Source organism: Vigna umbellata, chromosome 8 (genome assembly GCF_029865625.1).
Source record: "Vigna umbellata cultivar VRB3 chromosome 8, Vumbellata_1.0, whole genome shotgun sequence".
Classification (NCBI taxonomy): Eukaryota; Viridiplantae; Streptophyta; class Magnoliopsida; order Fabales; family Fabaceae; genus Vigna; species Vigna umbellata.
This window is the reverse complement of record NC_142172.1, coordinates 35,894,901-35,963,206: the sequence shown is the minus strand read 5'-3', so window position 1 is coordinate 35,963,206 and position 68,306 is coordinate 35,894,901. Positions and strand designations below refer to the sequence as shown.

The following is a 68,306-nucleotide window of genomic DNA, read 5'->3' as shown; positions in this document are numbered from 1 at the left end:
ATTAACAAAGTGAATGCTAACAAATATCAATGTTTCTGGTATGTGAGTTTGTATAAATATCTTTTTTATAGTCACTTATATTTTCTTTATTTATTTATTATTTCAAATAAATAATAACTAGGACGGTGAATTTTGTGAGATGGATCTACTTTGAAATAAGACAGTGAATTGTCTTCATAAGAATTAAGTAATTACGTCGTGAACAGAAAAAATTATATTAGGAGACATTTGTTGATAAAATTTGTGAGGAATATTAAATAAATATTTTTAATAAGCATTCGAAAATAATGAATATAAATATTTAATTATTCATTTACTTATGAAACAAGTCTGAATGTTATTGTATCAAACATGTGGATACCACTTTATACTTATCAGTAATTTTTTGGTTTAAACTCTCATTTGATCTTCAGATTTGTTCATCAATTTCAAGTGGATCATCGTTTTTTTTTTCGGTCTCAATTAAATCCATAAACTTGTAAAATTGAGCCAACTAAGTCCTCTCCGTTAAGTTTTCACAAACGGCGTTAAAATTGACGTGCACACTTAATCTGTTGATGTATATGTCTTATATTACATGAAATTTGTTATTTAATTTGTTATTAAGTATTGTCTAAGTGTTATATGACGTTTTATGTTATATTATTTAATTGTCCAGATTAAGAATTTCTTCGGATTAGGAGATTTTTAATGAAATAGGGTTAGAGGCGCATCGTGACGGGAAAGAGCCCTCCGCCAACAGCGAGAATGATGATTGTTGACAATGGTGAGCGATGACGATCACAATGTATTATGCTTCCATCAGTGGCTCTCTTCCAATCCACAATTCACACACTAACCACACACCATCGATGATGTCAGACTCACTATCCTGCAGAATATAAACCAGGGACAATTGAAACCTACTGAAACAGAAACAACAAAAAGGGTAGGAAAAAAAATTAAAATTTTGGGAGAAGGCGTAGCTCTCGGTAGAGAAGCCACGGATCTGGCCGCCGAAGCGGGTGGGAAACTTGGACGCGTCGAAGCGATCGAGGGCAATGATGACACTCTTTCCGGCAAGGACGATAATCATAGCGCCTATGAAATAATATGAAAAATGGCCCTTGTATTAAAACTAAAATGAAAATCAAACAGTACAATATAACAAAGCTATTTTTCTTTCTCTTCTCAACTTGCAGATTACTAAGGTTAAAATCGAACAAATCGAACCACCACAACAAGTAGATTTCACTCACTTCAAGAATTCTTCACTACCAATCGAATGGAAAATCTTCACACAAAAATCGACCACACTCGGAATCCAGAGAATCAAAATTTCGTCCAAAGGTTTGGAACCAGAGCAACAAGATCGTTATCAAACGATCGAGACTGCGAATCAAACGAATCCGAATTCGGTGAACCAAACCCCTCCAAAAGCAGAAATCCGAAGAAGCCGCGACAACAATAAAGGCATAAAGCTTCTTGTAATAACCCTCGACGTCGTTGCCGAACACAGATGCGAAGCGGAGATGAAGAAGACGCGATTGGAGTCCTTCTGGCGTTGTAGGGCAGAGACCTTGGGCACCGCCGTGGTGAAGACGAAGAAGACGCGTTTGGCGGCGGCGGCCCTTCTGTTGGCGGCATTGTTGGGAGTGCGAAGCGGGTCCAAGGGAGAAAAGCAGAGGGTGAGCACGTTTAGGGCTTGCATGATGGCGAAGAACGATGACTGGGTGAGGTTACTGATTTGTCTTCTCTCATGTGTTCTTCTACTGAATTTACAGATGAAATCCCTAATTCCCTTTCTCTAACCCTATTTTATTAAAAAATTTCTAATCCTAAAATATTCTTAACATTTCTATGCAGAAAAAGAATTTCTTCATCTCTTTTGTGAATGCAAGATGTAAAAAATGGCACGTGTGAGCTTGTGTTCTTCGGGTTAGAATGAATCCAATGGTTTGAGTCATTGTTTTGAATTTTCGTGGTATGAAAACTGAGAGGTTGTTTGCAGGAGTTTAAATTTACAATCGATGATATACAACTTTGAATGAATGTTACGTTAAACAATAACAATTAGAATTTAAACACATTCTAAAATATTTTAGTAAACTATAAATAAAAAATATTACATATCAATAAAACAATTATGAAAATAGAAAAAAGATAAACTTTAGTATGGTAACATAAAATGCAAGATTATTTTTTTCTGATAAAAATGTTCTCTATCTGTATATGCTAAAAAATAATTGATGGGGAAGGGCCCCCTGTTCCTGCTGTACGTGTCAATAATTTAAATAATAAGTACGCCATGTTTACTCAATTAATAAATACCATAAATCTTTTAATCAACTTCTCATTTTCTATTTTCATACAGAGTACTTGGTCTTCTAAACTTAAATAATATATATATATATATATATATATAAAAGATAACCAAACCTGTTTTGTTATCTTTTAATAAACAAGAAAGAGGTTAAAATTTAAAAAAATTAATAATTGGAGTGAGTAAAATGGTTTATGAATTTGAAACTAGCAAATATACATTGATATTTATACATTAAAAATAATATTAGTTTATCATTTAAAAAGAAAGTTTTAAGCTCATTTATAAAATTGTTTTATAGAACAAAATCTTACTTTGAAATTCTTAAAATAAACTTTACCAAAAAATGAATGAAATGGATCCGTACAATTAACCATCGCGGACTTGACCGTTCAAAAAAGTTTGACTTTTCCCATTTTTATTTTTTTAATATCACTTAATTCATCAAAATCTAATCTGAATAGAAAAAAAAGTTTCCAGGAAATTTTCTCTGACCATAATGAATTAATCGTGTCAGCCCTTTTTGAATGCGAGTAGTTGTGCTGTTTTTGACAATTATTTGTATTTGAATAATTTTACTGGTTCAATGTTCATGCCTCTATTATCGTTTTTTTCCCTATCTGCTATTTACAAATAATGGTAACACACAATCTTGCAGGTATTTTTCTTTTCTGATTGTTGTTCAACTTTAACGCATCAAACTACCTTAGATTCAGCTGGAGACTCCTTCACAGGAAATTATTACATGATATTGGCCCATCAAGTAATTTACAATGTCTTTCAATACACAGACATTAATTATTTTTTCACCATTAAAATCAGTATTTAAAGTTCATTTAATATATATGTTTCATTTTATAATAAAAAATTACTTTTTCTGAAATTATTATTGATAATATGTATTCAAAATATTATTAGATTCAAATATAAAAGTATTTTAAAATAATAGCATCAATAGAATTTACAAAATTGAAGTTGGTTTGGATTTAAGTTCAAAAATATTAATTTATTTTTATATTTGGTTTAGAAAATAGAGAATAGGTTCCACTAATATGTTTTAGTTTGAATTTGAGTGAAAAAAAATACAAAAACAGAAAAAAAAAAGTTTGACAAATGAAATTATTTCAATTATAAGAGAGTAAAAAGTTTGAATATTTAAAAGTGATTGTGATTGATTTAAAATAAAAAAAAGAAAAAAAGATAGTTGAATCATTTATTCAATTATCACAACATATATTACGTGGCACGACATGAAATTAATAAAACACAACATTACCACATGTTTATAGTAAATGAGATGCAACACGAGAAAAATAATGAATTAAATGATTGATTATTACATCATCATTTACTATGTACACCAGTTGCGTTTGGTTTATGCTTGATCTATTATAATTCAAAATAATTGATTATCCTATACATATGACTAAGTAGTTATTTCTTCTTTACTCACACTAATGATAAACACCATGGAAAAGTTACGATGAGAAGAAACTTGATTATTTAGTAATAGCTATAGTCACAGGTGAATTTAGAAGCTTTTCACAAGCAAATTAGAAATTAGTCAGATCAGATGGATAATTTCTACTCGCTATAAGGTTACAACAAAAAAAAATTTATCCTGCTTTATTATTTATAGGATACCTGTTAAAATAATATTGAAGATATTTTAAAATCTGAAAGTATTTGTAGATATCAAAAAATTATAAATTTTTTAAATGAAATCTAAATAAAATTATAAAATAATATTAAATATAATATAAATTAAAATTTAATTTTTTCATAATGAATAGTTGTGAATATAAATAATATGATATCACATTCCATCTGTTTATAATAATAAGTATTAAAATATCTATTATCTACTAATACCAACTATTTATCATAAATTCTATTCATAAATGAACATAAATATTTTTATCATCTCTAGTATTTAAAGTTGATAGTTACAAAAGAAAAATTATATTTTTACATCTTCACACAACTTAACGTGTGAGATACAATTCTTTAATAATAAAAATGTATGACAATGGATTCTCAGTAAAAGAATATATAAGTCACATGTAAATTAATTCTTCTAAACATTTTAAACATAATACGAAGCCAATTGACTTTCTTCTCAAATCTAAGTTATTGAGACAAAAGAGTTACTGGTTGATGTAACCTGCCTTGTATTTCAGCTTCAATCTTGACGATCGTGAAGTTCATCTCTTCTCATTCTTCTTACATATTACATCACCCAATACAATAAAACTAAAGTATATTTAACTTTTCCAATGTAAAATAAAATTATTAATAATATTAAACTATGCATTATTAAACTTTCATTAGAATTTGCTCTAATGAAAGTTGTTAATGAATTTGATTAAAGTGAAATTAGTTAAATGTTGAAAAGATATGAATTGTTTGATGGATGTTAGAAGTTGGAAGAAGAAGAAGAAGGTTGAGAGATGTAATGAGGAATTAAAAAAAAGAGAGCCACATGGGCATGGGTGGCATGACGAAGTCTGAGATATGGACCCTCCCTTCACATGGGCATGTCTCCTTTGCCTTTCCTTAAAGCCAACGCTCCTCATTTATCTCCCAAACCGCATCTTGACCCTCCCCAAAACTCTCTTCCCTTATGGGACACTCACCCTGTCCCACCCTTGTCCTCCATTTGTGGGGACATCTTGCTTTAAACTTGCTGCTCCTGCTACCGACACCTTACCCTCTCTTTCTCCATAATTTATTTCCTTTTTTATTTTTTTATTTCTCCTCTCACAACTCATTCATATCATTCCCCATACCATACACAACACCACCACCTCTTTATCTTCCCATGTCCCTATAAAACATACCTTCCTACACTTGCATCACATCTCAAGTCTTATCATCATCATCATCATCATCATCATCTCACAAGCTACGTACAGAGAGAAGAACAGACCGACCAACAAATTAACAGGCACTTCCTTGTATTTTGGGTAATAGACTCTGCTAGGAACAGATGGAAAGCACTGTCACGTATGAGACTGATCTCAACCTCAAGGCAACTGAGCTTAGATTGGGGCTCCCAGGAACAGAAGAAACTCAGGAAAAAACACTGCCTCCGTCTGCTAGAACTACCAACAAAAGGCCATTGACTGAAACTTCTGAGGAGACTGTTTCTAATGCTCAAAAAAATGTGGAAGCTGAGGCAGCCCCTCCAGCCAAGTAAGTTTCATTATTATTATCATTACTAATTAAAACTCAAAGGCCTTTTTTGTGTCGATGAGTGACTGATTGAAGGTGTTGACATGTATGACAGGGCAAAGATAGTGGGGTGGCCACCAATCAGATCCTATAGGAAAAACAGCCTTCACGAGAACGAGGGTGCTGGGATTTATGTGAAAGTAAGCATGGATGGAGCTCCTTACCTGAGGAAGATTGACCTGAAGGTGTATGGAGGCTACACACAACTTCTCAAAGCTCTAGAAAACATGTTCAAGTTGACCATAGGTGAGAAGAGTTTTAGTTTTGTCTGTTTTTATTGAGATGAGATGATATTGTGGAAATGACCTGGGTCTTGTTATGGGTTTTCAGGTGAGTACTCTGAAAAAGAAGGTTACAAGGGATCTGACTATGCACCAACTTATGAAGACAAGGACGGTGACTGGATGTTAGTTGGAGATGTTCCATGGGAGTAAGTGTTACATCTCTGATATGCTTTTGTCTGTCTCATCGTTAGGTTTGTACGAGTTGAACTAAATCTGACAGAACCGTACTTTTGTGCAGCATGTTTGTGACTTCTTGCAAAAGGCTGAGGATCATGAAAGGATCAGAGGCTCGGGGTTTGGGTTGTGGTGTATGAGAAAGAAAGGCTCTCAAATTAGCATGAAAAAGTGTTTTGGGGTTTGGGAAACCATGGTTTGAGCTTGGGTTATCGGATCTAAAGGGTTCTGACTTTTGAATCACTCTAGTGTATGCAGTTTGTTGGCTGGCATACCTAATATGGAGTTATAACTCTGAAGGAGGAGATGGAAGATACAGTGAAGTTTCTTCCTCAAGTTTGGCAACTTTTATGGTGGGATATGCTATGCTATTCCGTGTTCTTCTTTCCACTGATCCTTTTTCAAGTTTCAGAATGACAAATCTCATAGAGATTTCAAATGAAACTTTGTGTAGAAGAAAGATAGAAAAGTTTATATGTAATATTAATTGTTTACTCCATGTTTTTTCTCTTTTATCTTGATACAAGAATACAGTGTAATATACAGTTTTCGTATGTGCCTGTGTTATTCATTGGAGCTCTTCATTATTAATATTCCTCTTTCTATCTCCTGTTAAGCTCTCATTTACAGTTGTTTGCTTTAATTTGGAACTCAAAACCCAGATACAATCGTATTACGATTCAATATCAAATGGTTAAGGCCTTAATTTCACCGTTTTATCTAAATTAAATTTCAGAATAAATAAAATAAAACAAGCTAAATTCTTTATACTATATCTTTTTTTATAATCATCTCCTTTCTTATAGCTTATTTCTTTTTCTATGTCCTTCTTACGAAATGTTGCATAAAATTATTGTACACTGTTTATCGTTTTCCAAGGCTATATGCGGATGCTGTATTGTTGAAGGAAAAAAATGTTAGACCTCTCTAAATCTAAATCTTTTTAGACCCTTCCAACACCAATTAAAAAATGATATTTTTCTACTTTTGTCGTTGTTTGAACTTAAATCATTTCATATTTTAACATAAAAGTATTATTGTTGGTGAAAATGGATTGTTTGGGTATCACCACTCCATTGTTGGCCGGAGTAGCTTCCCTCCATCTTTTTCATTTATTAAAAGAAAAATCAACACCAGAATGGTGAGTAAAATGCATTAGAATTAAAAGAGTAATATTATTAAAATATTCATTCCATTATTTAAATAATTTATAATACATAAAAGGATTGTTTCATCCGATGCTCTAGAAATGGAGGAAACAAGAAGGGATATGTAACGAAATAGAATACATTTAATCATACACACACACGTGTATATATATATATATATATATATATATATATATATATATATATATATATATATATATATATATATATATGTGTATATATATATATTCAATTCGACAATTCAAACAATCTAATATTACTTTATTTATTTTCATTTTCTTTTATCATTTTAAACATATCATTTTATTATATCAATTGAAATCAAATAAACATTAATATAGAATTATTTTTATTAAATAAAATACATAAAATAACATTTAAAATATATAATATTGTAGTTTTATGATACTAAAAATAAAATGAAACAAAGTTTTAAACACTTAAAATGCATAATAATAATTTAAATAAATGTTTGTATATCATACTCAATGAATTGAATATTCAATAATATATATATATATATATATATATATATATATATATATATATATATAGTTATTTTTAAATTTTGAGGTGAATATAAAATTTATTTTTGTTTCAAACTTTAAAGTTTCTCAAACTTTAAAATAATTTAATTTTAAATTTAGAAAATAATATTTATTTACTTTTTAAGTTTGGAAATAAAAAACGTATCTAAGTTTATGATAGGAAAAAATTTTAATTATATATATATAAATTTAGTTTCTACAAACATATATAAATATTTATTTTCATATTATTATTTTTATTTTAATCATTGTATACTTCCAATATTAATTATTTGTTATTTTTCACCATAAACTTTAAAATATTCATATTGGTAGATGATAACTTTTTTATATTAAACTTTTCTTTAACTATTATATTAACTTAATGAAAACACCATATCTGCCTAAACCTACGGTATTTTATTTTATTTTAAATCTGACTGAAAAATAGTCTAAATATAACCAAAGATCGTAGAATATATGATATAAAATAAATAATAATTGAAAAAGGTTTGTGGTTAATTATTTTATATAAAAAATTATAAAAGTTTCAGGCCCTCTTGATGTTAGTAGTGGTTTTATTTTGAGAATAACTTTTTTTTTTTTTCTATAATTTAATTCACGTAATTTATTTATTTCCTCAAATATTATTTTGTAAATATGAAGATGTTTATGGACAAACATATTCTACAAATTGCTCCTAACCCATCTTATTTTTAATAGGATAATGATATTTTGACAACATTTTAACATCATCTATGAGTCATTTTATGATTGGTCCAAAATTATTTCAGAATTAATAATAATAATAAAAAATATCAACATGAACCAATTACAGAATAACATGTAAATTATATTAAAATGTTGTTAAAAAAATGTTGTCAAAGTATCATTATTTTTTTTAATAATACTCTGAAAGAGATAAAGTGGTTGGAACTAAAATAGTGAATGATGAAAACTAACACATGGCACATAAAAGGAAGAGGATAAGATCCAACATAAAATACAACTTATCCATCAACACAAAAATGAACGGGAAACAAGGGTATTCAAATACTGACGTTAGTCCACTCAAATATAGGAATTAATATGTAATAAGTTGTTATTTTATTTTTATAAAATTATTATGTAATTTATTAATATCTCTTGCGTATGATGGTCAACCATAATTCGATTTTTTTAGTGAGTCACAAGTGGATTATCAAACTTAAGGGTGCATCATGAATAAGATTAGTTTTCATCTAAATCAATTTAAGAATAAAATATAATTATTCATAATTTGGAAGGTTAATAAAAAACTTACTTGGAAACTTATAAATAGTAGTTTGAAGTAACGAAGTAGGTTATATGTATTTACTGTTGTATTAATTATTAACGGTTAAACATTAAATTGATTTTAATATCACAGTGTCTTCTGTATATATTTTCGGAATGGTTTGGAGAAACAATTTGATCTAACATTTAGACATTTGAGCAACATTTGGATTTCAAACTGACACAATACAACCCAAAGGATTGATCTTGAGCTCATATATGAAACATCTTGTATCTTTGACAATAAATTCTCTCATTTATGCCTTTTTATTTTATTTTCTCACCCCTGTTAAGAGTTTACTAAAAAAACGAATACTTAATTAATTTGATAAAATAAAATAAAAGAAATAGAAAAAATATATCAAAGAAAATGGGATGAAGAGAGTGGTAAATTATTGAGTGGGTATTACATAATAGGAGAGTTTAAAAAGTTGGGTATTTGACCGAATATTGTGATAAACATAATTATGATGAGACTCAAAGATTAAACCTTGACATTGTGGAAGATGTGGTTTTGAATAAAATGGGAAAAGAAGAAACATGATAGAAATGTCCTTCTATTTGATTTGAACTTTGGTACAAATGGGTCCTCTCTTCAATTCCACCCACAGACAATGACTACATTTCCTGGCAATTGAGTTCTCACCCAAACCTGACCCAAAATTGTTCTGTCTAAGGAATCTCAATACCCTACAAATTATAGATATTTAGGTTAGATAAGAAAGGATCCATCTTCATAGAATTAATCTCATCAAGGACAAATTAATAATAATATCACTCTTCAAGTTTATATGTCAAGACCTAATGCAGATATCACAACCTTTAACAAATTCTGTTTCTCCATAATAATGCATCATGCACTGTGCTTTTAGAAAAAAAAAACATGGTCGTTAGTAATATAAGACATTAATTATATTTTTATTTTTTTCCATGCAGGGAATCTTTGTAGTGCTCATCTGAAAGTTCTCTTGGTAAAAAAAAACATAAACAAGCAAGGCGAATATTAATGGCAGTAGACAGGACTTTGCAAATCATATTTATATTGAAATATGGAAAAGGTTTGAGCAACTAAATTATTCATATTCTGTAGTACTCATAAAGTTCGTGGACCAAAAAGCAAAACTGCCAAACTTTGTTGTTGGTTTTAGAAATAAACAAGTAAAATTTGATTGCATATATATAATATGAATGAGTTATAGTTGTTGATTGGAATTTGAAAGCGTGTCTGCTTGTAACGATAACAGAGATGAAACATCAATGCTGGCGGCAATTTTATAATCAAAAACTGTTTCAAGGAAAGTCATTCATAGGTTCATGCATTGCACTGATCTTAATTAAAAAATATCACCATACTCTAAAAAAAAACTATGGAATAAAATGTAAATTTAATTAGTATTTTCTCAGAGCATAAATAACATAAAATAGTACATATTAATTTCAAGATACGTATTCAAATACACCATGATTCATGTGTACACTCAAATTATTAAAATATTTTACTCATCATCTTCTCTCACATCTTTCCTTTTTTTGGCAGAAAGGAGGATTGTAATATATCACCAGAATATGTACATGTCTTCACTTTACCCGTCAAGTATTAACATTCTGACGAAGAATGAACTGTTTTCTAATTAGAAAATCTTTCGATTAATGAGAAAATCTGTTAACTTATAATTAATATTATGTTTTATTGTTCCAATAAGAACCCTAGGCATCACAAAGAAGATGCATCACTTTTAGACTGTATCTTAGTTCGTTTGCTTTTCTAACTTCATAAGATACAAATTAAGTTATGTATATATATATATATTAGTGTCAGGATGTTGCTTCTTTTTAGAAAAGTTTTTGGTAATTGATGTGATTATATATAAGGATGTAAAAGGTTTATTAAATAATATTGAGCAGACATAAGTTTATGTTGTAAGTGTAGGATGGTAAGGAAGGTTTAGCAATATGAAATTATACAATGAATGTGGCTAAGTTATAGATTCCCTCTTCCCGGCAAAGTTTAAGGAAAGGTTGAGTAAAGAAAAATGCATGTACAATATTTTATTGGTAGAGCAGAAAGTGTCTTACTATTGCACTCTGCATAAGGGAACAATGAAATTTTAGGCACAAGTACACAAAAATAATTTGCACACTTTGACAGTGATGTTTAATGGTCTTCACAAATGACCATATACCATAAAACCACAAAATAAATTGCTTCCATGTGCTGCAAAATAACTAGACGACACTGCTCCATGGTAGCCCACACCTGTATATCAGAAAATAGCAAAATGTAAAAATAAAATAAAAAATTAACATTTAATTACTATTTTAATATTTTTAATTTTAAATTTTAAATTTTAAATTTTAAATTACACGTGTGATATGGAGTTAAAGTTCTTTTACCTTTTCATCTTTTCAATCAAAGAACTGATAGTTGGCATTGACGTAAAGACAACATCATGTGCTGACATAGAATATTTTGTGGAATTCTAAGTTACCTCTGCTCTAGATCTATGCTTACCTCAACCACTCTTTTAGTAAATAAAATATTGGTGAATTTTTATATGATAATTGGGAAGTTAAAAAATATTCCCAAAGAAAAAGTTTTTTATTTATTTTGTTTTAAAATTTATTTAAGAATGTGTTGAAATTTCTAAAAAGCACGTTTTCCAACTTGTATCCAAAGATAGCCTCCTCCTTTACTGCAGAAAAAACTCAAACCTAATGTGCTTTGTCCAAAAAAGTATTCAATGGAGGCCCAAATTTATTTATTTATTTATATGACTAAATGTTTAATTCTTCCACTACGGGTTCAAGTTCAAGTTTGATTGAGTTTAAAAAGTTTCAAATTTCGATACGAGTTAAAATCAAACTTGGTCTATTAAAGATCCCACTCACAAACTTGTAATAGAAAAAATACATTGACGCATTTCAGTAATAACCCAATATAATTAAAAAAATAGGGTGAAAAAGTATATACACTTGCTGTGTCTTGTTTCTTTAACTTTCATTCTCCTTCATTTTGAGATGTAATTTACTTAATTATGTTTTTAGCGTAACCTAGGGGATTTACCCTTTCGTTATCTTCTATAAACTAACCAATGAAATCTTAATCCACTTGAAACTAAAATGCAAAACTAGAATTCAGATAAATGTAATAATTAAAATTTAAAGTCGCATTATAAATAAGAATGTTATGGGAAGATACGTACAACTCTTGAAACAAATGAACTATAAACTTAAAGAAGAAAGAAAACATCACAAAATTAACAACTCAATCTTAAAAATATTAAAGTGAAGAGATAATTATCATTTTGTTTATGTGTATTATTCAATCTATATTTTGTAAAGTTAGATACTTTTAACCTCACATTTATACTCTACTTTGAATTATTTGATTTGAATAAAGTGATCTTAGTTTTCAGTATATATTTGACACTACTTTGAGAAAGTGAAAATTTAAATTGTATTCCTGATGCACACTCACAAATATGCACATTTAGAATTATTATTTATAGGTATCATATAGGGTTAAATATATATATTTTTGTCTCCAAACTATTTTCAAAATTTTTAATTCATTCCTAAATTAAACTATGTACCTATTTTTTCCTTTCACTTTATGAAATGTAAAACATTCTCCCCATGTGGCAAACGGAAGTCTATGATGAATTCTAATATGTTAGTTTGTTGGAGAAAATATTTACCTGACTTTCCACAAACGAAATATGTATATATTTAGTTTAGGAACGAAATACAATATTTGAAAATAGCTTGGTTTAAAAAATGCTTTTACATATATATATATATATATATATACACATATATATGTATACACACATATGTATGTATACACATATATACATATATATGTATATACACACAGAGAGATTGAAATTGCAATCTAATTTCAGGGATCCGATCATAACTATCTCATGTACACTGATTAGACCTCTGACAATAAGTTTACATGTACCTCAGGAAAAATTATACAACAAAAATAATTATATTACATTCGTTTACAAGTGCCCAATGATTAAAGGCAAGGTAATTTGCCTCCAATATCACAACAATGGAGAACTAACGGGTCAGTTCATCCATAATTTACCACTTTCAGCTCCATGCTCAATGTAACAACAGCTGCGAAAGTTATCAAATGCATCTCAATTTTCGACATTAACAAAACTCAAATTTAAATTTCAGGTGGGTGAGCCTGCACAAGTTTGAGAAGTAAACCCTGTGAAGTTGAAATTATAATTTCCTTCGTCACCAATCCTCTTGCTTAACTAACTGAGATATTGTAATTCCTATCTTGCTGGGATCAACAACTTAACTTCTAGCAGCAACAGAAGTCCCCCTCAATTTAAGGGGTACCGTCTGATTCATGTGTCTGACTATCATCACTGCCATATTCTGGTACCAAATGGTCAGAACTCTGGCTACGAAGAACCAATACTGAATGGCTTTGCACGGTAGTTGATTCTTTCTGTTGAACTTGGTTGGTTTCATAATCATGACGTTCATCAGTTAAGTGTGCATATAATAAACCAAACTTCTGTCCATGATTTAATCCTGGGCAGAAACCCTGCAGAAATAACAAAAATACTCAACATGAAAGAACTATTCCACATTGAATTGCAAAGCAAAATAAAAAAATTCCCAGAATACAAGTGAACACAGATACATGAGAATCATTTGCTACTTATTATTGACTGTATCCATTATTGCATTATCCACTGGCGTTTACTTGTGGGTTCAAACATGATAGAGAGAAATTATACACGATATGGCTGGCACTGGGGCATTGACAAACAAAGTAATAAAAATGTCAGACCAATACTGAATTTCACATTTCATTCCATTTGGAGTATATGGCATTATGGCGATAGACCAAAATGAATGGGACGGCAATACAGCAACCTAAGAAGTCTGATAAGGTCACCTAAGAAATCTGATAAGGTCATAATGTCATACAAAATAAACTATTTGTTTTATTTGATTCGCTGCTGTGAGAACCTAAATACAATCTGCAAGTTGTAGAACATTCCCAGCCCAATGTAAGCCAGAGTTGTCAAACATAGCACTAGTGGCCATAGTGATGTTTCACAGTTTTAATTTAATTTTGAACGTTGAGGAGAGAATGGATAACAGACTCTGGAACACTACATCTCCTTTTTTCTTCTAAGATGCGGAATAAGAAATAGAAAATATGCAGTGAACCTCGAATCCTAACAAAATAACTTGATTTCTAAACTTTTGTTTTAAATGAAACAAGTATCAAGAAAAATTTCCATTGTAGCCCTATAGCAACATGAATGAGGACAGAAATAGAAGATGTAAGTGTAATATTTGGCACAAGTAATATGCATACCGTAAAAGGAGAGAAAGAAGCCCAAGAGTGATGGAAGTAAAGACTACCAAGTACCTTAATCGAACCTGAAACGGCACTTGGCTCGAAAGTGGTGTAATCTGAAGAATGTGTATCTTTAGTCCAACTATCGTAAAATTTAGTATCATTGGATTCTTTCTTATCTTTCTCAGACTCTGGCACAAAGTAAGTTTGTCTCAAATCACCACTTCTACAATAAGCCCCATAGTATAAACAATGTTCCCTCGCTAGGGAGATTTGAGGAGTAGCAGGCAGTAAATGACCTTCAGTGCTGAATACGTACCTGTCTCAGAAAAAACAAGTACCTTAATTTTATTGTAGAAAAAGTTCAGACACTAAATTGTAAATGCATAAGCTCACACTCACTTGTATGGCCCATTTTCCACAAGGTTGTCAGGACCCACAGCCAAATCAAACAGCAGCCATAGATACTTGACCTAATTGTAGCATAGGTTAGTTAGCGACATCTTTCTTTGAAATAAATAATAGATCGGGGAAGAGGAGGGGGGCTGCAGATAAAATATATTGAAGGCAAGAAGACAAATGTTAATGGTTGTAAGAGGCATAGTTTATAAAAGAAAAGTATAAACTTAACAAAGTAAAATTGATAGAAACATAAACCCATTCCCAGACTTTCACTTGACAACTTAAGCTTCCAAGAAAGTTGGTCCTTGACATTATCAGAGCCTCATCTAAAATTATATACCCCACACAAATGTCGATCTTATTATTTATTTGGAGCCCTAAATAAAAACCAATCTACCTATCTTGGTCAATGATCTTTACCTAGAAAGAAAACTTTTTGTTATTTACAACAGTATGTACAATACAACATATATATATAGAAAAAAAAACAAATGAAGAAAATACAGAACAATAGATTTTGGGCTTCAAACAAATACATAATAAGGGAATTTAAGAAAAAATAATCCTAATAATAAGAAAATATTCTATACATAGTTGCACTAAAACAGACTTCGATAAAATACAACTGAAGAGATTATGTTCTTTTGTTAAGGTTTAGGTGTTCTCAAAATATGTCATGAATTTATTCGTACTGTCTCAGCTAAGAAGAAGCTCTCCATGTGATCTTCTTGTTTGTGATGCTCAACATCTGAAATGTGACAGTATCCACAAGGGCATCGTGTTCCATATTGCAAACTAGCAATCATGTCCCTCCCAGCATCAAGATATCTACAGAGAAACACCAAGAACAGAATCAAGTTCTGTATTAAATTGTGAACGAAGTTGCTAAATAAAACTTATGTCTTCAGAGAAAAGGGGGAAAAAATATTTCAAGTAGGTAACAAAGGAGAGGATTTTTAGAGACAGAAAACAGGGCTATATATAGCTGTATTAAATAATATTAAGAAACCAGACATAAGGAGCCAAATTTTACAATCATTACACAATTTAAAGGAATACATAAGCAAACCTAGGATCCCGGGTAGCTTTGTACAGCCAATAGGTGCTCTCAATTAGCTCTGGCCGCAGTGGGTAACTTTTTTGCCCATGCTGATATAATGGGAGAAAAATACATAACAGTTCATATTAGACATAATCAACCAAATGGTTACCTAAAAAAGAACATAGCAAGTATTCTACATTCCCATGGAACAATTATTTTATGACTCCTGACAATCATAGGGTGTGTGTTATTACAAATAAGTTCTTTATGATTCATTCAAATGCTTTACAAGTTGCAGTATAAATATGAATTTTAGCCTAACTCAATTCCTACTAGCTCAAAGGTGGACAATTGCCAATGTCTTGTAAAAAGTGTCATATGTCTATATTCCTAGCCAGTGTAAGACATCTTAAAGCACACACCTTACACCTAGGACTAGACCAACTAGAGCACGAAGTGTGTAACACAGGACATCTTCAAATGTCCCAACATTAAAACCAGATAGTCAGAAAAATAAGAAATTTTCAGCGTTAACCATCCATATTAGAAATAAAGTGGGTCTAACTCAACTTGAAAAGCTAACACATCAAAATCCGACACGCTCTTATACCTAACCAAAAATCAAGAGGACCCCAAAAGCTAGATGAAGGGAGGAAAGTTATCTAACTCTTATAAGAAGTATTTCAACCATATTCTTAGCCATGTGGGACATCTTAACACCGTCTAAGAATTGGCTTTACACTGGTGGATAGAGTTTATATTTCATTGCTTCTCTTCAGAGCCCTGCTCTTGCTTTTCCAAGAGCATCTTATTTCTTACATAGAATGGACAGCATTGTCGTGTTCTGATTTTTTAAGTTACCCTTCCATCTTTGACATTTCTATTTGAAGGATATCCCCATAGTCTTTTTCCTATTTTCTCTCCAATGAGATTTATTAACACGAACAGAGATTTTGAAATATAAGTTCATTTAAGAGAACAAAATTTGGGTGCAACAAATCATCAATTACTCTACCCTAAACATGCAACTGATAGAAAGAAGGCTGATGCTATAATTAAGCATCATTTTTACAGTTATATGGCCTCCAGGCGTTAGGAATAATTATACCTGAACACTGAGACTTGCAAGATTAAAGCCCTCAGGGGTAAAACCGTATCTTCTCCAGACACTCAAGAAGGCAGCATGGGTGCGAATTGCAGGATTGATATCTCCAGCTAAAACCTTGCAAAAATACACATTTTCAATTAGCACCTCCATGATATTATTATATCCAGAGTAAAAACACTATTATATATAAAAAACAAGCAAAAGGAAACCTGAAGACCAGGCCAAAATGCCTGCAGACTATTAAATAATGGCCAGACAATAGCAGCAGAATCCATATTCACTTCTACGTACCTTGGAGCATAAACAAAAATCTGAGTTTCAAACTTAAAAGAAATACTTTTTAAAATATACATACTGATGCATTTCAAAGAAAAATAGTAGTCAAGTATATTTACAGGGTGGCACACATAGCCAAAAGCTTTTACCAAGGGTCATGGTAAAGATAATGCATAGCAGCAGCATAAGCTTCTTGGAATATATACAAGTACTCTTCGTGTCCAAATAATAAATATGCCTGAAGGTCATTTGCATGGAAAAAGAAATCAGAGAACTTGATTTATATTAACTAACAAAGTAATGCCCCAAAAGGGGAAAGTGAAAAAAAAATAAGAAAAGGAATTCCAAACAAAATTATCCACCTGGTTAATAACATTAAAATATTTGTCGACCAATTGCCGCAAAAAGTCCTATTTGAAAACATTTTAACCAATAATTCATTGTCCAATTTTCCTCAAAAGGGTCTTTAATTAAGCACCTTTATATGTTGTAGAATCAATGAATCAACATACACCATATCAGTAAAAAATAGAGGTGAAAGTGAAAATAAGTTGGCACAAACAAGCGGACTAATTTTAGAAGATGTAAACATTACAGTCCTCAATGCTACCTCTCTCTCCTCTTTAATGTCTTTTTGTTAAAGAAGTCCGTAGTGCATAAAAATAATTCTGGGGAAATCCTTCCAATGAATTCAAACAAGTGGAAGAATAGTAATAGGAAGAATATCATGCTGAGAAATTTTACTTGTTTGTTTATGGTAGACACAGGAATAAATCTATTTTTTAAATAAAAAGACAAACTAATTCATAGGTAAAAAAGTGCAAGTTTTCTCCTAAATCAGATATAATGCAAGGAAGTAAAAGAGAAAACGTTTACAGGTGGGAATAATATGAAATTAGATAGTAAAGCAGAAAGAGAAGAAAAACAGTGTTTTTACACAAAAACATGCAATCTAAGTATCATATGTATAGAAAAAATCATGAAATATTTCTAAGTAGGTTTTTGTTTATCACATTTGTTGAAAAGTTGTCTTAATTGCAGTCACTCCTACCCTGCCTCAGTTGCAGCCTCTTTGAAAGTTTCCTCAATTGCAACTTAAAGGGTGGTAATTTAGTCTCGTATCAACTAGAGAAATGATTGAAATAGAACTCATCACGTTTGGAATGTCACCTAACAACGATTCCTCTAAAGTTGAGCAAAGTCCTAAGCCTTAATTCTATGATGACATCAATGTTTATTCTAAGTTTATTATTGTACCACCTGGATTGGCTACACTTTAGGCAATTGTCATAGATTTGAGGATGAGTGTTGAAAAGTGGCCTTAAGGGTAGTCATCCCAAGGCTTCGTTAGTTGTAGCCTCAAGATTAGTGACTTAGTCTCATTGACTAAAGATACAACTTAAATAAAGCTTATAAAATTTATTGTTTTTATCTCAAACAGGTTTTGTATTATAGAATTAGGTCCTAAGCCCAAATTCTAAGAAAATTAAATCAACTCTTGTTATTTTGCATAATCATACGAACTTAGGAATTAACTTTGCAGTACAAATTGCTCTAGAGGCTCCTTCTTACTAAATTTCTGATACTAACCTTCAACAGATACTCATAAAAAGAGTCAATACTAGTTCCTATCCCAGCATCCTGCAAAAAGAGATAGATAGATGCAGTAGCTGTTGATAGATACACATAAATTGGAAGAAGAATATGCGTCATTATTGAAAAGTTAGGCATATTCAGGCAAAGAAAGGTCAGTGGGACAATGAAACACCAATGCAAAATCTGTAAACTGTAAAAGAACATTAACTTCATATTTTGCATATTTTTAGCTTCTTCACATGACAACCATACAAACTAAAGATAGGAAACAATAAATAATTATTTAACATACACAAATCAAATGCTACAATAAAAGACTAAGGCAATATTTAGTTGAGAGGCATCACAGACCTTGCAAATTAAGTAATTTACTTGCCAAAGAAATGAGTAACAACAATAGCAAGACTTGAGAACCTGAGGAAATGTCAACCATCACCAATAGCAACAAGCTCAACCTGAACCCTACAATCATTATGCACATTTTATAACCTTATTATCTTTTACTGCAATTTCTTCTCCTTTTTTAGAGAAATATGGTCAGCTATTTTTAGCCTATTTATCCCCTTTTGTTGAGATTTGTCATCTTCATTTTATCATCAATCTCCTTTATTAAAGAAGAATTTCAGCCATATCTCTACAATATTTTTTGAGGCAGTTTGCCTCTAACAAATAATAACATTGTCGAGAAGAGAGAAACCGAGAAGTCATAATGAATATCTATAGGATCCTAATATATCTACAAAATTATAAAAGACAAATACTGTTCAGAGCATTTGTCATTCTCCTTTATCATCATTTTCTCACACCAAGGACCCTCTGGTTCCAGATAGCAGGAGAAAGTTCACTCATCAATTGCTCTAAATAATATAATACACAAGCCAAAGCTAAACCATTACTATTCTCAAAGTGCAATGACTCCTATACTAGAAGAAACTAATCATCAAACCATGAAAATAGTTCCCTTGTTATTACATTATATCCTCAACACTCCCCTGATGTTGGAAGCCTACAAAACTACAAAGCCAACCACAACTCTGTAACTATATTACAATGTCCAGTGACAGTATCTGTGAACAATTGAGACATCTAAGTCAGAGCATACCTAACAATATATGTCTAACATACTAGCACCGATGATTCACATTGATTGGTGGCAAGATGATGTTAATCAGAGTGCTAGTATGCTAGACATATATTGTTGAGTATCCTCTCCCTTACATGTCTCAATTATTTCAGTCTCACACCACCAAATCAAGAAAAATTAAACTATCCAGAACGGCAACACTCCTCTAAACAGTGGAAAAAATTTGGAAAGGAAAAATATCAAAATCAATTAAGCCAAGGTTCAGAAACACAAAATCAGCTAAAACCACATGGCAATGCTCGACAAGTCACCTAGCCAAGTTGCACCACACTTCTACATGAGTCAAACCTCAATTCACAATGCAAGGGAAGCTCACGCACAGCCCAGGAAATAATTGATTTAATATATTTTAGTAGAAGGCTGAAGAAATAGGGCTTAATTCAAAGTTGACAATCCATGCCTTGAGAGTTGACACCAGGATGACAAATAGATAGATAGAGAGAGAGAGAGAGAGAGAGAGAGAGAGAGAGAGAAGATTATACAGAATTCACTAACATAGCTTTAGTTTGGACTTAGGGTTTCCTTTATTTATTTAGATCAGAGGAACATAACATGTATAAATGCTTTACAAGGTAGTACACATTTATATAAAACATAAACAAGAGGCACTATAATTGGTACAGAAAGTAGAGCATCCAATTCTGTGTATTTCATGGCTCTATCATTTTTAAAAAAATTGCTCTATGAAAAAGGAAACAATGCCACAAAACAAATAATAAAATGTCATTACACACACAAATATGTGAGTATGTACATCTATATGAATATTTCAACAAATAACATATACTTTGTACCTTTTGTGTCCATTCACCTGTAAAAACATTAATATGAGCACCAACCAGATTAAGCTTTGAACGCCGTGCCCAAAGTCCACGCACTGCATTTTTGGTGACTTGTTCAAAAACTGCATGTCAAAGAAACAAATAGAAAGGATTGATCATGTTGGCAATACACCCTTCCCCAAGAAAGTGAAGACTAGAAAAATTGACTATAGAGTTAAAAATACAAGGCTAAAATTTATAGTAAAACCGTAAATAGAAAATGCAGAAGTAAAATGCAGCAATAGGAAAGAAAATGTCAAGAGATGGATGCCTTCTCTGCCCTTGACAGCAGCCACCCAAAACAACAAAACCGAATGCCGGCCTTCTCCCCTTTCTCTCCCTGGTATCCTAGCCTCTAAATGTTTCCCTTCCCACCCTCTTCATTACAAAAGCAAGGTTTGTCGAATCAAAATCGCTCATCTACCCCGTTAATCATGTTACTATTTCCCACATGATCTAGCATATGAATGACTAACTATACTATCCACTATTCAGCCCCCAAAATAGAAGAAGAGATGAAATACAACTTCTAGACCACAATTGCTTGCTCCATGCATCTACCCCGTTAATCATGTTACTATTTCCCACATGATCTAGCATATGAATGACTAACTATACTATCCACTATTCAGCCCCCAAAATAGAAGAAGAGATGAAATACAACTTCTAGACCACAATTGCTTGCTCCATGGATGAGTTAGAAGGGGATCGAGCAAAATGGCTTGAACATAATTGTCTTGCTATCAAAACAGACAGGAGTAGGAATAACTCTTTTGCGATCAGAAGAGAGAAAGGAGTACAAATAACATTTTGTGCTATCAAAATATAGTTGTTTGTTCCATTATCCCTCACTATTTTCTTTTATAGAAAAAGGAAAATGCAAGTGCAAACATACAACAACTCTGAAGAAACATTCATAAGATTGGAAAATTAAACGAAAGCCATCAATACAATCCTGTCATTTGTTGACCGACTATTTTCATCATATTTTTACTTGTGAATATCTTTGATAACTTCTAGAGTTATTTTTACAGTGGATACCAGATTGCACTTGGTTGGTCCTTCAGTTCTTATTTATTTAGAACTTTAGTTCATATATCTTCTCAGTGACAATAACTCACATTCCTTGGATCATGTATGCTTAGAATAGACCAAAAGGAAAATAGTAAACTTACTAGGGTCATTTGTTAGACGACTTAGAACACCAAATTCAAGAGTCAAGGTCCCACCACCTGCTGTTGAAGTTATCTAAAGCACAAAAGTACTAATTTTAACACAATACAAACTCAAATAGGTTGAAGACATATAGGATAAAGAAAACAAGATGAGAGAATTGATCTCAAGAAATCTTATGTTTTTCAAAAAGAAAATAGTGGAGCAACAACAGTTTCCAAACCACCTCTGCGCTAACTTTTTGCGCATTTTGTTTCACATATATAATTTGAAATTATCAACTACTGTAGTGGATCAGTGACCAGGTTGAAGACCCACATATTCTAAAAATAATATGGGAAGCATAGGAGAAGGTTGTTTTACCTTACTTTCATGTTTATCAACTCCATGTAACAAATTTACAGATCCAAATGGAATTCCTGCACAAAAACATGGCACATGAAAGTCAACATAAGGTGAAATGTTATTAACCTTTGTGCAGATGAGGAACGAAAACAAGGGAGAGGATAAAATTTTGAAATTTGAATGACAGAAAGTAAGGAGAGAAAAAAATTAAATTTATTCCTTAAAGTCTGTTTCTCTCTTTTCTGTCCCTTCAACCAAAGAACACAAGTTTTTAAATTTAAAAAAAAAAAAAAAAAATATATATATATATATATATATATATATATATATATATATTTCCTTCCTGATTCCTTTCCTCTATCCAAACACAAGGGTAGGGATCTAAAACAACATTCTATAACAAACTAAGCTAAAAGGGGGCAATTTTGCAACATGGTCAGTAAATAACTTGGATTGTGATTTAGGCTGCCTCTTCACTGCCCTTCATTTATACTGTAACTGCAGATGGTGAAAATCTTGGTTTCATGTATGGCAAGAAGTTATGAAATCAAAAACATGTCCCTTTTTATTCTAAGTCAAATTCTTTCTAGATAAAGATCTCATCACAGTTACAAGAGTTGATTAAGATAAGCTGAGGGCTCAACCTTCAAAGAAGATAGCAAAGTTTTTCTGAATGTTCAATCTTTTAGTTTTTAAAGCTATATCTGGTCTAAGAATTGAGGGCTTTCAACGGTCTGGTGTGGGTGAACAACATAAAAAAAATATTTTCTAGTTATTTCCTTGTAGGGAGGTTGGTTGCAGTTGTAAGCCATATTAAAAACAGTGAAGAAAAAAATCTTGATATGATATGCAGTTTATGAAATTTGGTACATTTGGTTGGAGCAGAAAGCATGGATATTCAAGGGTGTTTTTTGCAATTAAATTTGCTATTATGGAATAGGATTTGCTTACAGCTTCTATTTGATGTTCTTCCCATGGCTATTTCTTCTTTTTGCAAAGATAAGGAGCCTTGTTGAATTATTAGTTTTCTTCTTTTTTTAAATGTTTTGTAATTTGCAGTATAACTTATACTAACCCTCACTGTACTTGCCTTCTTTTTCCCTGATTAAAATTTTCTCTCTCAAAAAATTTATGCCAAATTTCAATCCTTGCAATTTAAACATCTTATTAACGAAGTATTATTCTCCACAAATCATTCTTCACCTTGCATGTCAATGTCGTTAAATAGCTACTATAGCAAAACCCATAGCATCATTGGATTACAGGATTCCTTGGACTACTGCAAGTTTGCAACTTTTTTGCTACTGCATCTGCTATGGGTGTCATGGTTGCAGCAGTCATCCTCTTGTTATCTCCAGCAAGTCTCCATCCATATAAACTTTTAAGTTAAAATTATGCCAAATTTTATGCATTTTACTTTTATTTGCATACAATATAATTTTTCTTACATATATATAGTTGATATATACCATAAATTTCAACTTCTAACCAACTTCTACTAATTCCCTGCAACACTATTCTCAAAATGGTATGGCAGATTAATGACTTTGTGCCATTTTCCATAATCTACTATTGTTAACACTGGTATGGTGGTATAAAATTCCATCAAAAGTGAGATCTTAAAACATAATATATCTTAAATTCTAAAAACATGCAACACAATACTTTTCTGTATTGAGAAAGATGATTATGAGAGAAAAGTTACTAAAAGACAAGCATAATTATCTATGATTGAGTAATACCTGTAGGAGTATCAAATGCAGGTAACAATCTCCTGGCAAGATCTTCAGCTAAGTTTAGTAACTGATTATCATATGATGGAACTCTCATGCCCTGCAGACAACATATGTGAACATAATAGTTGAAGACTATAGAGTACTACTATGTACAAATATATCATATGAATTAGTAGGAAAAATGAGTCATGACATGAGATGCGAAATCAGAATGCAGGGAATGTATAATATTACAGCACCAACAATCAAGCCTATTCCCATCAAGAGGGGTAAGCTACATAGAAATCTATAAATATATTTTAACCGTACATGTATACCTTCCATCTGATCTACTCTTTTTATTAGAGCGTCTATAGTTCTTCTCCAAACTTATACAGACCACCTATGACTCCAACACTAATCCCAGACACTCTCACTTATCTTTAACACTTCTTTTACCTCAAGCTTCCAAATCCTATGATAAAATCCATGAATATTTAATAGGTGAAAAACTAATTCCTTTCTCATGAAAAAAGCAGAAAGAATCTAATAATCCAGGGTTAAAATTACCAGACCAATCTAATAAAAAATCTTTATCAAAATAAATATCTCCTGAAAGCAGTTGACAAAAACAGAAGAGCAAAGTAAATATTTATGACAGAGTTGATATCCAACTTCAAATCAGAAGTGCGAAAGCAAAGCATAACCTCATCTGATCCTTCTATAGAAGATTCCTATCAACGACATCCAACTGAGAACAACATCAACCTAAGGTCTCCATGCCATTAACTTTTAAAATTTTACAAAATGTAAGATAAGCATGAATTGTAAATGCAGTCATGTGTTTTCTACAAAAACTTATACACTAACCGTAGCATAATCAGAGGCAATAAGATGGGCCGAAAGTAATCCTCCGAGAACCCTGATAGTGGTCTCAAACACAGAAACAGTTTTATTCTGCAGCCCAACCAAAATTAAATCATAAGCAAATAAAAACATTATATGAAAACTTTCTCGTTAAGGGCAATGGCATCTGTTAGCATTTGCCTAATAAAATAAAGTTGGCATTTGATTGGATGGGTTGAATACTCACTATATCAAAGCGAAGATTTTTACCAAGCCATTCAACGGAGGTGGCGAAGCGTTGGCGGTCACCAAGTAATGCCAAAGTGTCTAAGGAATCAATCTGATAGATGAATGCATTAGAATTAGAATCCGAATAATAAGAAGATAAGGAATTTGATTAGCAATTGAATGAGAATACGAACCAATGTTAAGGCGTAGCCACCGAGAGTATCCTCTCCTGCGCATGAAAGGGGTCTCAATTCGTCGAGGGGAAAAGCGTTGTCCATGTAGCCATTAAAAGCGTGATAAAACATTTCACGAGCCTCATCTCGCAGTTGTTTCGCCTCTTCCCGAAAAACGCCATCGGCGGGATAGACATAGCCTGCTAAAGATAATAATACCAATAGCAACACTGAACGGATCTGAGTCCCTCCCATTTCCCCTACCTCCTAAGCTATGTTATGCTAAGATAAGCTAACTGCACTTCATGGATTCAATTCTATCATCAAATACATCTGCCAACTTCATTCCTTCCTTCCTAACTAGTTTAGTACTAACTATTGTTCACCTTCTCTTTCTCCCTTTCCTTTTCTACTCAATTTCATACTCTCTTTTGTTAAATATAAGCCTCCTTCCATAACCAATTACAGATCAATATATACCTCTTTTGTTAATATCAAAATTTGCCACTGAATCAGGTCAAATTCACATCCTTTTAGTGCAGGATATAAATTATAGAATGCACCTTATTTTATTATAAAATTAATTAGAAACTATTATTAAAATTATATAATATATATATATATATGGTATAATTATAAAATTAATTATAATTGAAACATTTGCAAACTTTGTCATAATAAAAAGTAACATGATAGCAAAAGATGTACAAAAACAATTATAAAACATCTAAAAATTAATATAATCCATACTATATTATATAAAGAAAAAATTTCGTACATAATTTTTCTTTTAAAATCTATCCTTTATTAAATAAACTCTTACCAATTTTACATTCATTGTATTTTAAATTCAATCCTTTTTTAAAATTTAATATTTTTAAACTAAAATAAATACTAATGATAAAATACTACATATAAATAAATAAAAATTATCTATAACAAAATTATATTTATATTTATTTTTATTAATTAAATTTTATTATTTTTATTTATCATAGAAAAAATAACACACGTAGCAAACGTTTGCATTAGTTATATAATGAGATTACTTTCAATTTATATAAGTAATTATTTTAGATAATGGAAATTTATTTGTGAAAAAGGTAAAAAAAAATATACTCCTAGAAAAAGTACATAATTAAATTTTTATTATTAATTAATTACCATAAACATGATAAAAAAAACACTTTCAATTTTCACAGTAACTCTTTTAGATAAAAACTAAAAGTTGATTAATAGATATAAAGAAACATTTGATTTATATATATATATATATATATATATATATATATATATATATATATATATATATATATATATATATATTCATTCCCTATTTATTAATTATTATAGATACTAGTAAAATGTTTATTTTTCTTATAATAATCAAATAAAATAAAATTAGCATAGTTGTTATTATTATTATAATTATAAAATTGAATTAAATAACTTTTATAATTTTATTGGAAAACTTATTCAATAAATTATGTTAATGATGGATAACTCATAAATTAATAACATATTGGTCTATAAAAGAGTAAAGGTGATAAAGTGACCTGCACCCGTTAACTCAACTAAACCAAGAAGGTATGGAAATTGGAAATTAGGTATTCATACAAATAGATGGAATATTTGTTCATACAATAAAACATGTTAGGAATTTCTTCCAAAAGAAACTGTGTCAAGAAAATGAAGAGCTTGTCTTCTAAAAGGGACAACATAAATCCATGGTAATAAATTTAAATTTCATGACTGGTAACATAAAATTTCTACTCATTTCCTAATGTTGGACTCGCCCAACCCCGCCAAACCTCGGACAAACCCGTTTTGTCATCTTCAAAATTGAATTTCCATAAAACAATATTACCATAAATCATTATGAAATAAAGGAACCTAAACAAATTTGAAAATAATAACTTTCACAAGAAACATTCATAACCTGAAACCATGACTGTTGGCATACTTATTCGATTATTCCAATAAAAATTTCACTTAATTCATAATACTATATTAAAAAATATAATTTTAAGTCACTGCCATTGGTTTTGTAATAAAAGTTTAAATGCCAATAATAATATGCTCCCTGTCAAAGATATATTTGATTCATTACTTTGCAGATCAGTTGAAATCCGAAACCATAAGGAAAAAATTATATGAATTCAAGTAAAAACAAATTGTATTTTAAGCCTAAACTAAAACATAGTATCATTATCCTCGAATCAATTTTGTTTCGTGCCATCTCTGCCGTATGCCAACTTGACAGTAAGCCGAAAAGGTAAAATATTATCCCACAGATAAATCAGAAGTTCAATATAATTTACAGTAAGCCATTGTTAAATATGAAGAGCCCACAGAAAAAGACAATCTATAGTAACAATTCTTGATCTAACCTAACAAAGTCAATACATATATGATCATCATATTGACCAGTGTGAAACAGGCTCCCACCACCAGATAAGACAACGAATTAATGTGATGACAAATCCAATTGCTTATGGTGATGCTTACCGCACCTAAAGCTGGAAAAAAAAACTACGTATTAAAGAGAGAATGAAGACAAAGGAAAGTAAATATTGCAAAATTATTTGATATCAAAAAACTACTTGCACATGTAGAGACAGGATGAAAACAAAGGAAAGTAAATATTGCATAATTATTTGATAATCAAGAAACTACTTGCACAAGACATCATTTCTACACAATGACGCTAAGATGCATAACTTTATTATCCTATACTTATTTGAAGAGTATTCCCGGTAGAAACAGGATAGTCAACCTTAAGACAGTACAGAGCAGCAGCCAAAAGAAAATGCTATGGGCACAGTGGAATGAAAGTTGTTCTAAAGATTATGAATACAACACATAAATGTTCAAAGAATGAAAACTATCAAAATTAAAGGCATATTCTCATTTATCATAAAAAAGAAATGATGTATACAAACAACCACCATCAATCTAGAGCAAGACTAACTAGTTAACCACAATAGAAGTCAAGGAGCATAGAAAAGGAGAGGGAAGGAATAGAGGTAGAAATTAATGAGGGGAAAAAGAATGGCATGGGCTCAAAATTATTGAGCTGTGGCATACACAACACAAAAACTGAATTTCTAGGAATCAGACCTACGACACATTAGGGAGCAGAGAACAACTATGGTCAGAAACAAACCATTCTGATAGTGTGTGTGAATAAAGAGAGGGTGAAATCCGTGGGTTGCAGCCTGCAGTTACTCTGAAAATTATCCGACCAAAAAATGCTCATACAGCCAGATAATTAGGGACCAAAGAAAAAGGTCATCCTAGGCCAAAAAATGATGCCAAGCAGATAATCGGATAAGTGGAGTCGACCACAAAACCACTGGCGCACATAAGAGGCTCACACAGCCAGAAGACCACCCTGCAGCTAGAATTAGGAGGGGTTTTCTGCTGGAAATTCAAAACTGAGGCGGAGATATTGTTTTTGGTCAAAGGAACATATAGCAGATAGATCAACAAAGTGAGAATTTTACGCCCAAAATTGGTGCAATACTGCAATTTCCTGTAATTCATGCCTACTCCATCATAACAGAATTTGGGGAGAGGGATCTGTGCAACTCGCATTGGCAGTGTGATAGCACCGTAATTGACCACCATGAACAGATTTAGTGCTCAATATGTGCAAGGAAGAAACTAAATAGACATGAACAGACTAAAGAGGGTGTGTAAAGATGCTTCAAAACCTAGCTATCAGCAATAGAATAGGAGGCTAATTTTCTATAAATGACCAAGGTTAATAAAACTCAAGACTAGGCAAAGGTAATAAACCTGTTTCTTTTTCTTCTTAGGTCTTCTCTTCCTCCGAGGTTTGTGAGCATCAGAGTTGGAGCTTAAACTACTTCCATGGCCTGTCCCTGATCTCGAGGGTCCCCTTACTTTGAAGTCTGAGCTGCTTTTGCTATTTGACGTGTTGCTCGATGTGGAAATATCAGATCTCTGTATGGATGAATGTTGACCAGAAGATGACCCAAACCTTGACAATTTCATATTTGAAGGGCGAGGAGGAGGCATCAAAGCTCTAGCAGAAATCTGCCTCTATAAAAAAGGGGCGAGATATTCAAAATTTGAAAATATTCTGTAACTATCTATTTCATGGTATGAAATATTGCAAATTAAAACTGACAAAAATTGCTACTCTTACTACAGACCTGGTTTTTTTCATCACTGGACATGCCAGACACACCTTTCCCAGAAGCACTAGAAGCCTGCTCTCTGCAACCAACAAAAAAAAATTAATACTGGTAGACTTCATCAAGATAAAACATGCTAGCAGCATCTTAATCGTTAGTTCCAAATTCCCTGGCACAATGCTGGACAAATGCGGAGTTTTCATATCAAAGGTAATGCACACAGTGTATATATGAAATTCTCGTTGATATGATTACTAAAGTAGTAAAACATCTCCCCTCCACTGACCTTGCACTTTTGTCTGTCCATTCATCATCTGCATCTGCTTCATCACTAGAACTCCCAGCAAGGAAAAAATCATCATCACTCAGATCCAACAGACCGTCATCCTCACTGCCAGTCTCTGCTACAGCAGCAGAAATCTTGTTGACATTTGATCGAACACAAATGTGGCATATTTAAAAGTATACAGCATAGCTTCAACCTAGTTTTCCTTATTTTATTGACAACTCGTATCAACAAGGTCTCACACAGCAAAAATCAAGCTCTTGAAGAGCACCGACATTCTAAATTCATAATTGATGACAATCAGTATTATAAAAATTCACAATTAATGAACCTTCTAAATCCTTGCCACTTGCAGCAGCTGCAATCAACCTATCTTCAATCTGTTTGCGCAGCCCATTCCTCCTGTCAACTATCTCTGAATCATCACCGCCGGTAAACAAGGGGACATATTTTTCATTCTTTGGAAAGTACTGCAAATTGAAATTAATTTTGAATAATAATAAGATTCTTTTTTCGGTCAATATTCGTCGTAATGTCAACGCAAGAAAAAAAAAAGTAAAGAAAAGAGCGCGGAACACGAACCATGACATATTGAAGATCTTGTTTTAGAGCGGAAAGCTGGTCAGAGTAAGGTTGGGCAGAAGAAGAAGAAGATGATGAAGAAGAGGCACGGTGCAGTTTCTCGAGGCGTCTGATTCGCCTTTCAATTTTCCTCCTCTCGAAGAACTTGATCTTCCGGTCACGTAAAAAAATCTTGCGTTCCGCAGCGAGGCGTGTGTGAATCTCTTGCTGCTTCTTCAGTGCTTCTAACTTTTGCTCTTGCGCTTCTCTCGCCTCGGGAGGCAGATTCTGCTTCACCAATTCCGAGAATGAATAGAAACGAATCGACAAGATGAAATAGGGATAGGAATAGGGTTAGGGTTACCTTTCGGAGCATACGCTCCAAGGATCGAATCTGGTTTTTGAGGGAAACGGAGGGCTTGGGTTTCTTGGCAACACCGAGAGGCTTCGAGTTCGATCGGCGCGTTGCACTCACGCGCCGCTTGCTATAAGCGCCGTGAGCCATTTTTCTTTTCCGAGTGTGTTGTTTTTTTTTGTTGTTCTGTACTCTCGCTCGCCTCTTATCTTACACGCCCAAAACCCCTTGGAGGGATTCGGTCTGAAATTTGAGATTGAATATTATTTGTAACCTTTTTTTAAATTTAATATTTCTTTTTCAACCTATTAAATTTTTGGTTGTTATTACTAATTAAAATTTATTAAAAATTTAAATGAATTTAAAATTGAGTTTCCTTATTTTTTTCTTTCAAACATAACTTTAAGGACAAATCTATTAAATAAATTGTGTTTGAATGGTTTTAAACCAATTTAACTTACTTTCTAGAGATGAAAAAATAATTTAGGCTGCAAAAAACTTATAATCCTAGATTTTCAACTGGATATTGATTTTTTTTCCTCTCTCAACATATATCTGACTTGAATTGGCTCAATTACATAAGATTACACTTCAAATTAAATATCGATTTTTTTCGTCCATTTCAAGCATGACCCAATTTAGACTAATCACACAAGAGCTCATAAAAATTTTAATTTTTGCCTTTTGTTTTTCCTTACAGTGAAAAGTCTTACATTATTTTAGCAAACTTTTATAATTAAAAAATTAAAATTTACAATAAGTTTTAAAATTAAACAAAAAACTACAAATAAAAAGTTAAAAGCAGTTTTCATTTAAAAAAAAACGAAAATTCATCTTAAAAAAAACCTACATTAAAGCAATAATTCTATATTTTTTTAATATTATAAAATTTAGACTTCAATACAAGTTTATCCCTCCGATTTAGATATTTTCCTACATATTTAAATTTACTTTTTAAATTCCTGAACTTTGAAAATTATCCTTTTAATAATCCTTTCAATACCTTGATAGTACAAAGTAAATAGTTAATTTAAAACCTGTAATTGGTTACAACATTTAATAGCTAGAATTTAATTTTTAATTTAAATACAAATTCATTTAAAATCTCTAGAAATAATTTAAAAAAAGAAAAAAGAGGGGGAGTTTTATATTAAAGAGGCCAAATGTAAAAACAAAAAGTGGCAAACAGCAGAGGAACAATGTAACCGGCAAGACTTGACACAATTGGTAGATAATAGATAAATAAATTCCTAGAACTTGTTACTAAAAGTCAAATCCCAGAACACATTAATATTGAATCATCCTGATTTGCAATCAATCACCTGGGTGCAATCATCAAATCAATGGCCCCAAATTTTGGGGATCAGAATTTTCAAAACAAAAAATCTTGACATGATTCAGCTTTACAAAACAACTGGTTGCTCTCCTTCAAGTTCAGATATGACTATCAAGGAGTCAGTCATTTCAAGAGAGAGAGATTCAGACTTGGGAACAGGGTTGATAACCTGAAATGGAAAAGGGTTTTGTGAGTACCATGTTGATATTCAAATGAAATACTAAAATTAAATTTGTACTATTGATGCCATACATTCTTTTTGTTCTTCACATATCCTATGGCTACTTCTCTCCTCAAATATGCTCTCTCAGAAAGCTCAGAAAATGATGGATTCTCTCCTTCTTTCATGTATAGACCAATATTCTGCAATGAAAAAGCAAGAGTCAACTGCACTGCTACAACAGCATTGTTTTTGTTTGTATTTTATGGAGTGGGTTGATGCTTATGTTCTAATTTAAAAGCCAGAAACTTTTATAATAACATGTCTATCTCATACCACACAGGTCGATGCTGTAAGCAAACTGGGACAAAATCAATTTATATCATTTACTTATTTCGTAAGTTGCATTATCTCAAAAGGAATGTCGGGAGATGAAGGAAGGAAAGTTCAAAGAAAGCATGACACTAAAGTCACACACATATTACCTTTCTTGGGGGGAATGTTTACAGAAAAGAAGTATCACAAGATGAACAAACATTTTACCTTGACATATATTTCGTCTCCATCTGCATCTAATACGTCTTTCCAAACATCATTTAGTTCGCTGTTCTCAGCCACTGATTTCAAGTTTGAAAAATAAATTTAACATTGATACGTATATTCAAACAAAACCAAAAAGATATTAAAGATTAATGACCTTGTGCGGTTACAAGGCTCATTATTTCCTCTGCTGCAATGTATGTCACTGATGGCTTGATTCTACTAATCTGCACCATTTCATATAATGTCATAACCAAAAGTTACCACAATATAAAATTTGAAAGGTTGAACAAAACAAAAGAATTACTTGTTTCCCCAGTTTTGAATCAACAATTTCCGCAACTAGATTATGCACCTGCAAAACATCCAATTCAATCCAACTATGTTTTATCCATATTGTAAGAATAACTAATATTTCAAAATGAATTTTTGCTTTCAGCGCAAGAAATAGAAGGTAAAAATATCACCTTTACTCCAAGTTTGTTGCAGATATTTTCAGCAAGGAGAAGAGAGTAAGCAGACAGTTTGTCTGCCTTAGATGGATCTGAAAAAAAAAAGTCATTGGTCAATCAAAGGCCATTTTCAGTCACAAGATTTTTCGCATAATTACCTCCAAGAAGCCATTCTCTGTCAGATATGACAGCAACTGATAAAGGAAGATCCTCGTTCTTTAAAGAATTCTGAATATTCATAATGGTTTCCTTTAAGGTGTCATAGTCCATGGGATTTCCAATCTACCAAAATTGAAAGAAGTGAAAGATCTCATAAAAAACAGCACCTTCCCGAAAAAAGTTTGAATACATTAATTGACTATAAAAGAAAATACCCTGTGAGAAACTCGGACATTCTTGAGTTTGTTATGACCACTGGTGTTGCACGCCTTAGTGATCCTGTCATCTAATGGTGTGTCTGATAACACTTCCTGCATATTATTTGTAATCAGAAATGGTAAGTATTGAACTTTCAAGTGAATTCATAAATAATGTAGAAAGAGGAAAAATTAAATATAACACCACAAACAGTATCTTACACCCTAAACCATCTACAATGTCATGACTTTGCTGGTAGTTGTTAAGAAGATAATTTTAAGTCTAATTCAATTCTACAAAACTGACTTATAAGGTGATGTTTACACTTACATATGTTTTATTATAAATAAAGTAACCTATGTGTATTGTTTACACAAGAGATTAATTTCATACATAATTTTTCACTACATTCAATAGTAATTCAAACTCAAGATGAATACACATCAGTAGCACAAGTATGTAGTTTGGAGGGATAATGGATTTTAGATTAACATAAATATAGTAGAAGTAAACCAGCTTAGATCCTTTAAAGTGATAGTCCAACTTGATTCACAACATAAATGTGCAACACATGCAGCATTTGGCAGATATGTTAGAATGGGATTGGAACATATTACATGGGTTATATTATATAGTTTTTTGAAAAGGACATACTAGAATCAAAATATAAGTAGATATTATATATAACCAATTATTCTCTTTTCTTTATTGTTCAGTTTGTTTGTACATTACTATTATTATATATAGCCTTCTCTTCTTTGCAAACATACATCTTGATTCAATGAATGTTTTTCTCTTTCCCCCTAAACAGGACATTAGCAGGACCAAAGGTTGGAAAATAAAACTGTTTAGTTCTACCAAAAGGGTGCAATAGAAGAGAATAAATTAAAATGTTCCATTCCGTTCTATGTGCCAAACACCACCTTAGAATCACACGGTCTAAATTGGCACCAACCACAGTGAGGTTACAAGAACTTGCTAGCAAGTGGGGAATGATTGAGATTCATTCACCAACTTGAGAGGTTGTTGTAAATAGACATTAATTTAGGATGGACTATTCATGGTATATATTCAAAATTTCAAATCATATTTGTTATTATCAGGATAGATTTTATGTTTTTTATTTTTCTTTTTTCCTTAAATAAGTTTAGCCTATCAATATGGATTAGAGCTTGTACTGGAAATATAGATTTGTATTCAGTTTTCTTCTCCGAGTAAGAGATTCAAATATATGGAACTTACCAAAACATTCCAGGCCCAATCGAGATTAGCCATTAATTATTACTGTTATTATTATTTGAGGGGGGGTGGGGGTAAGAGGAAGAACATTTTATTTATCTCCCCAATTAGAAAAAAAAAGAGTATATATCAACAAAGATTCTCAGATATTCAAGGACGTACCAAAACACTTCCAGGACCAAGATAGTTATCATACTCTTGGATCATTTCTAGGGCATCCGGGCGCCATCCAAGTAAAAGAACGCATTCTTTTGGGCCAACATTCCCTTCTGATGCCTACATGATTATAACCAATAAAGGTTAACATTTCAAATAGAACACAAGGTATCGTGCTCAATCAAAACATGTATACAACAGAGAAGTGGAAGTGCCATACCTTGGAACCTGTTCTAGTAGGACGTTTTACAATATTAGCAAGCCTAACTTTACTCATTTTGACGGCATGTTCCACATCCTTTTCAGGTATGTATTCATTATGAATTACATGTGTTCCTTCTTTCCCATTTAGGGTTACTTCTGGATTTTTAGCACTCTGAAGGGATCCAATAAACAATACCTAAAAAGGAAAGGTAAGCAGTATCAAAACGTATTCTTGTAAACTCTCACAGTTGACTAACGTAAAATAAAATTTATTCAACATGTCATTGTCCTGTTAGTGGACTGGACGGCCTCCGGCAGTGATCAGGTTTGATCCCACCATTGTCAATTTCTCCCATACACAGTCTCTCCTCCCTATCCCCTTCCCTGATTCCCACTTAGTATTTCGGGTAAGCAACAGCTAAGTTTGAAAATAGTATTTGTAACACACATCCTTGCCCAGGAAATCAAATATAGATTACTATTCCAATTGGACCTACAAGAATCTAGTGAATTAAGATGCAACATAAATCAATGAAGATTTAAGTAAAATAAATTTATGATAAGCTCGTTTATTTTTACTTTTACACGTCCTTAATATACTGAAAAAAGAAAAGTTATAGTAAAATATGACATGAAGCTCACAAAAATACTTTTCTAAAACCCAAAGACAGACTATGGTTTAAATTGTCATGCATAGAATAATTTAGGCATAATTAGAATTTGGCTCCTTCTAGTTTCGAAATTTAAACATTGATCGATTTGGATCGGACCAATTTGACAAATTTAATCATAACATGTAAATGATTCAACACTCTCTCACTCTTTATTTATAATAGATAAATAGACAAAGTTAATTTGTAATAATAATGCCAGCCTAGGCTCTATTTGAAGAAAGCAAAAGTGTGGCAGTGGGAAAGGATATGTTTAAAAGTAGTTATAATTCTTGCATAATGTTTTTAAGAGAAATAATTTGCTTATTGTTTTCTCATAATTAAACTTAGTAGTTTCAGAAAAGTATCAGAGTCACATTTAAGTTTTAATAACAAATGGACCATTAACCAAGAAACTCTCATAAATTTCATTCCAAAAAGGTAAAACGGAAAGATATCTATACATCTATACATATCTATATATCTCTGCATCTATACATATTAATAAAGAGGATTCTCTTTGTAACAATTTTATAACCACCATTTTTAGTGTACAAAATTTATTACCAATTCTACCCTTATCAATATATCTCGTTTTATTATTTTACCCTTGAGGTTTTATAACTATTTTTTTTAAAACTCAATTAACTACTTGTAATAAAAAAACTATCTATATTATAAAAATTATTTATTTCATAACTACTTCTTAAGAACATATTTCTTTTAAAATCTAATAATGTTTTTTTATTTTAATAATTATGATAAGAACTAATTTTCTATTTTTTATTATCATAATAGAAAAGTGGATACACATTAACACAGGCACATGTGTTTCCACTAGTCATAGAAAGAAGAATTAGACTAAGTTATGTATTAGTCTACATACTTTGTCAGCTTTCTGCAGAATTTCACCATCGTTTGGGTGAAAGTTTAACTTCCCACTCCGGTAAAGACCACATACAACGACCTGGAATAGTATCAAGGTAGAAAGCATTAAAAAGTCTACAATGCAATTACTTCAGATAAGAAATACATTTGAATAAAGTAATTACTTCTTGAAATTTATGTCTTATTTGCCTGTAAGTCATTCCTTCTACGTTAGGCAAGCTACGAAGATTGAATACATTTTCTGCAAGTAGAACTAAAAATTAGAATTTGAGATTATGTAGATCAACTGAAAAAATATCATAGAAGGTTTAACCATTTTTCAAATTTAAGGAAAATATCTCAGTCTTCTTTTGTGTAATACCAAGTAAACTAGGAAATGGAACTCCAAAGCAAATTAGAGGATAAAAGAAATGAAAAACACTTTAATATGTTCATATATCTTAGAATTTGAAACTAGAGTCAAAATCAATTTTCAAAACCAACTTATAAAAAATAAGGGATGTTCAAGCTTTATAAGCTCTATTTAAGTCGTATATCTTAGTAAACACCCCCCTTGAGACTGCAATTAAGGTACCCAAAGAAACCACAATTAACACACCACTTCATGTTAGAATATCGTCTAAGAAGCTGGGGAATAGCAATATGAGTGGCCCTGCAATGGATCTAATATAGACTCTAACATCATCATAGAATTTGGGCTTAAAGCTTAACTCCGTAAAATCAGAAAACAAGGTGATAATCGCTTAAAATTTATACACTCTATTTAAGTCATATCTCTAAGCAGTTTTAGACTAAACAAATCCCTTCAGAAACGCAATTAAAGCAATCCCCAAAGATACCACAATTTAGGCAGAATAAGGGTACCAACAATTAAGGAAATTTTCCACCAGTTCATTTTCATTGATAACAACTAATTAAAGTATAGAAACCTGCTAAATGTATAATTTGGTAGCTGCTAGGTCCAATTCACAAACTATCAAAAGAAAATTTAAGTTATGCAAAAATTTGTTCTGAATTATTTTGGCAGAACATAAAACAAATACAAAACAAACATTAAAGAAATAGGGAAATAAGCAATCTGTATGAACATGACATGCATGAAATTTACAGAGCATAATTGCAGTACTTCGATAATTTAGCAAGTGCCTGTAGATCTTTATAAGTCCCTTCTGCCGAGAGCATTGAACAAATAGTTTGGATGCAACATTTTCTACTGGCTCTACTTTCAATGCTGAGATTGACTTCATCAACTCACATGTCCTGGAACTTGAAACCTACATTCATTAATTAATAAATTTTCTGCTCTTTTAGTTTCACACAAAGCTGCTCGTAAGTAACAAACCTCAACTATAGTGGGGACAGAATCCATGTTTGGAATTGGTTGAAGGGCTAAAACAGAAAGAAATGCATCTGTGTCAATTTCGTACCTAACATACAAACAATATGAAATCCATTAGCTTCGTTGAAGTGAAATTCAGCACATGACAAAAGCCAAATTAATTAAAAAGTAGTTAGTCTACTAATATGGTGCCATCTATATGAACAAATGAACTTTGTGTGGCTTGTAATTTGTCTGCATGGAATAGATGAAAAGTCAGAGAAAAAGCTCAACAACAACAAATGTTAACCAGTTTATCCATTTGAAGAAAAGTGTGGACATTAGAAAGGGGAATAGAATTGCCATAAGCAGGATGCATAACTTGATATTAATGTGAGTAGTGTCTTGCAGTTAGTACAAGTCTAGGTAAATAAGTAAAACACTCTTAATATAACTATCTAACAAAACAAATTTACAAACTGTTCAATTCTCAATATTTTCTCATTGATTAAAGTCATTAAATCCTTGGACAAACTCCTCAACAAAATTTGTATCTGTAGCTGAAGATGAAGAAGAAATAACATGCTTATGTCACATTGTTGAAATGGTTTGATAAACATAGATTGTGAGATACCAACAAAACCACGTGAAATTTACAGTAGATAATAAGACAGAACTTAGTGACCCAAAGAAATACAGGAGGTTTAAGGAAAATTTGAGTAATTTGACAGGTTAGACACTATTTTCCCAGTGACTTTTAGAAGCCATACATATTCACCATAGACAACCCAATCAAAAGCTCTAACTCTAATAACATATCCTATGCACCAAAATAATCAGTACTCGGTACAGTGCTGAAGCTGAATATCATACTTTGGCAAAAACAACTTGTGAGCTGATGTTGATTCATTTTCTGCCAAACACCTTACTAGTGTAATTATGCAGTGATAATCAGGCTGCTAAGCATATCTAGTAACAAGCAACTGAAAAATTTGTTTACAAAGTCTTGCTCTGGAATTAGAATTAGTTTAGATGTAACAAGCAGTGCTTGACCAACATTTGTGATCTAGCTTGAGAAGAAGTGTTCAAATTAGTCTCTGATTCATCAGGACATGTGCTGGGCATATAATAACTAGTGACTCTAGCTTTGCATAAAGAAAGACATACCCATAGTGCCTAATCATTCAAATTAGCTATTATTCCCTCTTCCAGATGTCTCTCTCTCTCCCTCGGATCTTTCTCACCCTTTCCCCTATAATAACTTTAGCAATCACTAATAATTAAAATTCAAAACCAGTAACCACTATTCCTAAGATAATTATAGTAAAATTACAAAATAGCAATTTTCTCTATCATCAATATCTACCCGAATGCTTTTCAATAATAAATTCGTGGAAAAAAGTCTACTGATTTCAATTTAAGCTGCTCTATAACCACCTAACGATAACAAGCTAAGTAGATCAACTCTTACCGATCCCCTTTTGTTGGCAGTATAATTATTGCACGTGCCTTGTTGGCTGCTGCTCTTTCAAATGATTTTGTTAAACTAAGACTGCAACTGTAAAGCCCAAAACATTCAAATTAGACCTCAAAAAATTTATGTGAGAAGGAAAAAGAAGCAATCCAAGACTCAGAAAGCCCGAAATATAGCCTTTGTGCTTTATTTGCCATTAGGTAGTTATTTAGGAAGTTAGGGGTCTAAATAATTAAAGTTTCTGTAGTATATCTTTGGGCACTGTTCTAGAAATGTGGTCTACAAACCATATTATTCTAGTAAAATTTAACCATTATGTTAAGTCTAATAAACATTTGAGACATGAAAGAAAATAAGTTTCAAATCAATTCAACATACGAGAATGACTCATGACTTTTGCTTTTACACAACAGTAATAAACACTCACAAATTTACGTAGTTCTGTAACCAAGTGTGGGAAAAATTGAGAGCTTTTCTAAATGTTGGTTTGTGAAGTGTCTAATGAATTGTTTAGTGCAGTCATTAATTCTTATTAACTTTGAAAGGCTTGGAAGGGCCAGAAAAAGGAAAGTTCCATGATGGTGCAGTGTTTCTGTGGTGTATATGATTATAGCAGACTGCTTGGATTTTCTAGGGTACATCTTACTCTTACTGTGGTGATGAGATATAATAATGTTAATAGTTTCTTTTTGTTGCTCTAATCTCTCAGTCAGATATCAGTGGAAGTGCAGGGCTGAATATTATTGTGTCGATGACCTGACTTCTATAATTGAAAATTGAAGCTAAAGGAACTAAGTTGCTCTCATAATAAAATGGAATTAAACACAAATAATAATCTTATAATCTTAAGGCACTCACTTTCCAACTCTATTTTACATTCTCTAAAAGGAACATTTACCAAGATCAATCAAATGGAGCAGAAAAGTCGTGGCTGGCTTAAGAGTAGAAACAAATAATAATTCTACAAAAAGGTCTTTCCATGATTAAAATAGGAAATTACCCAGCATTGATACCTCTTGCTAAGGACATCAATATGATTTAAATCTTTTGCAATATTGTCAGCTATCCTATCAATCTGTTTTCTTGGAAGATCAGACATAAGAAGGATTCTCTGCCTCCTGCACAGAGATGAAAAACCATATTGCAGAAGCCAGCAATGAGGACACAAGTTAAAGGCAATGACAACTACCTTGTCTGAACCATTTACCTAGCAGTAGCTGTGCCTAAGCGAACAGCAAACTCATGATACTTATTTAACTGCTTTAATATGAAGGGAAGATGACTATTCATCCCACAGATAATGATATGATCAGTCTCCAGAACTTGCATTTGGGCACCCTCCCTGAGCTTTTGCATATTACTCTGTTAAGATGACTGAAAATTAATAGCACACAAAGAAAATATTGCTTAATGAATGCTTAATGCTTCAGAATTTACCCTAAATTGTTCAGTCATCGTACTTAGAAGTCGAGAGTAAAACAATATGCCCCATATTGCTAGAAGTAAACCAACAACACGCTCAACACGTGTTGATTGCTGTAGATCAACAAAAAGTATGATTTTGTTACACGGTAAATTCTTATAAACAATGTAAAAGGGATGAATAAAAACCCAGATTATAAAGTCCACAACAAAACCAACATACTTTTAAATGAGTAGATGATGAACACAGACATGCCCAGGCTTCCCAGAGACAATCTTCCAGAGAATTTTTATTGCCCCTGGATAATTTAAAATGATCTAGATTAACAAATATAGATAACAACAGATAATAGTTGTTGGCAAAGGAGAGAAATAAAAATTGAACTTGGAAGTCAGAACACTCTTAAAACAGTGACCTAACTATGATTACCTTAACTTGAAGAACATAACACCACCAACAATAACAAATGAGAAGCATGCCACTAGGAGCACCACAAGGAACCTGAAAGAGTCCATATGATTGTTTCAAACAAGTATGTATAAATCATTAGTTTTTTTTTAAATAACTAGTAGTTGGTAACATAAACAAGACCCACTAGCTCCATTCATAGAATGAAGCCGCTCATTTTACATACTCTAGAAAGTGTTCGGAAAATTTTCAATTAGGCTTCTTGGCCACAAATAAGTAACCTCCTTAGTCCTTTGGAATTGCTGCAATAAAGTAATGCAGGTGCTCGAAAGCAAAGCACCCAAGGAAGCAATGCAAAATTTCCTACCCAGAGCTATTTTTGAAGAATGGATGGTTCCTGCAACACTTTTGTGTTCCTCTCCATCCCTAACCATATGCACTAAATCCCTGAAAAATAGTCATGTTCCTCCAGAATAATCCAGTTTTCTTTCCTAGGAGCTCAATAGTTTTACCAAAAGCTGCTAACAAACTTTCTTATAATATAAAGTAAACTAGCAATTTCAGATCCACCAGATTAACAATTAATTCAAGAATAGATGACCGTAAATCCCAAAAGCTTTAACAAAGAAAGTTGGATTCTGTTTAGAGTAAATTTGTGAACATTATAGCATTAGTTACTTGGTGTAAAATAAACCATTTTAGCAAGACAATGCACTAAAAGTGCACACTAATGCCAATCATTTGCAAGATGACATATATAACAAATCATTTGCCTCATAACCATGTCATAACATATTATTGCTGCTATACATGTGTATGTATGTGTATAATCATCTTATACCCAAACACACCAAAATATGTAATCAATGCTAGTAATAGGCTTTAATAAAGTGAGGAGCATTAAATTTATTAACCAGTAAACAGAAAAAATTCAAAAGACAAATATATGAAATGATTGACTTACGTGGCAACATTTCGCTCAAGCTGGATGTTGAATAAGTATAACATCCGTGCTAAGCTCCATCTAATATCATGAAAAGAAGGCAAGGACACATCTAAATTAAGAGGCTTAGGTTTATTCAAGGCATTAGAAACACAAGCAAGAGGCAAGCTTGTTGCGATATGAGTCTGACACAAGTATGGAAGAAGTGCCTGGCCAGCTTTTATCACCAGATCACACAACTGCTTATGGGTCAATCTCAGTATGATGTAAAAAGACATAAATTGTACCATGCTTCCAGCCTGTTGACCCTGCAGCACATATTGTATTTTGAGAGATTTAGTTAGCACTAAGTGCTGCAAAGTCTAGCAAGACAAATCCAATAATACATCAATTTATCCAACATAATTGAGCATGATACAACCATGATATTGACTTAGCAAATAATCTGTAGAAAACATATTTCAAAAATCCTTAGTTGCACAAAGAAACAGTGATTCATGGAATACAAGGATTTTCTTTTAGCCAATATCACTATCATTGATTTTACTTACCCCACTATCAAACATTATTGACAGGAATAATGTAAAGGACTTTTAGTGACTAAATTATAGCTGTTCTTGTGCACAACATGCTTCAAAATAAGGAAAGGGAGAAAATGCAGTAATATTAACACTTTAGCAATAAATAACATTCATCATCAAATACAACCTTGAACTGCATGTTTGAAAAGAAAATTGAAAAAGGTATATATGAAACATAAACAGAAGGAAGAACGTGCACTTAATCAAATGAAAATAACACAGTTACTATAATAAATTCAGACCATTTTCCAAGTTTTATCATAAATTTCTCACCTGAGAACTTCTATTATTTTTCTTCATCCAAAAAAACTCGGTGCCCAAATTTTCTGGGACATGTTTGTAAGTGTTCGAACTTGACTTAACTTCTAACCTGTGAGAATTAACCTCCCGTCTCCCTACATGGATTTCATCCTTTCACCTTTAGTTCTAGGTAAGAACAGCCAATAAAATTAATCCACAATTTTTTTCAAATCAAACAAAAAAGAGAATAGATCACAGGAAACAGAAAGATGGATGATGAAAAGGAAAATATCTAAATATGAATCAACAAAACTAAGTTCTCCCAAAAGAAAAGAAGGGTTAAAAAATAAACATAGCTTATTAGAGATAAAAAAAAATCAAAAAAACTCCACTAAGACAGTGTTGAAACTCATGGTAAGAACATTTTAGAAAAAACAATTTAAACTTGTAAAAAAGTAGATAGAGATCAATCCATAACCATCTTGAAAAATCCACTAAGATCTACACACAAAAAATAAATAAATATAGCCCAATATATGATGGAAACGAAGGTTTATGGTATTGGCAATGTGAATCACTAATCTTTTCATACTTGCATGAGTTTCTTGGTGTGTGATGTATATATCATGAGCCCAATCTGAAAGCAAGTGGAAGTGATCTCCTTTCTTTTTTATGAAGCTAGCATTGTAAGAAAAACGATAAAGGCTCAAACAGGAGATTTCAATATCAGTAAAAACAGCAAAAACATGTGTCTCATCATAAACAGACAAACAACCGCAACAACTAAAGCTTAAAGTACAACATAGTTGACGACTCAATTGAAACCATTGATAGAATAAAAATAAGAGACGGAAGTACGACTACACGATTTAACAGATTTAAAGAATTTAAGAATTGTGACCCCAGTTGGATCACTTGTTTTATAGTTTCACAAACATGAGAAGAGAACAGTGCAATACATCAGAACTAGCACAGAACAAGTAACTAACTTATCAAATCACATGCAAAAGCCTTCACAAAAAAATAGAGGTCGAATAAGAAGCACGTAAGAAGAAAAGTAATAAAGTACTACCTCTGCTTCAGACTAAATTCAATAATTTGACTTGGTTCTGTCCTATGGCATACAAATATTAGACTTAACTCTATCCTACGGTTTTCAATATTAGACTTGACTCTATCCTATGCTATTCAATTATTAGACTTGACTCTATCCCTTTAAATCACATGACATTTTATCTACTTCACATGATGACAATTAATGTCTTTTTAGTCCCAAATGTTTGAAAACACTGGAAAGCTGAAGCCATCCTCCTAAATGAAATATGAAATTACGAATATCACAACTATCAGTTGTCAAAAAAAATCTGTACTCATGGAACTAAAAGTTCTATATAAATATTTGTTGACAGAAGAAGAGAAGAGCAGAGGAAGAAAACTATGTGTAGCGGCAGGTTAGTGAGTTAAAAGCCGACGCCAGAAGCAGAACAGGGTTAAAGAAAGTGAAAGAAAGAATCTCATCAGCCATTTACAAGAAATACCAATGATTAGGAAATGAGTAACATAATACCAAGTCAAACACTAAGTTACAAGTTTGAGACAAAGCGGTAACTCGTAAAGTGACAGAAATGATTAGGAAAAATGAATTAGGCCAATTTAGATATACAAAATTGAACTGGAGCTTTTTGTTTGAGTGAAATTTAGTGCCACAAACGACAATTTTAAGTAGGAACATAAACCTCCATTCAGTTTAACGGCAAACAAGTCAATAACATCTTACCCTACAGAAACTTAACATTGATAAGTTTAAGATCTTGTACACTCAATAAAGCAGCAGTTGATTCACGAGGCTCACCTCCAGCGAGCGCTCTAGGACCACGCATGTGTAATGCTGAGGATTTGATCCAGCTGAAGTGACAGGGCATATACCTCCTGTGAAGCATCACAAGCAATTAAACAGAAAACTCTCCGTATAACACACTCATCTAAAACCCATAAGACCAATTCTAAGGTAATCTACTTTGAGGACATGCAAATCCATATTTAGATATCTATGGTGTGTATGGAGAGAAAGAGAGAACATAAGGGTGTGCCTGGAATTGCAAGTGATTGAAGAGAGATGGGTGTAAGTTGGTGGTAAAATCCATGGCTGGCAGCTTTGCAGGTGAAGGAGAAGCATTGTTCCCTGTGCCACTGGGAGAGATCAGAAGGGTCTGACAGAAACGAACAGAGGAAAACGTTGAACGTCGGATAGTTAGTAAAAGGAAGAAAGGACTGAGGGAGTGAAATACTATGTAATAATTAATTATTTAATTAATAATATATGAAGAAAATCTGACACGAAAAGAAAAGGAGGAGGAAAGTGTGCATTAATACGAAGTGGGGTAGTAAAGTAGCGCAGTACCAAAATTAAAACATCTTGCAATTAAACGAATTGAAAACAACTACCTCACAAAATAACAAAAACTTGTGACTGCAAACATGAGCAATCCCTTTCAGGATTTGGACATACTTAACTTAGTGATGGTCCTGCGTCCTGCGTCCTGATTCCTTTGGTGTTATTTATATGTAACAACTCATTCCAAACACAATAGCTGTATTTTCTAACAAACGAATTTGAATATAATATCTTCTTATATATTTAATATGTATTTGTTTATGTACTCTATTTACCGATGATAATAAGACTAATGGTTCTCGCATAGAGAAAATTAATTAATCAAAAGTATTTAAAAAAACTAACTCAAAAGTGTCAGAATCCATTTAAAACCCACTAAAAACTCCATTCGAGTGGACGTCAGGTGTAAGCGATCGGAGCATCTGAAGTTTAGAAAGTGGAAGACAGGTGTGTGATACATATTGGACGAACGGTTTGGACGGTAGGAGTAAAACTGAAACTTTCAAATTTTCGTGCCACTTCTCTGCATGCACCATCCATCTTCAACCTTCTGAAATCTCCTTCTCTCTACATCTCCTTCATCTTCTCTCTAAGAAATTCTCACCTTTTCTTCCTCCGATCATCATTCAGGCACCGTTTCTACTTCTCCGGTGTCAAGGGCTTCCGTTTGAGTCGATCGGTTTTGGGTTCTGAGTTGGTAAGTTCTCTCTTCCCTTAGCCGTGTGGTTTTTCTTGAACATGCAAACCAAGTTTCTGGGTGCATGGGTTTCTTTTCATATTCTGAACGATGTTCTGTTTTGGTATTTGGATAGTTTCTTAAATCGTGAACCGTAGTCTTCAAAGGAATCTGGTGGTGAGCCTTTATCTGCAGAACCGTGAGCGTTCGGCTAGCTTAGAGGTAAGGGAAGCTTATATAATTTGATTTTATGTTCGTTTTGAATGGACGTATGTTCGTTGATTTGCTGAATGAGTATGAAACATGATTGTTGCTATGTTTTGACTGTATGAAGTATGAAAATTTACTATGATATGGATGTATGAAATTATGAAGATAATGTTGAGAAATGAATTGATATAAAGAATTCTAAGTATGTAATTCCATATGAAAATTGATGTTCGTCACTGAAGGTCTTTGACCGTTCGGTTTTCTTGTAGACTCTGTTGGAACTGGATTCTTTCATTTGGATGGAATTCCAGTTGAGGATCGAGCGTCTTCGTTTAGTAATATTTGTATATAAACATTCAACCAAGGATATTCGTTCCTTGGTATTCTGTTATAAACTTAAGTATATCTATAAGTATTTGTATATATATTGTTCGTTTTGAACACTACTTAAACGGTATCTTATAATTATCAAGTTTTTATTCTATAATACTAAGTAGTGCTCAGTCTTATACCAAGCGCTCGTACTAAGTAAGTGCTAGGTCTTACACCAAGCGCTCGTTCTCCTTTCCGTAATCTATCTTGATAATAAGAGCATTCGTCCAAACTCAATAGTGTTCGCTCTCTACCGTGCTTGGTCTTCGACTGACATTCGGTTTTCTTGATGTTAAACTCATAAATAAGCTAAGTATTTATAGCGTTCGGTTTCTTCATATGATTCCTTCAAGTACTATCATTTAATGTCTTACAGTGTCTGTCTCCATTGGTTTCGGCCTAGAGTCTTAGTACTCAGCCTAGGCTTTACGGTGTTCGGTCTAAACGCTCATGAGTCAGTTCATTAAATTGGCTCACTTTGTAAATAACATTCGCTCCTATTAGTCTTTGTGAAATATTATTGTAATCGGTCTCTTCCCAACCCTGATAGTAACTCTCTCGGTTTTGATATGTTTTGGAACTAGAGACCTCTCGGTCTCACTCCAAGTGTTCGATCTCGTTCGGGGTTGAAGATTTACGTTCGGTATTTGGTATCCTAAGGGATCTTTGTTCAAATTGGTTCAGTTGAGGTTTAATAATGAAAGATGATGAAATATGATATGGATGAAACGACTTTGATTATGAAAGAGTATTCCGGGGAGGAATATTTCATGAATGGATATTGGAATTTGGTAAAGTATGAATGTGGGCACGCTAAGCTGGCGGTTCATCCTGATATTTCGTGATTACTCGTTCTCACGTAGAGAAGGGTAAGTCATGTGTGGGAATGGCAGGAGGTCTTAGTCCTTATGGTTAATTTGGACAGATAGGACTAACCTCGGGTGGCAGCTGTTGAAGGTATCCCAGTTACTACATCACCCGGGTGCACGAACGTCGTAGCTACACAAAATTCATACAGTCCGGACCGTCAGAGTCTAGTATTAGGCTTTGCATGAAAGAGTTAATGATTTATCTTGTTTGGTTGATTGTGTGAAATATATGCTATATGTGTGAATTAAATTACATAAGCTTACCCTATTTTCCAGTCTTGTCCGTTTTGTACGTTCAGTTGTTGTCCTGTCGCAATGATCATCCGTGTGGATGTGAGCAGAAGGAGAAGAGCTGCTGGAAGAAGCGCTGAAAGAAGAAAGTTTGGTCGAGGTAAAAGTTAAGACCGAATAGTAGAATCGTTCGGTCAGTAGTTAGTTTATTTGTACAATGATCGTTCGATCATCTTTTACCTTTTTCTTTTGTATGACCATTCGGTATAGGTCTTTTGTAAATCTTTCAGATTAAATTGCTTATTTGTACAGTTTTAACTTTCTCGTTATTTTGTAAGGTCGTTCGGTCATAAGCGTACGTCCTATCTTTTGTAAGACTGATTTGTAGTATTATTAACATGTGATTATTCTATTATATAGTTTTATACTGTATTTTTGGGATGTTACAAAAAGTATTGTTGTTAGGATTTTTTTACTATTCATTTATTATTGTATTAATTGTTTTACTAATCCAACTTAAGTTGATTTTAGTAAATTAGAACGATAATGTTGTTGAGATGATCAACTTAATACTACTAAATTATATTAACTTGAACAATAATAAATTGTTATTCCTAAGATTAAAGTCATCCACAAATCTTTTCACAATGAATACATAATTCATTCATAACAAATTAGTTCATGTAGAAATTATTCAATAGATTAATCAAACAAAATAAGATAAGTAAAAAATTAAATGACAAAATAATGACAACAAAAAGAAATAAAATTGAAAAGGATAAAAATAATAATAATAATAATATATTGATTCCACTACTTTTTCAAAATAAGATTCTTCGTTAATATGTTAATATTTTATTAAATGTAGAAATAACATAAAAAAAAGAAGAATAAAAACATAAAATGTGAAAGATGAAAGAAAAGTAGAAATTAGGTCTATGAGGCTTTATAAGCTTTCCCTAAGATATTTTTTTAACTTTCTAAGCTTTGGTATTTTATGTTATTACAATCTTCTTTCTAATAATGTAATCTTTTTCATTTATTTTTTAAATAATTTAATATCTTCAAGATATATTTAATTATTATGGAGATCTAAAAAAATCTAAAAAGATATTGATAAATTAAAAAAATTTAACAAAACCCACATTATAATAATTAGGAACTTGACTAACAATGTTATGTTGGAGGAAGTTATAGACAATTAGATAGATTAAGAGAAGAGATCAGATGGATAAAATACAAAAAGATCAAGCCGTTGTGAGCTGAGAATTCAATCATCTAGCAAGAAAGGAGTGACAAATAATAATATATAACCAAACACAAAGAAGATAGCATAGAATAAATGAAAAGAAAATTGTTTAAGTAAATGTGTTAGACTTTATACGGAAAACAACTTACAAATGAATATTGGTGACAAAAATGTTTTTATAAAAAAATATATAATTAAATATATAAATATCAAAATTTAAAAGAAAAGGATTTTTGAATAGGAGAAAAAAGTTGTTGTAGTTTAAAAGAACAATGGTAATTATGAAGTGAATCCCCACACGTGCCCTAACATTGCAACTCTTCACTTCAGAAGAGCCTTGAATTGCCAACCGGTGAATTTCAGTGGTCATGTTCGACCCTACCATCTACACTTTTGTGGGTACATCCACGTTTTGGTGTGCTTTTCAGCTTAATGTTCGCGTTGGTGTGCTTTTACCACCACCACCACCAAATGCGCTTTGCATAGTCAACACTAACCACTACACTATCTCCTCGTCTAAATGCTTCACACGTCTGGCTTGCGATTCTAAAGCATCGTATTTCCTTAATATATAAAATATTAAAAAATATAAATATATATTACATTCATATTTAATTGATGTTGTTAGTGCTTTTTTTATGTAACGAGTAATGCAGAAACATGAATAACAATATATTGTATTGAAAATAAAAGTGCAAATTCTGTTTATAAAGAAGATTGTTAACTTAGCAAAGTAACACTTTTTTTAATTGGAAGTTGTTTTATACACTAATAACTTTCCATAAACTCAATGGTGTTGAAAATTACAAATAGATTGAACAAGATGGAGTTTAAAATGTAAAAACATATCTTAAGAGTAAGTGTATCGGCCCATTGAGAAGTGGAATCAATTGAGAGAGTCATTTTCTCAAGTTACAGAACCAGTAAAATTTTGAAACATCCAAAATAAAAAGGAAGCACATCAAAAAAATACTTTAAATCAAAATTCTAATTTATTAATATTGATTTTTACTTCGCCGCCTTCTGTTTGGTAAAATTTGTTTATAGAACACAAATGAAGAAAACGAAAACAACCATAAAGAAATAAATAAAAATAAAGAGATGTTTCCTCTTAACTTAACCATTAATTATCAAATATAATAATGTTAATAATATTCTTACATTACAAATCACAACTTTTTTTTTAATTTTTAAAATAGTAATAATGATATTTTAAAAGAGTAATTATACCGAAAATAATTATACTTAAGAGTAATTCCATTTTTTCAATTTTTGGTAATTGATTTTAGTGTGTTAGTGTCGATTTTATCTTTATTAATCTAAACTATTTTATTAATTATGTTATTTTTATTTATTTTTATTAAATTAATTATTAATAACAAAAATTTGGTGATAAAATTATTTAAAATATTTATTTTATAAATTTAATAAAATAATTAATAATAAAAAATTTAATTTTGTATCATTATAGAATAAGGATAATCATACATACACTTAATCACATGTGTTTCTACTAATAAAAATAATTTTTTCATAATAGTAGTTAAGAGCAGGGCCATATTTAATAAAAGATAAATACTAATAAGATTTTTCTGACATCTTCCTTGTATACTTATCCGCAACTAAAAAAATTAATAATACTTAATTATTTTTATCATCTCGCATTTTTAATTTATTTATCTCATATTTCTAATATTTCTGCTTTGTTGGAGACACCGGCTGTTTCATTTGGGTAAAAAAAAAGGCACGTTTTGGACGTGAAAGTTACGTGAACAATGAAGCAATTCCACTAAGTACGGTACCCATCAAACGTTGGCTGGAATCCTGTAGTACCCGTGTCCACCACTGACTCACGATTTTGTTTTGTTCCCAACTACACAAAACAAAACCACTCTGCCATATATCTATCTATGTTCTAAAGTTTAGAGTGTTGGACCATGTTTTTTTTTTAAAATATCTTTTAGATGACCACTTTTTTGAAAATCACTTTTTGACAACTTTCTAATAATCAAATATTATATTCGGACAATAATAACGATATAAAATAATAAAAATGTTAAAATATCACAATTCTTTTTGTTTTGTTTTCGTCATTTAAAAATCACCATATTATATATAAAGAGCGGAGATAATTTGTTTGGAAAGAAAAATAAAGAAGGAATATAATAAAAAAATTGGGACTCTTTGAGAGTTTTCTAAATGATTTTCTATTAGTGTAAGGTTATTTGTGTAAAAAGCAATTTTCGAAGCATTTATTATCTGTTTGTTTGGTTTTAACACATGTACCATCAATGTTATTATGTATAATCAGAAGACAATTTCACCGTAAGATGATATTGCCAGTCGTGTAACATATCTTCTATTATTAATAGGTTTAATACCTCTTTTGGTCCCGTGTAACATATCTTTTATTATTAATAGGTTTAATATCTCTTTTGGTCCCTAGAAAGGGGGCCAATGTTCAATGTGGTCCCACCTTTTTTTTAGAAGTTCAATGTGGTCCCATCTTTTGTAAAAAGTGTGCAATCAAGTTCTTTTTGGAAACGGCGTTGAGTTTTTAACGGAGCAGCTGACAGGGTGGACTGAAGTTAGCTACGTTGTTGTGTGTGGGTAATACGTGGCAGTGAGAGGGTGATACGTGGCTGTGAGAGGGTAAATTTGGTAATATTAGTGAGGTTAGGAAATCAGAAGTTAGGGTTTCAGGAGTTTTAGAGAAATTGCTAATTTGGGATTGATCATCGTGGAGGAAGTGTGTTGAAATCTCAAGCACGAATTGGATACCACAAATCTGAAGCTCAAATTGGAAACCGCAAATCAGGTTAGGGTTTATGTTTGATAATTTTATGATATGTATTTGTTGTATATGTTATCACTGTTGTCGCTTTATAGGGGGATTAAGTAGGGGTGAAAAGTTGTCTTGTTTTGATGGTTGATAGTGGTCCCATAGATATTAGTTTAACTTAAATTAGTGGTCCCCGTTTGCATTTGCAGGGTTGGGGTAGGGATGGGTGATGACATGTTTCAGGTTGTGGTCCATCACGGTGGGACCTTGATCAAAGAAGTCCCCTTTAAGTATATGGGCGGGGAGATAGTTTATTGGGACGTAGATCCCGATAAATGGTGTTATTTTGGAGTATTAGGTTCACTTAAAGATCTGGGTTACATGGAAGTAAAAGAATTATATTACAATATCCAACATGTTTTACATAAGCTTGATGATGATAAAGGAGCCATCAACATGATGAAGGTGGCTAATTATTTGGGAAAAGTGAACCTGTATGTTGTGCATGGGGTGGACGAACCAGCTATTGTAGAAAATGATGACAATGAGATTTTGTACCTATGTGAAGGTCTAGCAGACAGTGGTGAGGGTAGTGACGTTGGAGGAGAAGCACATCTTGAGGGTGACAAGGAGGATGCTGAGAATGAAAATGTCTGGGAGGATGACAAGGAGGATGCAGAAGATGTTGAGGTTGAGAATGAGGGATTAGTGGAAGTGCACATTGAGGATGGAAGGGAGGATGGAAGGGAGGATGGAAGGGAGGTTGAAAGTGAAGAAGAATTGGAAGTGGACATTGAGGAGGGAGGGGAGGTTCCTACTGAACAAGAAGTGGAAGTTGACATTGAGGATGGAGGGGAGGTTCCTACTGAACAAGAAGTGGAAGTTGACATTGAGGATGGAGGGGAGGTTCATACTGCACAAGAATTGGAAGCAGACATTGAGGATGGAGGGGAGGTTCATAGTGAAGAAGAATTGGAAGTGGACGTGGACAGTGATGATGAACCTGGAATGGATGATCTCAGTGGTGATGAGTATGTGGATGCAGACAATGATGAAGAAACCCAACAACAATGCAGGGGTTTGTCAGATGATGATTGGGAGTCTGATATGCTTGTAACTCCTGAAAACAGTTCAAGTGAGGAGGATGACAACGAGGATAGACTATGTATGGGTGGTTTCTCAAAATATACAAAACAGAAGTCCATGGCAGATTACAAGTGGGAAGTGGGCACCATTTTCAGTGGGAAGGAAGAGTTTAAGGATGATATTAGAAGGTATGTTGTTCATGCTGGGAGGGATCTAAAATTTGTGAAGAATGATAAGCGTAGGGTGAGGGTGCGCTGCATGGGTGGCCAAGGGAAGTGCCCATGGGTAGCTTACTGTGGGTACTTGCCATCACGCAAAATTTGGCAATTAAGGAAGATAATTGATACTCACGGTTGTAGTAGGCAACTTAACATCAAACTAATGAATGCTCAGTGGTTGAATGAAGAAATAGATAGGTCTTTAGTTGACAATCCTAACTTAAAGGTGAATGATATTCGTACTAAAGCATTAAGAAAATGGAATACAAATGTGTCAATATCCAAGGCACGAAGGGCAAAGTTAATTGCCACAAGACAGCTTGAAGGAGATTTCAAAGAACAGTATAAAATGATATACGACTATGGACATGAGTTGTTGAGGTGTAACCCAGGTTCAACAGTGCAGATTAAAGTTGACTCTCATAATGGTGATACAATCTTCCAAAGAATGTATGTTTGTCTGAAAGCTTGTAAAGACAGCTTCAAAAGTTGTAGGCCCATAATATGTTTAGACGGATGTTTTTTGAAAGGTTATTACAAGGGAGAGCTTCTCACTGCTGTTGGTAGGGACCCAAACGATCAAATGCTACCACTTGCCTATGCAGTAGTAGAAGTGGAGAACAAAGACAGCTGGACATGGTTCTTGCAATTATTAATTGAAGACCTCGGGGGTAGTGAAGTATGTGGGGGGTGCACGTGGATGTCAGACCAGCAGAAGGTAAATATACACCTTATATTCAATTTTAGTTAATGCTTTGTTAAAGGATCTTGTTTTATGACTAAAATTATTTGTGCAGGGGTTGGTCCCAGCTATCCAAGAGCTTCTTCCTGGGCAGAACAAAGATTCTGTATGAGGCACCTGTATGCAAACTTTAGAAAAAGGTTTGGTGGTCAAATTTTAAAAAACTGATGTGGACAGCTGCCACAAGCACATATCCACAGGCTTGGGAGAGAGAGATGCTGAAAATTAAAGAAGTCAATATTGAAGCATATAAATACCTCATAGCCATTCCCCCGAGGTAACCCATTAGCCATTACATACAATTTACTGTCCCTGATGCATTGTAACCCATTTGAGTGTGCAACAGGTTTTGGTCAAGATCTCGCTTCACAGGTCAAGCAATGACTGATACACTAGATAACAACATCAGTGAAGCTTTCAACAGTGTTCTTATTCATTCAAGAGGAAAACCTATTATAACCATGATGGAGGATATCAGAGTTTATCTCATGAAAAGGTGGGCCACCAATAGAACCAAGGTGGCATCTATGGAGTTCACAATATGCCCAAAGATAAAGAAGAGACTTGAGAAGGAATGTAATCTGTCAAGATTTTGGGTGCCAAGGTAATATAACTCAATTTATTTTATATACAAGTTATTTATCTACATTGTTGATGTGCTTCATTTCTTTCAGCTGGTCTGCACGAAAGATTTTTGAGGTTAGGCATACTTCTTCAGTTGGGAACAAGTTCACACTGGACCTGGACACAAAGGAGTGTAGCTGCAGAAAGTGGATGATTAGTGCCATTCCATGCTGTCATGCAATTGCAGCAATGAACTTCTCCAACGTTGATCCACAGACTTTTGTCCCCAATGTGTTCACAAGATCCACCTATGAAGAGGTCTATGCGTCCATCATTTTTCCACTCAATGGCCACCTACTATGGGAAACCACAAATTTCAATGATGTACTACCACCACTGATCAGGAAGATGCCTGGGAGGCCAAAGAAAAAAAGGAGGTTGGAAGCATGGGAGCTAACTAAAGATCAGACTCAAATGCGTGTTGGTGCCATAAGAAAAAATGTAGTCTTTGTCGTAAGATGGGGCACAACAAGAGTAACTGCCCTTTAAAGCCCCAGCCAGCAGAAACAACACAACCATCACAGCCACCTCCAAGTTCCCCAACCCCTGAACCATCACAGCCATCAAGTCCCCAATCATCCCGGCCAACAAAATGCAAAGTCAGAAGAAAACATACTTAGATGCAAAGTCAGAAGAATTGGGTTATTAGATATTTAAATTTCGTGGTGGTGTAATATGTACTATTTGTTACATGGTGGTGTAATACATACTTAACTTACTTACTAAACTGATTTTCTATATTTCTTTTATGTGTCGTAATGAATGAAACTGCTTTTATGTATTTGTTTTATGTACTTGTTTTATGTATTTGTTTTATGTGCCAATATTCAGCATCATATGCATTATTTGGGTGACCTTTGTGAACAGTTTTAAAGCAAATGGGGGACTCATTTCAACATTTTTAAAACATCAGGGGACTGATTTCAACATTGTTAAAACATCAGGGGGACTGATTTGAACATTAATCACTAAAATTTACTCATTAAAATAGTCAATACGTAATACATTGAATTGCATAATTCATCTTACACCTTACAATCTAACTAAATGAACCTAAACAGAACCTGAACAAGGCACACCACAATACACACACACAAAGCTACAACTAAGATCTTCATCATTTTCTGCAAGTCCTGCACTGAATTTTCCAGCTGACTTATCCTCCTCACCATTGTGCAATCTTTTTCATCAACTTTCTCTTCAACACACCACTTGAAAAAGTTACACGAGCTGCCAATTGCAGATCCACCCTGTTATTCACCAAGTTATGGAATCTATCAACAAATGCATCATCAATTCAAAAAAACTTTAACTCAAAAGGGTATAATTCAAACCTTGTAACGTGGACAACCCCAGAAATTTCTCCCAGCATTCTTCGTAGTTCTCGCCACTTTGGTTACAGCAACATCACCACAGTAACAAGTAGGGATTATCCCACCTCCTCTCACACCACAACCATAGGACCACCGAGAAGATCCTTTGCCCCAACTTCTCGAACACGACGAACACCCTTCAAAAGAAGAAGCCATTCGTATCCCAAATTAGCAATTTCTCTAAAACTCCTGAAACCCTAACTTCTGATTTCCTAACCTCACTAATATTACCAAATTTACCCTCTCACAGCCACGTATCACCCTCTCACTGCCACGTATTACCCACACAAAGCCACGTAGCTAACTTCAGTCCACCCTGTCAGCTGCTCCGTTAAAAACTTAACGTCGTTTCCAAAAAGGACTTGATTGCACACTTTTTACAAAAGATGGGATCACATTGAACTTCTAAAAAAAGGTGGGACCACATTGAACATTGGCCCCCTTTCTAGGGACCAAAAAAGGTATTAAACCATTATTAATATTATAATTGTAGGGGACAAAAATTGTAACACATATCTCCACAAGATATTGTCAGTTTTTGGTCAAACTTTCACAGATTTGTTTTTGGTATCATTCTAAAAAGTGTTTCTCCAGTGGAGGTATATTATGTGTATATTAGATAGAAATAAGAAACTAGAGCAGTATATAAAGGTGAAAGACCCATTAACCCATTGTCTTAAGGTTTTGAGTTAAGAGTGGTGTCGATCTCTTATATAGTTGGCTCAAATATTATTGGTGTTTGTGTTGTCCCTCCTTACAAATGGTATCAAAACCCATGGTTCAAGTCTGGTGACCGGACTCAAACGAGTATGTCCCCCATGATCAGAAGATGTTGAGTACAAACAAAGTTTCATATTGGATAAAATAAGAGATGAACATGAGTTTATATACACATAAGATACCTCCATTGGAGAAAAACCTTTTGGAATGATACCAAAATCAAATCCGATAATGATATTTTTATAACATTAAATTATATATTTAGAGTGTGTCGTCTTAATATTAGACAACACTAGAATATTAATTGTGAGTATTTGTCAGAGTTAAATCTATCATCTTTGTCATTATTTTTTTTACTCATCAAACTAATCTTATATCTATTGGATATTGTGCTATTGGAGGAATTGAACACAAGCTCTCCCATAATTTTATTCACCGAAGAGATGGTATATGATTTAAAACAATAATACTATTTGTTTGTCTTGGAGGTATAAACAACATTGTGGACCTTGTGCTTGTAGAATTACTATTTCACCTTTTGCTTGTAGAATTATTTCTCTTAATGTCGTTTGTGATATTATCTTGGTCTTAAAAGTGAAATCAAAACATGACCAACAAATCTAAATACATAAGTTACTTTCCCCTTTCCCTTCTCTCTCTACACAAAAAAGCAATGCACCACCACATCGTACCCAAATACTAAATATCAATACTAAATATCAAACCTCTATTTCTCCCCCTTCTCTTCTATTTCACTTTCTCTCTCCTATAACAAATGCATAATTTAAAATGTCACATGCACCATCACAACACTTCTTGAAAACATCAAATATCGAACCTTTTTCCCTTTCCCCTTTTTCTTCTGTTTCACTTTCTTTATAATTTCGCTTCATACCCTCTATTATGTGTTGGCATTAAGACAATTTTAGAAAAAAATACATTAAATCTTTTTAACAAAATAATAGAAACCACATTACGAATAAATAAATAAATTAATGTTTTGAATCATTTGAAGTTTTTTTGAACAAAGAATAATATTAATCTTTTATTAAACTATGGAATAAGAGTCAAAATCAAAATGTTATTTACTAATCCAATTATCATTTTGTAATTTATTATTAATTAATTAATTTACTATTTATCATATTAATTAATAAGTCACACTTCTTTAAACATAAAATCTTACCTATAAATCTCATTTTCTGTATAATATTTTTAAAAGAAAAGAACTAACTATGTAACAAAAAATTATATTTATATTTTAAGTTTAAGTTTCTTGAGTTTTCCTTACCAAAAGATAAGAATAATGTTTACAGTATTTAAACAACTTATATTTTTTACATTTAAATTTGTTTAAAATTCATAATGTGTAATTTCAAAAAATTATATCTCTTTAAATTTTTTACTTCAGAAAATTATTTTTATATGATAAAATCACTTTAGTAAATTAAATCTTAACAATTTAGTTCTTCGAAATTTAAACTCGTTAATTTTTTTTACTCTCTTATGTTTGGCGATTTCATGCAAATAATAATGTCCCACGCTCATTGACGCTTGATGCTTTTTTCCTGCACTTCACATTTTTTCTTTCTACACTTCCAAAATTTTCTAAATATTTCAAATGTTTCTACAATCCTCGTCCTCCCTTAACTCAAATAAGTTTTCATTAATTTTTTCAGATATTTTAATTGTTTATTTGGGGATTTTATGGATAAGGTAAATATGTAAAATGATTTGGAAATAGATAACCAAGTTCCAATTTGACAATGGAATCGGATTTAGAAAACATATTTCAAAATTTAGGACACTTCAAAACTTGATTTCCAAATTCCAAAAACTTAAAAATTGGATTTCGAAATTTGAGTGATTAAAAAATTAGATTTTGAAATTTGAAATTTACTTTAATTTGGATTTCAAAATCTGGTAGTTACTGTAGATTTGTTTATTCATTTTGAAATTCAATACATCGATAAAAAAAAATGATAAATAATTATGAAATTTAGTCAAAAAAAAACTCAAAAACAACAGAGTAAATGAAGAAAAAGGAAGTAAATACATACTTCTCTCCTTCAACCAAAATAAATGAAGGCGAAATTCGTTCGAGAAAAATAACACCACATTGAAGAAAGAAGAAGAAGGTTAAAGAAGAAAAACGTCATTGAAAAGTCTGCTGCATGAAAATAACTTAGGAATATTAAGAGAAGTAAATATAACAACAACAATCACATATACGAGTAAGCAATAACTCTCGCTTACCTAAATAATTTAGTAATTTATATATGTAATATATAAATTTGGGGGTGCCGAAAGAAACAAATGAGGTGTAGTAACGCTTCCTAATATTCAGCAACTATTTTTTGTACTTCCTCTCTTGATTGATGCTCTCCTCTCTTTCTTACTCTCTCTCCAAACTTAATTTCTAAAAGTATTAAATTGATTATGACAAATAAAGAAATTGTAAAAGGAATGTTTATAGAAGAAAAAACATGCATGAATTAATAACATTTAGAACAACTAAAGGATTCCACAAACAGAAATTTCCAAAGAAAATAACCACGTTTGCTAGAAGAAGAAAAAAAAAAGGAGTAAAGCGAAATAACAATATTTCAGAATAACAAAGGCGCCCAGTGAAACAAAAAATAATTTAAAAAAGAGCGTTGTTTTCTCCACCACCACACCCTATGCTCCACGCATCTCCTAAATTTTTTTTTTTACTTTTACCACAAACTTTTAATTTATTTTTCAAATCTTAATTTTACCTTATTCATATTCACTAAACGCAGTAGCTGTATCTCCACCCTCATGCCCATATCAATTCAATATTCTTCTACCTACTTGTATCCACGTCAGATATGGATTTTTAATTATCTTTTGTTGATGAAGTACATAAAACTATCACTATTCGATTATACCTAATAATTATTATTGAATTTTAGTTGATTAATCTTTTAAATTTGAATGATGAAAATCCATATTTGACGTGGATACAAGTAGGTAGAAGAAGATTGAGTTGATATGGGGTGCAACTACAAAATATGAATGAGGTAAAATTAGGGTTTAAAAAATAAATTAAAAATTTATGGTAAAAATACAAAAATTTAACCTTTAATTTAAGGATAATTTTAAAAATAAAAAAATTTGAGAAAGTGCAGGGAGCATGCCGTGCTGGTGGTGGAGGGAGCAACACATTTTAAAAAATGGAATAAAAGAGAAGCACAATTCAGTAAAAAAAAAAAAAGAAAAAAAAGGTACTTGAATTTTGTACTTAGTGAAATGAGAGGCATAATTAGTCAAAGCCCAAAAATTTAAACCCTGTTTGTTCCTTATTCCATCATAGCTCCATGAGCTTCCTGCACCCTATCAAATTTCTGGCTCCACTCCCACCAAAAGCTTCCAGAAAATCTGTTTCATTATAGGAGAGAGGTGATTGTCTTCTAAAAAAAATTCTGGATTTGTATTAATATGTTCTGAAAAATTAAATCTGGAATGATAGGATGCTGAACCTAAGAGGAATATACACTAGCTAATGTTTTGGACAATACTTTTTGCACCTCTGTATTTTCTTCTTGTACTCCAACGAAGGTGTTCGCATAAAAAACATGTTCAGAATTACATATTTAAGAATACTTTTTAGATTCAATATCCTGAAAATGTATTTTCTTTCTTGTAACTAATTTTAAACCAGTATCTGCACTGTATTGATGTTAGCTTGTGTATTTAATAAAAGAGAATTAGAAATTGAAGAAAAAAATAATATATATTTTTAAGTTTATAATTAAATTTTTAATAGAATCAACTCTAAAAATAATTCATAGGTTTATAAAATAAATGTTTATAAAAATATAAATAATAAACTTTGTAAAAATATAAAGGATAAAACATGTATAAAAATAGAGTAGACTATCTAAAATTATAAAAAGATATGCAAAAGTATGTATAGTTGACTCGCTAAAAATATAAATCAGTGTATGAATAGAGTGTTGTAAAGTAAATTGTTAGACTCCTTTAATCAATATATTGACAAACTTAGGGGTAGGCAAAGTGTCCTGTACTGCACTGCACTATAAAAATTTACAGTTAACTATAAATCAGTTTAGAAAAACTGTACTGAACTAAAAAATAGTTTAGAGTAATTGAACTAAACTATTTTCTAGTTCAATTATACTGCAGTACAATTCAGTTAACTAGTTTTTTGTTTATCACAATATAATTCAATTAACTACATTTTCCGATTTCCCAAACGCTCATACCAGCATCAAGCATGAACCATGAAATGCTGGATTTATAGAATTTCTACCATTGGACTGGGTGGTTAATATTGAAGAACAGATGTAAAAGGGTCATGGTAAACATTAAATATTCATATAAAAAATTAACTAGAACATTAATATCATTAAGGATTTCAGAGTAAACATTCAAATGGAATAACAAGTGAAGACCAATACAATTACAAGTCATGACAGAGAGATCTTGAGAAATGAAATCTTAAAAGTATGGACAGGACCATTTACCAAAGAAGAAAATTTAGCAACTAAAGTAAAAATGTGAGCATATAAAAATGGGCATTCAAGAGGACCTGGAATAAAAATGAAAAAATAAGATTAAAAAAACATTACCACGAACACAGTTGCATTCATTGAATCAGAATGGAAGCTTAAACGAGGGCAAGGGAAGAGTTGAAATCAACCTATAAGAAAGTCTACTGCAAAAATATCAAATTTTTACAAACATTCGTCAGCAGCCAAGTAGCACAGACACGATCGAACAAATATTCACGAAATTAAAATTCCATAAACTCTAATTCAGGAATGAACGACCACATGCATGAAAAGGGCAATTGGGATCTCACACAATGAAAATTAAAAATAGGTAAAAAGGAAAATTGATGGTAGATCGGAGCGTACGAGGTTCCTTAGTTGTAGATGTCGATGGAAATTGAGACCCTTTCCGCACCAGACTTGAGTCTGTTGAGGGAGGCCTTCTTGTGCGTGACGATGAAGGGAACGTCAGAGGAAGCGTGTGAACACAGCACCAAAGAAGCTAAAAGCGCAAACGCCACGCCGGTACACTGTGTAGGGCACTTCCCAATCGAAACCGGTCACGTCGGTACACTGTGCAGAAGGGGTTGAACTGTGTAGAGTTTCCGTTGGAAGAGATCAGAAGGAGGTCTTGAAGTGCGTAGGGTTTTCGTTGGGAGAAAGTGAAAATGAAGACTCAAACTTAAAAAAATAAAAACACAGTTAACACCAGTTAACTGTACTAAAAGTATAAAAAGTTTAGTTTATTTAAACCGAACCAAAAATAAGTTATTCAGTTTTTAGTAAAAACAAATTAGCTTATTTTAAGTATAATACACAGTTAACTGTAATTCAGTACAGTACAATTATTTTTACCCAACCCTTAGACAAACTCGTTCAATATGCGGTGTTAAACTCATTTAATCAATATATGGACACATTGGTTTAATTTATATTGTTAAACTCTTCTAATTAGTGTATGGACAAACCTGTGTAACACATATTACAAGACTTGCCTAATCACAGAAATAAAAATATAAATAATACACTTTGTAAAATATAAAGGATAAAACATGTGCAGAAATAGAGTTGACAGAAATAGAGTTGACTATCTAAAAGTATAAAGGATATGCAAAAATATGTATAGTTCACTCGCTAAAAATATAAATTAGTGTATGAATAGAGTAATGTAAAGTGAATTGTTAGACTCGTTTAATCAATACATTGACAAAATCGTCCAACATGTGTTGTTTAGACTCGTTCAAAGTGAATTGTTAGACATACTTAATTAATATATCTTGTTGGATACTTTTTATCATTAGCTTACCCTTCTTATATATTTTTTTGTTGGTTGTTTTTTTGTGTTGATTCTTTGGCGATAATCATCTGATGGATGTAAGCAGAGGAAGATGACTTATCCGTGGAACAGGCTTTGAGACCTTGATGTATAGATGTTATATATATATATATATATATATTGAATGTACTAGAGAAGCATATTGTAAATAATTTTGGATAAGTAACTTGTATATAAAGCTTATTGTGTTTAGATAACTGTAATAAAAATTTATGCTTCCATGAACTGTTCTATTTTATTTATACTATTTAAATAATAGAATGTTACAATTTATAACAAACGGCATAGAGTTTTAAACACTAATGATAAATAAATAAAAGTTGGTTTGAATATATAATTAGAAGTAATTAAGATATATTAATTACATAAAAAGTCATTTTGACTTTTTCATAGAATAATTATTTGATAAATTAATATAGTAAAATAAATTTAAATATTTTTATTTAATTATATAAAATTAACTTTGATATATGAGGTTGCAAGTAGTATATATTATTTGATAATTTAAATTTAAATTTCACTTCTTATTTCATAAAATTTATTTATCCATTTTAAATTAGTATTGAAAAAATATATAAATTAGTTGATAGAAATTAAAATATAAATTAAGATTAATGTTTAAAATTGTTCATTTTATTAATTAAATAGAAAATATTTTTAATATAATATTTATTTATATGTTTTATTCATATATAATTTTATTAAACAATAATAACTTTAATTATATAATAAAGTTTAATAATAAATGTCACACGTTACATCTCAAAAATAGAGAAAAATTCTTTATCTGACAATCATACATTAATAATATTTGAATATAACTTTGATCATACGAATACAAAATACATACATTAACAAATTTAAAATGTGTAGCTATAGTCCTCGTCCAAATATCTTCATAATCAGGAAAAAAAAAAGTTCATTGCAATTTAGTACTTTCATAAATAGACCATACTCCACAATCTGAAATCGCTATTATACATCTCCTGCAATCCTACAATTGAGAGATAGAGAGCTTCATCCTTACCAAGTTCCCCTTTGAAAGAGTAAGTCCTCTTTCAACTTTTTATACTTTAGTCAAGAGTTAATCCACCTGCATGTGAATTTTTGGGTTCTACATGTGTTTATTGGGCTTTCTTATAAGGTTCTTATTTTATAGAGAATCAAATAGCAGGTTTAGATTATGTTTCGTCTTGTGTTTTTTCTAGACCAATGTGAAATCTAGTGTTAGGGGTTCTATTAAGGGTTGAGAATTCAAGTGTGAGTCAAGTCTCATATTGGATATAAATAAGAAAGTAGAGCATTATATAAAGGTAAAAGATTGTCTTAAGGTTTTCGGTAGAGTGATGTCAATTCCTTATATGGTTGGGCTCAAATGTTATTGGTGTTTGTGTCTTTCTGGTGAACCTCCTCCTCAATAGACTCAATAGTGACATCAGAACCCATAGTTCATCTTAGTAACCGACTCAAACAAGTACAATGGTCCTTATATAGAAAGTCTTCCTGGCGAAGACTTTTAGGTAAGCATGTTTTGTTAAGATGAACGGCGGTACGAAGGGCTACTCGTGGTTGTGATTGGTTGGGAATGTTTCCGCTAGAGGGGGAGTGTACCAATGTGGAAGGGACTCATCCTTGAGAGAGAGATTTGTTGGGAATCTAAGTGTGAGTCAAGTCCCACATTTAATAGAAATGAGAAAGTAGGTATTATATGAAGGTGAAAGACCCATTAATTCATTGTCTTCAGGTTTTTGGTAGAAAGTGATGTCAATCCCTTATATGGTTGGACTCAGATGTCATTGGTGTTTGTGTCTTTCCGGTGAACCTCCTCTTCAATAAATTCAATAAATTCAACGTTAAGATCAAAAGATATTTCTACAAGCAAGTGAGTGAAGCTAATTTAACTACTATGTGAGTTTCAATCCCCTGTGTGCAGATTGATTTTAGAATGAATTAAAATTGTATGATTAAGTTAGTATGTTAATTTGGGGTAAATTGAAATTTGGGGATGAATGAATGTTAAAATGCAGGTTCATGTGAGAATTAGATTTTATGTTGTACAATTTAGGATTTGGTTTGTTATAATTGAAATTGGTAATAGTATAAAGAAGAGATATCAGTGCCCATCTATGTAGAATTGTTTGAGAGTAATCAACTTTTGGTTTTATACCTAGACAATGCCCGATGTTAGAAGATGAAAGTTATGGAAGGCTCAAATGAAGTAGATCTTTTGGAGGATCAATTAGGTAGAGTGGTGTATCGTAGGGTTTTATGCCAAGTTTAACATCAATAGGAGATGGTTGAATCTTTTTAGCAGTAACAAGATCAAAGTCGAGTATTTCTTTACTTTTATTGTTGGGATCTTTGAAATGAAGTATGTAATAAAAACAGTTTTTCATGTAAGATGATGTAGTTTAGTCTGTTGACAACATTAACCTCTGTTTCATTTTTAATGGATAAATTTTCCTGTAATTAAATTGATGTTACCTACTAAAATTAAACTTTGATTGGTCTAAGATCTCTACTTCATTATTTTAACTTGACAAGCAATCTACAATCAAAATTTTGTTTTAGGGTTTAAAGATACAAATAAAGAGAAGTTTTAGAAACTGAAAATTGAGTAAAATGAAAAATAAACGTCTTAATTTCTATTTATAAACATATCATCCAAATTTTTTAATTTATTACTAAAATATAAAATGAATTTCAAAACAACACTTTTCGAAAAAAAAAAGCTAAAAAACTGAAAAAAAAAATTAACACGTAGAAAAAAGAAGAAGAAGCTTAAATAATGTTTTTCTTTCGATTAAGTTTTATTGTTTTATTTCAATAGTTATAATTCTGCAATATACTTTTTCGTTATTGTAGTATGAGGATATTTTCCTTTATAACCTGTCAAATTTGTTTTCACATAAACTAAACTAACACGAATCAAATATCATTATTGTAAACTAAAAATAAATTAAACTACTTAAGAAGAAAAAAACAACAAAACAAAAAACATTTTTTTTTCTATGAAGATCCAAAAGAAACCACAGGTTGAAAGCATAATGTAATCTTCTTAGTTTTTCTTCATTTCTTTTCTTATCTTCTTTATATATTCGTTTTATTCTTTTAATTTTTTTAGAGTTTCTTGTTAAATATGAGATCCTCAAAAACGAATAAATCTTTAATCTATATATTTCGAAAATTTTGTTTGTGATTTTGTCAGTTTTTTTTGGAATGAAAAAGATGTTCTATATATAGAACTTGGAGAGAATGCAAAATGATTGTCGCTCACATAAATTACACTTATGAACTTTAATGGGACAAAAAGATTGTACACTTTAATAAGAAAATAAAAATTATTGACCAACTTTTAAAACTAAGATTTTTCTTTAATATATAAAAAAATCTCATTCGACTTAAAGAAAAATTTGTCGTTCATTTTACTCATAAATTTATTGTTGAATTTATTTTTCGATAATAAAGATTGTAAATTACTAATGGAATCTATTGACAAAAATTATTCACTAAATTAACTGTTAAATAAATTATGGATAAAAATAATAGTAAAAAATATAAATTATAATTTACAAATAGATCTTATTAATAAATTTGATAACATGTTTGTTATTAACAAAAAAAAAAATATCCGTCAATAACTTAAATTCTAGAATTCATTGGTTAATTCCATTAGTATTGATTTTGGTCGACGAATGTATTTCTATGGATGGTAGGAGAAAAGAAAAAAAAAACAAAGTAACTTCGATTAATAAGTGGTAGGAGTAAATATATAATGCTAAAATACGACTTAGTACGAAAAGGTTTTAATAAAACTTCAATAACAAGAAAGTTGCATGATTCCATGAGCATGTTAGAATTTGTTATATTTCCAGCAACGTTCTATATAATATTAGGAAATTAAGGATGTGAAGATGAGTGGTCCCTTTTGAATTAAAGCCATAATTGTGGTTTAAGAGAAGGAATGCAGGGATAAAAAGGGAATTAATTACTTCATACATAATCTTCTACTTGTAAATATTTTAATGGTGTTCTTGAAATCACTAACACAAACAGACACATTCTTCTATTTATCTCTTTATATTTAATCTTCTTGTATCTATCTTCTAGAGCTACACCCTCAATTGATTGTTTTCAGCCAAGCATTAACATTATTATTTTTTCTTTGTTCAATGTCAGCATCGAAGTAAGGTTCGAAGTATTCAGAAACAAAGTCCTAAATCTTCACATAGATTTCTCATTTTCTATATTTTTATAAACTTAACCATCTTTATACATTTTTATTTTGTTTTAAAAGTTTGAGGCCCTTGCCAGTCTATCATCGTATACTTTTTTTTTTGTCAATTTATGTATTATAAAAGTATTTGGTTCTTACATTTTTAATGGATATATTTTTTTCTTCTGTCCCTTATATCACACGATTTCGCTAGTGTAGCTCTTACTGTTATTTTTTCAAAAATTAAATCATCAATATTAATTTTTTATTTTGAGATCTGAAATTTTTAAATCTCGACATTAATTATTTCTGGAAAATAACTTTATATTTTATTTTTTTCCCCAAAATTTGAATTTGTAATACAACATTAATTCTTTCTATATTTCTTTTTAATTTTCTCTTTCCTAGTTGTAGAAAAAAAAAACTATCTTTGCTATTTAGGGCTCTTCATTCATATCGTGACATGCAGTAATATAAAATATGTAAGTTTGAAAGATACAAAAATGGGGTTCCAGCTTTCGTTTACGCTATCATGAGTTGCTTCATTATATACAAATTGACTATTCTGTGTTTTGCTATATTTTGTGTATTTGATTGAGTAGGGTACCATGCATCTTTTTCAACCATTCTCCACCTCACAGAAGCTGCAGTTCTTTAGGCTTTTGCTTTATATTGCATCCACAGAGAGATCATGATTACACTTCCTTTCAAATATTGTATAATTATGAACAATACTCGATTAAGAAATATTTTATACATGCATTCCTTGGAGCCGTTGAAAGTTGCTCAACTGGCCCTTTAGGCCCTTTAGCACCTTTCCACTTTGTAAGGCAGGTCCCAATAATTCTTAGATTCAACCGACTACATGGTTTTCAATATATATATAGGAAAATGTTATTTGGACAACGTATTTTTAACACTGTTTTGACAACGCCACGTGTCAGCGCTTCATTGGCTCAGTAATTTGAAATTAAAACAGAGAAAGGGTTACGGGGCGAGGGGTATTTTGGGATTTCCAGGTTAAAATTTTAAGAATTGGGTTTGGCGGTTTAGGGTGGGAAAGACGTTCGTTCAACCCTTCCAGTGTCTCGCTCTCTCGTTCTCTCGCTCTCTCGCTCTCTCGCTCTCTCGCTCTCTCGCTCTCTCGTTCGTCTTCGAAACTTCCATTCCTCCTTCTTCAATACGTGCGTTGAAACCTTGGATATTCTGTGTGGCTGTGTGTTCAATCTTTACTATAGTCGGTCTGTCGTCCACAAGGAAACCCTTCCATCTTGTGTGTCGCTCTGTCCTCCATCTTGCCCTTGAAACAAGATTTGAAAACATGGACATGGTCATCACTACAAGGTTTGATGCGTTGCAATCGCGCGTTGGAAACATTGAACAACAACTGCAACACTTCCAAAGTGCTTCTGAAAACAATCCTCAGACTTAAAATTGGTTGTTTAGGCTTTATTTTCTGCATTATAAAGAACTATGTACCACAGTTCCTACTTTGATAATTTCAAGTCTTTAATTTAATGAAGTTGTTTACTTTAAAACTGGTTCCTCAATTCTCGACATTTATTATGTAATGTTCAATTTATGATACACTTCATACCATTGCAGTTGTGAGTAAAACACCAATACCACTAACCAATACCACTTAATGACATTGCAGTTGTCTGTAAAACTAAAACATTGTTGTAATCGTTTACAGTGGCCTGGTAAACGATTACACG

General features: G+C 31.9%; 4 protein-coding genes across 7 annotated transcripts; 1 reads left to right on the top strand and 3 right to left on the bottom strand.

Annotated features, from left to right (window-relative positions):
- Positions 1 to 5,076: 5,076 nt before the first annotated feature.
- LOC124824988 (auxin-induced protein 22B-like) lies at positions 5,077 to 6,548 on the top strand. Its single transcript, XM_047297518.2, has 4 exons — positions 5,077 to 5,497; positions 5,592 to 5,782; positions 5,867 to 5,966; positions 6,059 to 6,548. Exons 1-4 carry the CDS (start codon positions 5,292 to 5,294, stop codon positions 6,132 to 6,134), a joined length of 573 nt encoding a protein of 190 aa, XP_047153474.2. The 5' UTR covers positions 5,077 to 5,291; the 3' UTR covers positions 6,135 to 6,548.
- Positions 6,549 to 12,884: 6,336 nt separating this feature from the next.
- On the bottom strand, positions 12,885 to 25,674 carry LOC124824987 (Glycosyl hydrolase family 47 protein). Of its 2 annotated transcripts, XM_047297515.2 has the most exons (16): positions 25,239 to 25,674; positions 25,064 to 25,156; positions 24,841 to 24,927; positions 23,998 to 24,088; positions 22,274 to 22,329; positions 21,913 to 21,985; positions 20,711 to 20,820; positions 18,767 to 18,817; positions 17,326 to 17,414; positions 17,110 to 17,191; positions 16,901 to 17,014; positions 15,820 to 15,899; positions 15,443 to 15,578; positions 14,751 to 14,821; positions 14,421 to 14,667; positions 12,885 to 13,580 (listed from the first exon to the last, which is right to left on the bottom strand). In XM_047297515.2, exons 1-16 carry the CDS (start codon positions 25,470 to 25,472, stop codon positions 13,359 to 13,361), a joined length of 1,836 nt encoding a protein of 611 aa, XP_047153471.1. In that variant the 5' UTR covers positions 25,473 to 25,674; the 3' UTR covers positions 12,885 to 13,358. The 2 variants fall into 2 exon arrangements, with proteins under 2 accessions (XP_047153471.1, XP_087952688.1); XM_088096562.1 differs by lacking the exons at positions 17,110 to 17,191; positions 17,326 to 17,414.
- A 1,806-nt stretch (positions 25,675 to 27,480) lies between these two features.
- LOC124824989 (uncharacterized) lies at positions 27,481 to 30,823 on the bottom strand. Of its 2 annotated transcripts, none has more exons than XM_047297520.2 (7): positions 30,592 to 30,823; positions 30,249 to 30,515; positions 29,998 to 30,136; positions 29,667 to 29,781; positions 29,399 to 29,462; positions 29,019 to 29,279; positions 27,481 to 27,736 (listed from the first exon to the last, which is right to left on the bottom strand). In XM_047297520.2, exons 1-7 carry the CDS (start codon positions 30,730 to 30,732, stop codon positions 27,731 to 27,733), a joined length of 993 nt encoding a protein of 330 aa, XP_047153476.1. In that variant the 5' UTR covers positions 30,733 to 30,823; the 3' UTR covers positions 27,481 to 27,730. The 2 variants fall into 2 exon arrangements, with proteins under 2 accessions (XP_047153476.1, XP_047153475.1); XM_047297519.2 differs by having other exon boundaries at positions 29,019 to 29,285; positions 30,592 to 30,821.
- Positions 30,824 to 31,797: 974 nt separating this feature from the next.
- Positions 31,798 to 45,230, bottom strand: LOC124824990 (ion channel POLLUX-like protein, putative (DUF1012)). Of its 2 annotated transcripts, XM_047297521.2 has the most exons (24): positions 45,042 to 45,230; positions 44,804 to 44,880; positions 42,985 to 43,106; positions 42,152 to 42,438; positions 41,209 to 41,280; positions 41,002 to 41,077; positions 40,794 to 40,892; positions 40,564 to 40,718; positions 40,370 to 40,474; positions 39,354 to 39,440; positions 37,907 to 37,991; positions 37,691 to 37,838; positions 36,729 to 36,805; positions 36,563 to 36,643; positions 35,043 to 35,222; positions 34,829 to 34,942; positions 33,445 to 33,540; positions 33,229 to 33,352; positions 33,086 to 33,162; positions 32,926 to 32,973; positions 32,776 to 32,845; positions 32,622 to 32,695; positions 32,171 to 32,281; positions 31,798 to 32,087 (listed from the first exon to the last, which is right to left on the bottom strand). In XM_047297521.2, the coding sequence occupies exons 1-24, from the start codon at positions 45,125 to 45,127 to the stop codon at positions 31,986 to 31,988; spliced, it is 2,553 nt and encodes an 850-aa protein (XP_047153477.2). In that variant the 5' UTR covers positions 45,128 to 45,230; the 3' UTR covers positions 31,798 to 31,985. The 2 variants fall into 2 exon arrangements, with proteins under 2 accessions (XP_047153477.2, XP_047153478.2); XM_047297522.2 differs by lacking the exon at positions 45,042 to 45,230 and having other exon boundaries at positions 42,985 to 43,137; positions 44,804 to 44,867.
- Positions 45,231 to 68,306: the final 23,076 nt, after the last annotated feature.

Coding starts and splice junctions, on each gene's coding strand:
- LOC124824988 (XM_047297518.2), top strand. CDS start 5,292: ATGGAAAGCACTGTCACGTATGAGACTGATCTCAACCTCAAGGCAACT. Junction 5,783..5,866: donor CATGTTCAAGTTGACCATAG/GTGAGAAGAGTT, acceptor ATGGGTTTTCAG/GTGAGTACTCTGAAAAAGAA. Junction 5,967..6,058: donor GTTGGAGATGTTCCATGGGA/GTAAGTGTTACA, acceptor ACTTTTGTGCAG/CATGTTTGTGACTTCTTGCA.
- LOC124824987 (XM_047297515.2), bottom strand. CDS start 25,472: ATGGGAGGGACTCAGATCCGTTCAGTGTTGCTATTGGTATTATTATCT. Junction 17,415..18,766: donor TTTATGAGTATCTGTTGAAG/GTTAGTATCAGA, acceptor AATGACCTTCAG/GCATATTTATTATTTGGACA. Junction 14,822..15,442: donor GCTTCTTCTTAGCTGAGACA/GTACGAATAAAT, acceptor TGCTACAATTAG/GTCAAGTATCTATGGCTGCT.
- LOC124824989 (XM_047297519.2), bottom strand. CDS start 30,732: ATGGCTCACGGCGCTTATAGCAAGCGGCGCGTGAGTGCAACGCGCCGA. Junction 29,782..29,997: donor AAGTGGCAAGGATTTAGAAG/GTTCATTAATTG, acceptor CTGCTGTAGCAG/AGACTGGCAGTGAGGATGAC. Junction 29,286..29,398: donor CCAGTGATGAAAAAAACCAG/GTCTGTAGTAAG, acceptor CCTTTTTTATAG/AGGCAGATTTCTGCTAGAGC.
- LOC124824990 (XM_047297521.2), bottom strand. CDS start 45,127: ATGCTTCTCCTTCACCTGCAAAGCTGCCAGCCATGGATTTTACCACCA. Junction 33,163..33,228: donor CAGAGAATGGCTTCTTGGAG/GTAATTATGCGA, acceptor TTTTTTTTTCAG/ATCCATCTAAGGCAGACAAA. Junction 32,088..32,170: donor ATGTGAAGAACAAAAAGAAT/GTATGGCATCAA, acceptor TTTCCATTTCAG/GTTATCAACCCTGTTCCCAA.